Here is a 72,089-nt window from a genome sequence, read left to right as displayed (position 1 = left end):
AAGCCCGCGAGCACGCTACCTCAGGGTAGCGTGCTCGGGCCACTCTTGTTAATAATCTTTACAAATTACTTTTAAAAATGCATACCGCAGGCAATGCCTGCGGTATGCACTGTCGATGCATCAAATGCGTGCCAACTTCCCCCGGGGCAACACTAATGCGTGGGAACGCGCGATACATTCAATGTTACCACCGCCTTCGCCAGGAGAGTATGTCAAAGGCGCGAATTTCTCTATCTTAATTCTAACAAGTTCTTTTCCCTCTCTCTTTCTCATCGCCGCTTTCTATTTCGGCTACAATCTTCTCGGGTGTCTTATAACAACAAAAGGCGAGCCTCAAGAAAGCTCTAATGCGCGGGGTCTGGTGCTCCCTCCCACCAGTGCTGTCAGGATGACGCTTCCCACACGTACAGATGTCTTCCTTCTCCCGCACACCGCATCTCAATCCGTTCTCGGCGAACAGGCGCCCTTCTGAATCCGGCCTCATAACACCCCAGACTCGCAAAAAATGAAACATAAACTTCAAGAAAATGGGTTTTGCGCCGCCGGCGGCCGCCGCATCGCGGCATTAATAAGCGGTTGTTCGCCGTCGCCTCAAGAGTTTCACTTTCCTGAAGCCGTCTTGCCTTGAGTCTGAGTTTGCTTTCAGCTGACGGATATAAACAAAAGGGAACGTTCTTTCGTGGGCGAGCATAATGGATCGTCTGGAATGCATAAAGTAAACTACAACTGAGACCGTTATTTTTCTTCGGGGAGTAACTATAACGTGGCTCTAAGAATAGCAATACCACGAACTTTTTGTTTCTTCAACATACTTTTGTAATTCGTAATTTCCTGCCCTAGTCGCTGACGAGCCGACGAACGCAATGTGCCCGAGCATTCACGGCCAACAAGATGGCGGCTTTTGCCGATAAGAGGGTTGAACGACCAATCAGCAAGCGAGAAGCGTGGACTGCTTACTACGTCCACTTACAAGGAGAAGGTGCTAGGTTTGAGAAAGGGACGATTTTTTTTAAATATTACGAGCTAAAGGGAGACACTTGCGTTTCAATGAACAAACGATTTAGTGAGCCTAAGTTGAAAGTATCTACGCAGCATGCGATTACGTTCACTAATGATTGGATGCGCAGAACGACTGCGCGTAACCCAATAGCGCGTATAGATGTAACGGCATGCGCAGACGACTAAGGCAAAAAAAAACAAAAAGGCAACTTCCTTGTTTGCAACCATGCCTTGTTTTTAAATGCGATAGTACTTATTTTGGTGCGAATGTAAGAACGGAGGAACAGATGATTATAATATCGCTAGAAAGTATGCTAGAATATTGCTGGAGAAAGTCTAGAGAAGCTTGATAATACACTAAATTGATGGGGTAGGTGATCTAACGAAATACGTAAGCGATAGCAAAATTCAAATTGGGCGGTGGGGGGGGGGGGGGGGGTGTAAATGCTTTTAGGCTAGATTGTGCAAGCCACCGCCCGATACGAATGGTACAGTCAATATGATCCACGCATTCAATCACCCGATGAGAGAAAACACACGTTTTCCGTGTGTGTGCTGGTCCCTCAAACAGGAGCTTAGTAGGACCGCAGACTAGTTCCAGGTTCTGGGATTCTCACCAGACATAATGATAGTTATCAATAACAAAACTGGAACGAAAAATAATCTACTCTCATTTCGACAGTCTTCAGAAATGGACAACAAAAATAGACAGCGAAAAAAAGAAACAAAATAACTTCCATCGTAAACCGGAGACACGGAAAAAATAAAAAAAACGGACAAAACAACAACAACAACAACAAGAGACTTGTTGTTGTTTTGTCCGTTTCTTTATTTTTCCGTATCTCCGGTTTACGATGGAAGTTCTTCACCAGCTCGCCTGTGCTTTTACCCTTTCTTCGTTGAAACAAAATAAGTTGATATATTTATAGCACCTCTAGACCAATCACCAAACAACCTACAACGTTCGAAAAGAAAAGTAATGCTGATGTAAACGGTTAAACATTTAGTGTCGGCTTCAAGACACAACCACACACGTTCCAATTAAAAAAAAGGATTTATAGAAACGCATGAATAAAAGTACAAAATAAATACGAAAACGGGAAGCTTAATAAGTGTCATCCTTCTCGGTTGGCAACGAGGTCAGCTGAGCAAGGAAAAACAAGGACACGAAGGGAAGGACTGGACAAACACACCGCTGTCTAACAATTGACTTTTACTTTTTCCTCATCCCAGCCTACGCCCTTCCTCTTCGTCCTGCGGCTCATTAAACAGGTTCAAAACACCCTGTTAGCCTACCACTCAACGGGGTGTGGGGCAAACCGTGAACACTGGCGTTCTTTTTCGTAAACCGTAATTGCGGTTTACGAAAGTATTTGCGGTTTGCCACACCCTTTTGAATGGTAGGCTAAAAAGTTGTTTTAAACCTGTTTAATGTGCCGTAGGGCGAAGAAGGAAGGGCCTAGGCTGGGAAGAGAAAAACGTAAAAGTAAGTTTTTAGTCAGCGGTGTGTTTTTCCAGTCCTTCCCTTCGTGTCCTTGTTTTTCCGTGTTCAGCTGACCTGATTGCCAACAGTATGTACCAACTAGCTCCACTAAAACCCGTGATCCTTCTCCTTCGGGGGAAAATGTAAATATGTAGATATGTAAATATGTTAATACCAGGGTATGTATAGATTAAAAAAACTTGTTTTAAAGTAAATAATTATTTTAAAAAATTAAAAAAACGACGTAGAAATAAAATGATCTCTGCGTGACTCCCTCCCAAAAAACATAAAAAAAAGAAAAAATAATTAATAAATAGAATGAAAACATACATGAGAGTACAAAGATACGCAGACATACATAATTAGATTAAAAATCATTAAAACAATAAGATTTTTAAATTGTTTCCAATTCAATTTTTCTTTTATATTCCAGTACAAACATTCTAAACAAGAACAAGACAACTTCCTCGTCGTCAAAAGAACCAGAGACAAAATGCTGCAGGACCAAGGGGAACAAAAATTATTAACTTAAAACCAAAGAAGAAAAAAACAACAACAGAAAAACCACAAATAATTATAAATGCTTGCAATAATGTTTCAAGTTCCTTCTAATACCAAGGTTCACCTGCTTCCCTGGCTTTCTTTTTAATTGGCTTTCAGAGCTAAAGAAACTTTTAACCAATTATGCAGCTCATTTTTTTATTCTATATGGGATTAAATCTGTTATAAAGTCAGGTGGTGCAGGTAGAAAGAAACAGTTTATTCTTTTTTTTTTTTGTAGCTCTCACTTAGAAATTGAGTAATTGAGTCTACTGGCTGCCTTCACAGCGGCTCGCAAGAAAACGTTGGTGTTCACAATGCCAAGCAAGAGAACCGTGTTCGGCTAAGAACAGAAAAGAAATGTGGGCTTGTTCTGGGACCGAGGGCAAAGTCAGAGAACTAGAAGAAACGTCCAAGTGCTGTCGTATTTCCACGCAGTCTGCTACGAGGTATCGCAGAAACATCCCCGTTTTTTATCCTCTCATTACTACGGAAAATCAGAAACGAACTGCCCGCTCTATCAAGACGAAATTGACTTGAACTTTATCTGAAGCAGTCTGAAAGAAATCATCAGTAAAGTAAACAAAAAGAAAAAACAACAACATGTAAAACAGCGATATATGCACAAGGTCTTTTGCAGACCCAAACATCCAGTTTCGTTAAGTTTCATCTAATGATCTCGTGACTCATTTAGCCCCAACAAACCGGTTAAAGCAAAACTTCTGAAAACGTAGTTATACGCATCAATGAGCTGGAAAGAAATGCGTTCGTTTTATAACAAACATTTTATTAACGTTTCATGGTCTCAAAAAAAAAAAAAAAAAATTTTGACAATATCTTGATTCGAATCAAGTTAAACTTTCGAATGACTTTTCCGGAGTGTGCTACGCCATTACATTTTTTGTCCCGGCAGGACCAGATGTTTTCGGGGTAAATGTGACCGCCAGTTATTTGCGCGGGTCATTATAACGCGGCATTGCAGGGAGATTCGATTGGGGAACACCGAAATATTCCAAAATGGCCATCGTCGAGAAGGCTCTGGAAGTTCACGGAACCCGATAAAATTATGCCGCTTGGTCGTCGAGAAAACGACAAGAAGCCACGCTATATTCCGTGACCTGACCAATGAGCGATTGGAATCTGATATTGATCTTCTCAGAAATAAGAAAAGTCATAATTCTTTTAACTTTTGAAGATGAGGATAAGTTAAGCAGAAGTCAGTCCAGACATTGCAATGAGGAAGTGATTAGGCAGGCCGCGTAAACCACCATGGAAAACGGATCGACGTTAGAAATGCGGAATTTCTATATATACAAAAAAAGAAGAAAAATAGAGGCACGTTTAAAATGCAGTTTATCGATCACAACATTCTTCCCCTCGCCTCCGCAGTATAAAGACAGGCGCAAAGCGCAGCATCGTCTTCTGCGTTTGTAATCGTCTTGATGTTCTTGTTCCAGTTGTTTTCCAACTCCCACTTTAGCAAACATCCAACCTCACAAACCATCGCCTGTCTTTGCTTTTTTTTTTTTCGAATTGAAAGTTTTTTTTTTTTTAGAAAAGTGAGGCTTTTTTCGGCACGTGATGCACCCGGATAGCAAATGGAGGCAGCGAAAAAAAAAAAAAAAACTTTTGACTGGTATTTATTTTTTAAAAAACAGGTCGCACTTCAAAATCAACACTGGCCGGTGCTTGCACTGTTGATCCGTCAGCGGCAAATCTAAACTCTGCGGGCGAAAGAAAATATAAAAATAAGCGAAGGCCTGCGAGGGCGTAACCGACTGTGCTCTTTGAGTTTCGAAGTCGTCGGAGCCACCCGTCATGTTTTTTCTACAATTTCTCGAAAGTAATGAGACGCAAAAAACGAGACCGCTTGCGCGAGAACCAATGACGAACCAATCCACGTGCTTTGTACCTCTTTTCTTGCGTCTTCGTTGTTGCGCGCGCCGCTTTACGTATTGCGGATGAGGTACACATGCGAAACCGCAAGCTGCTACGCGGAAATCAAAGGCGGGTTCGCCGAGCCACTCTAACAGCTGTACTTCACGTCGATTGTCCGAATAAAACTTTGATTTTATTCAAGAACAACTCGGTCTACCGCTGTGGTTCAGAAGATTCGTCGGTGATTCACGAGGCGCGTCACCACAAATCCGGTGGCGTCAACCGGCGACATTGCCATCGTTGTAAGCTTACTATGGTCACCGCCTAAGCAGTTCCCGCTGTACGCGTCTTTAGTTTTTTTTTTTTTTTTTTTTTTTTCAGTTGCACACGCGCCACAAACGTAGTGCCATACTCATCATTGCTTCGCTAGCAGAATAGAACCTTCGCAGAAGACAAGCAATGCTATCGCATTTCGACATAGTCTGCAATAGCGTGACATTGCAGACAAAGAAGACGCAGCTCTCCCCCCCCCTTTTTTTCTTTTCTCAATTGAATCTGTCGCGGTATGACTGAATTTGATCGAACAAAGGGCCGGAATTCAAACAAAGCCGTTGCATGGAGACAACAAATGGGCGGAAAACTAAAATATAATCCCCAAAATGGGGAAAGTCCGCTAAGCTTGTAATCGAAAGCTCGAACCACAACTCGAAAGCAAAAGTAAATAACACGCTCGTAAATGAACTTTTTTTTTTTTTTGGTTGTTTGTTTGCGCTCCGAGCCGCGAGTGTTTCTGACACGTACAGATTGGATCGCCCGTGCTGCGCCCACAAGTTTTAAAACACCAAGTTGAGGGACGCGCGCGCGACGGGGTTTTAAACGCAATCAACGCTCGTTTTCTCGGGCCTTAATTCACCGCACTAATCCTCCCAACTTCCAATTAGCGCGGGGTTCCACTTTCGCACGTTTTCAAAGCTGACGGACGTCGCTTGCGCAAAATAAAGGGCGCACTGGACGAGGAAACGCTTTCCCTAGCCTAGCTCGCGGTCAGGGACCTTCGGAGACTTCATCGGCAGAGCTCCGCCCCTGATTTCTCCGTCAGTCTCGCCGCCGTGATACGTCGAGAGGTGTTGCGAAAGCATTCTAGGCGCCTTGTTTTCCCTATTATTGAAAGCTGAGCTAGACCGAATTAGAGCAGCTTCGGGGCTGGAAACTATAGGAAAACAACCTGTTGGAAACTTCAATTTGTTCGAATGTTTTCAACGTCATGCTACAAAAGTTTAATGGGTTAGACGATTCAACTATACACGGAGCGTTAAGCAATATTCGAAGGTTTGGGGCGTAAGTGTTTATGTTAATAGGCCAGGTGGAAAGCTGGAAAGGTAAATACGCAATCACTGAAAGTCTTTGTTTGTGTATCTTTTTGTTATCCTTCTCGACATGCATTGATACAAATAATATTTAGAGCACTCGAGAGGACACTCAAAAGGCTTCTGCATTACTATTCTTGAGGTGCTAAATTTACGTACGCGTCTAAAAATTTCTAAAATAATTTAGAATATTTTCGCACGCGCGCCTCGCTGCAGTATAAAAATTCGGCGAATGATTTACCTGCCTTCACTCTTTCTCTGAGTTTGCTTACTAACGGAATCGGGAGAGGAAAAAGAAATGGGACACTGTTTCTGCAGTGCTTCGCTTCAGATTACGTGGAAATGCCCTAGCATTGCTGATCTTTCATGAAGGGGTGCTTCTCTATTCGTATTCGTTGCTTTCCTCCATTGTCTTTTTTGGCACGTCGAGTAAGATTATACTGAGCACGTCACCATTTGCGTCCAGCTCTTCAGACCGGTACTTCCTCTCGTGAGGCATTGTGAAGACTGCGGCACATCCAATGAGCGCTTCGTTCCGCGGCCCGCGCTATTCGCAAATTACACTATTAGCAGACCACCAATGACTACAAATACGCTTTCCCCACTGATAAACAAATTACTTTTTCTTTCGGGTTGGAGAATAAAATTAAAGAGGATTTAAATGGTGATTCCAATAATCATTTAAATCAGACCGAATTTACCGTGATTATTTCAATCAAACAATTTCAGCAAAAATAATAAAAAAATAATTTAATTTAACGCGTGTCTTTTATTTAATGCTTTCTATGCGCATTTGGTTTGTATGTAGATCAAATAATCACCAGTCAAAGATGATTTATAGCAGGTTGAACACGACCAGAAAGTGGTGTCGTCAAAGCAGGGCGCCGAGTTTTGTTTTCTTACATCGATCATCTGTTACATAACGACTTCTGCAAGAAAGCCAGAAAGCTAAAGGAAGGAAATCAAGAAAGTATAACGTCCTTTTGTAAGTAAAATCAAAACACACACAAAAAAAAAACAAGCGATAGCTGTAGAACGCTCGCGCAGGGGGGGGGGGGGGGGGGGGGTAGAATGGTGCCGGCAAGCCTATCAACCTTAGGATGGAGGTGAGACGTAGTTAATTCTCACAGCCGTCGTGAATGCCACTGACGGCCGCCAGCAGTGCTCTTTGGTCCGTGAAGTATCTGGGTATGCGCGGCGGAAGTTTCTAAAACCATCCGACATTTCGCGGAGCAACTGGGTACTGCCAAAGTGGTATTTTGCAAAACGCGCGGAATGTTTGGAAACTAACTGCAGCAAGGCATGTAGTTGGGCTAGTTGGTGGTACATACTGTTTGGAGGAAACAGCGCAAAAAGGACGGAGGACGAGGTCGAAGAAACACACAGACAGGGCGCTGACTCAGGTTGATAGGCTTGCCTCTGCGGGCTTCCCTTCCGCGGTTGTGGGGGCTGTTGCTGAGTCCCTTGTTCGGATGTTTAGGGGGCACGCTAGTCCTGGGAAAAAACAAAGGCCATCCACTAGACCTGTCGTACTTCCGTATATAATTGCCTTGTCCCACCGAATTAAGCGTGTTGCCGGTAGGTTTGAGGTGCCTGTCGTCTTCTCGGTGCCATCTAAGCTTTCACACCTTTATGCTGCTGTTAGTAGAGAGGGACGCCCTTCCGTTGTGTGCGACGTCAAACATCGCACCCCGTACGTCGCCTGTGTAAGCGGGGTCGTGTACCAGATCCCCCTGTCCTGCGGCAGGGTGTATATTGGTCAAACCGGGCGTTGTGTTAACGTAAGGGCAAGAGAACATTCCCTTTCTTTGCGTTCCTCGCCCTCAGGAAACCTAGCGGTTCATTGTGACAGGTGTGGCTGCACGCCATCATTGCGTGACATAAAGATTTTGTCTCGTCACAAAAACAAAACTGCGAGGGAGATAGACGAAACATTTTTTATCGCGTCTATCGGAGCTGACACGTGTGTGAGCGCTCCTTCGGTTGCCCTTGCAAATGACGAGGTGGATTTTGTAAGAAAGTGTGGCAGGTTCGTGTGACGGAGCGTGGGCGTGGGTGATGCCGCATGTTATTGGTTTGATTTGTTTGTTCTCTCCCCTTCCTCCTTTCTGTGTTTATTTCTCTTTCTTCAGAGCAATGAACTTTCAGTTGTAAGTCAGCGCCCTGTCTGTGTGTTTCTTCGACCTCGTCCTACGTCCTTTTTGCGCTGTTTCCTCCAAACAGTATGTTTGGAAACAAATATTTGAAGCAGACGACACGAAGATTCTTTCTGCGCCGCGCCATTCTTGGCGGGAGACCAGGGCTGCCCTGTTCTCTTCGCTCTCTTCGCGCGGCACGGCCGACGGGGAGTCACGATTTCTCCCTCCTCGCGCCGAGAGGGAAGAGTAGAAAAAAAAAAGTTTTTCCCTTTTTCGCGCGTGCGGCGACGACAGACCACGAGGTCGAACCCTCTGCCCATGAAGCTATTTCTTTGAAAACAAATAAATCTTTTTTAATAATTAAGAAGAGCAAGCTGGTTTTTTTTGCTAGTATGGAGGGGTTTAAATCAATATATTTCGTTAATTAAATTGTACTTTAAGATTAAATTCGAATTAATTCTTTATTCTGCATTCTTTTTAGTGATTGGATGAAGGCATATAGTGATCAAGGACTAATTTACTCAAGCTATGGTAATATAAATTAAGTCGATAAGATATAAATCCAAATCGATCTGATTTATTTGATAATAAAAAGAACGTACGTAGCTCTTTTCTACGCGCTTCGCCGGCTACCGAAGCTGCGTCTCCCCGAAGCGTGCTTTTCTGTAAGCCGAGTTCTGGTGAGGGGCTGCCGAACCACCAGGAGGTGATGTGCTCTCCAGGGTGGAACGTTTCTCAATTTCGAAATCCTCGATTGCATTTCAAAGTAGTCAATCGGCTATAATTTTCACAGACGAAATGCAGTGTGATTTTATGCATATATCGACTCGACAAACAAAAATGTTGTGGCTTATTGTCATCGTGCCCGGTTACCTGTAGTAGCGCATCTCGACATGCACTGCAAAGTGAGCAACACCGTTCGCTTCCGACGGGGTCCAGAAATCCTAAATGAACGTTAAAGGTTCTGCGATCACCCAGCATTAGGTTGCGCGTAAAAGTAGCCAAGCACACACAGGCTTCCACTTTAACCGGCGGTTAAACGAGAGAAAATCGTCCGCGACACTCGCCCTTCATGCAACGCGCCTGTCCACTCCTGACTCAAAAAAAAAAAAAAAAAAAATAGAACGATAAATATATTAGCTTTTTTTTACTCTGGTGAAGAAGGAAGAGCAGTAAAGCTAAAGCTTCTCTTCTCGCTCGACGCAGCAGCGGAGCTGTAGCTTCTGATCTGAAGTGCTCGACGCAGTGGAACTTTAGACATTGTAAAACACGAGACGTGGGACAAAAGGAGATGAAAAAAGGGGACAACACAGACACTTTTTTTCATCTCCTTTTGTCTCACGTCTCGGGTTTTACAATGTTGAAAGTTCACCAGCTCGCTTGCATCTTCTCTGTAATTTCTGAACTTTAGATGATAGCGACTTCGCGGCGGTTGCGGAACCATTCGCGCTGCTGCGCACGTCGCCGCTCACTCCCTCTCCCCTTTTCCTCCTCCGAAGGAAGGATGCCGCCATCTATGAGCAACGGCGGCAACCAGTTGCCCGGTTGCCGCTGTCTCTCATAGATGGCGGTTGCTGTCCAGAGTTCGGTGTCATCGTTTTTTATCCCGCGGACACGATCCTGGGGAACCAAACCTTTATCAGCTCCGCTGTAAAAGAAAAAAATAATCATTCGCGGTTTACAAATGAAGGGAGAACTATTCGCCTCCCAGGCACGTTATTTTTAACAAGTTGGACTGCCTCGTCAACTTGTACTTGTGCTCTTGAACATCCGCGCTGAGCCGGAATACATGTCAGGGAATCTTCAAGCCGCGGTCGTCATAAAACGTACAAAAGGCAGCCTGGAAACGCCGCCTGGGGCGTGTGTGTTCCATGCATGAACGTCCTGTCACATTCCTCGTACACAAAATGCCCGCAGAAATGTTCGAAGCTTACAAAGTGTGAAGCAAACAATGTTTCGAACATACATGAGCCGCGTTGGCTGGTAATTCTTTCATCGTGCCTGCCGCGAAGAACGTATCTTTTGAAGGTTGTAGGGCGTATCGGTATTTATTTTTCTTCAAATTCGAGGGTAATTTATCGGTGTTATCTTTTACCGCCTTTGAATCGGTGTTTTTTGGTGTCTAAATTTATTGCCTGAAAAAAATCGGTATTTATCGGGCTTGTGTCGAAAAGCGACTATAGAATTGCGGGAGAAAATATTATAACTAATAAGGTATACATTATAATATTTTCTCCTGTAATGCGAATAAAGATGAGAGAAGGAAACGGGGCGTGGAATGTAGTTTCCGTAGAAAAACAACCCGAAGCACAGTCCAGTGCGGCTTTCTTCTAAATCACCGAGAAAAAAAAAAAAAAAGGATAGAAGCTTTTTCTTGCGCAGCTGGCGTTTTTGTTGCGTTTTTCCTCCAGGACAGCTTAAATTCGGGGTTCTTTGGTTTTCACCAAGTCCGAGAAATCCGCCTCGAGGGTTAATTATCGGTATAAATCGAAAACATGCCCTATATATAAGCAGTCTCACATGTAGTCATGGTGTAGGGTGCCACCAAATTAGACTACGGCAGGTTCCATGACTAAAATACGTGGATGCTTTTTGTCCCTTCATTTTTACGGTGGCTAATATATTTCGCATGCTAAATTATTCATAAGTAAACTTCGCGCGTAGCGAGAAAAGGGAATTCTTTGAAATCATAAATATAAGCGCAGGATGTGCTTTTCAGCGAAATCATCACAAATAGAGCAACCTCATTCGAGCTTTTTATTCCTACGTTACCAGCTTGCCGCTTACTCGTCCAGAATCGTCTAAAAAATTTCAAATAATTCTTTTAAAGTGTTTGTGTTTTGCCCAAGACAGTTATGAGTAAAAGTAACTCAAGTATCACTTCATATACATGATCAAACAAGTATTTTTTTCTCGTTATTACATACGCTCGCTAAAAAATTTGGCAGGACACCACGGGGCACGCACCCAGTTGGCTCTACGTGCAGTAACTCCATAACAGAGCGTATATTGAAAGATTTTGGTCAATGGAAGGAGCTGGCGGGAGCCGGGATAAAGCGGCGAAAGCGTGGCAGCCGCCAGCGCCGCATATTCCCCCCGTGATAATCCTGCAAAGTAAAATGAAGCCGAGATGACCTCGAAGAAGCCGCGCACCGCGGTGCAGATATATATATTTTTTATTCTGAATGACGCGGAAAGTAAATGAAGGAATATTTGTAAGAGATTGGTGGAAATCGGGGGTATCAAGGTGCTGAGTGCGTTTAGTGAGCCAGAAAAAGTTGCATTGACGAGAAAAGGCTTCTAAAACATGATAGAAAACTGCGAACATGAGGTGCTCGTTCGGGGTTAGGGTCAATATTCCCACGGAGCCGTGACCACGGTTTTAAGCGTCCGCACTTCCGTTGCCGCGGCTACGACTGCAATCTTTAAAAACGAAAAAAATCGTAAGGGTGCAGGCGAGCTGGTGAATATTAACCATGTTGAATTAACCTGAGACTGGGGTAGAGAAGAAACATCAACACGTAGAAGGGACAGAAAACAGACAGGGCGGCATCTTCAACTCAGTTAACTCATTTATATTAATCCACCTCCTTGTATAGTCTCAATCTAAAGGTCATCTCCACCAACACAAAAGGATGGAGTTATACAGATCAAGCGCCACAGCCTTCATCACACAATGCAAGAACGTTGACAACGTTTACGGGTCGACGCGATAAGGAAACATCCATCCACCCTCAAACTTGAACAACAGGAACTCTTCCCCGACTATTCTATACAGAGTTCATACTTCTGAATCATAACACGCCCTCTCTACAAAAAAAAAAAAAAAAAAAAAAAAGAAACACTGAAACGGCACGGCAGTTGTGCCAATACACATCAATGCAAAAAAAAAAAAAGGTTTTACAGGTTTTCGGAAAATCACAAGCACCTAAAACAACCTAATTGAGAAATAAACAAAAATTACACTTTTAGAAAGCTTTTTGAATTGCTTCCAAACTGTAGAGAAGCCTGACTTATGCAGTTGCCTAGAGACTTCTCCCCTACTACTCTCTTTACATCGTTCCTCTCTTTGTGTATTATTTCCGTCTCCAACCAGAGCGCCGTGCAGTGGTCTCCACGTGTATTGGCACAACTATCGTTTCAGTGTTTTTTTGTTTTTTTTTGCTGCAGAGAGGGCGTGAATGATTCAGAAGTATGAACTGTGTATAAAATAGTAGGGGAAGAGTTCCTTTTGTTCAAGTTTGAGAGTGGATGGATGGTGCCTTATCGCGTCTACCTGTAAACGTTGTCAACGTTCTTGCATTGTGTGATGAAGGCTGTGGCACTTGATCTGTATAACTCCATTGTGTTGTTGGAGATGACATTGACATTGAGACTATAAGGAGGTGGACTAAATAAATGTGTTAGCTGAGTTGGAGACGCCGCCCTGTCTATTTTCTGTTCCTTCTACGTTTTGATGTTTCTTCTCTACCCCAGTCTCAGGTTAATTCAACATGGTTTAAAAGAGAGATCAGAATGCATTGTGAACGTCGCTGTGACGTCAACATTACGTGCGTTGCCCTTTCAGTCTCGAAAAGTCGCAAACTTCAACTCGAGCGTGCTGTAATGAAATACTTGAATACATACTTAGCTATAGAAATTTTGTCTGGAAGGTATCAGGCGAGGTGGCGTTTTTGAATTTGGGATAGCAACACGTACCATCACGCCGCTATGAAAGTGTCTCGTAATACGCAGACAAGGGGGAGGGGGGGGGGGGGGGGGGTGAACTGCAAAATATGAATGGTCGTTTTCTTGTGTTTTCCTATTAAAATAATTCAGTTGATAGTCAGCGCTCGTCCCGTGTGTTCTTCTTCGTCGACGTCTGTTGTTCGCGCTGTGTCCCAAGATGTATCTGGTGAGCTCGTTTCCTCCGCTATTCGTGGCTAGTGGCTGGTCCCAAGAGCTGTCAATCATCGCGCCCAAGGTCATCAAAACACTTTTGGCCAATGACGTGCCCTTATTTTTGCCCTATTCTTACCAATTAATGACCAAACTCTCAACATATAAGGCTCCGCTCCAAGGTCGTCGTCGTCTCACTCATACGGCACTAGGCCGATTTCGACAAAAATAAAAAAAAGACGAAAAAAATAACAAATTGTCTAATAAAAACAGTAACGAAAAAAAATATTCGAGAAGGACTCAAAAAAAAAAAATGAGGCGTGAAATTAAAACCAAAATTGCTGGAAACCCTGCGCGTCGTATTACAGCATCGGCAAAAAGCTGCTCTTCTAAAAAAAAAATGAAGGAAAAATTGAATGCAAAGATTAGTTTATTTTCTCCTGAGCCTCGCGAGAATTCCAATCCCCGGAGCTTGGTTTGAATTCGGAGAATCATGTTTAAGTTCCTCGCCCACGCTGCTCGCTTAATCCAACGTCGTAATCTTGCTCGGCCTATTCTATTTTCCCGTCTTTATTTGCAATTATAATAATGTTAAAACTTCCCTTCGCCGTAACAAAAGTAAAGCGAAAGCTATCGAAAAGAGCGAGGACGGCATTAAAAATGCACGGCGTAGGAGACGTGCCCTCGGCTGTGATCTTCATTCACTCCAGACCAACCGAAACAAAAAAACACAAAATCTGGCGCGAGGCTGCGTTATCCGACGCCGAGTGAATTATCCCTAAGCCTCGCTGAGTGTTCGATCACCCTACGGAAGGGACTACGTAGCGAGAGAACTAAACAGAAAGGAAAAATTTTCCGCGCATTTATTTTGGCGCAGGATAAGTTATGATGTTTTTGTTTGCGATGTTTTATTAAAGCGGGACAAAAAGAAAAAAAACCCGAACACTTGACCACACCAGAAAATGGGGGCGAGTCATTTCAGGAATATATTAAGATTACAATACACACAACACAATAATGTGGTGATATTCTGATATTATTTATCACGATAATGTGATAGCACTCGATACACGCAACGCTATTAATCAGAATATATTACGATCAATTGCGTTGTGTGTATGTTTATACCACGACCTACTGTGATCCTGACCTGCCCACAAAATGGGCGACGCTGTCGTCGATGAAGTGCCTCGCTTTGCCGTTGGGGGTGCTCGGTAATAACTTAACTGGTTATAACTTAACAAAATGGCTAGGTGGCGTAAGCTACCGCCCGGTCCAATTGGTAATAACTTAACTGGTAATAACTTAACAAAATGTTTAGGTGGCGTAAGCTACCGCCCAATCCAAAGGGCACAGCCGGATTCATTCATCCAACCATACTGCGACCTAAATACGGTTCACAACCTGTCTGGCGCACGGTCCACACCACGCGCGGCTGGTGGTACCTGCTTGCCGGGAACCTCTACTACAGTCGTTTTTACTGAGAGAGTTGGGACTTCTTAAGGAGATCTTGCCATCCCGGCAACCATAGCAGTGTAGTCCGACAACCCGGGGATGGCTACTTCCGTCCGCCTTTTTGGGGCTGTGACTCGAACTCTATGCGATTTCTGAAGAATAAAGAAGACAAGAAAGTAAAGGCATTTTGTGTTATCGCGAAACCCGCTGGTTCGAGCGGGCAACAAGCACCGCCCATTGGCCAAACTCCGTCAGCGTAAGAGGCTCTGGCCCCTATCGTGGTGAGGCGTCATCAGCCTTTTGTAGCAGTAGTATTCTTGGCAAAGCGTGTCGCTTTCATGTTTGCTTTGATCGAAAGACCGCGTTTCTCAGGCACGTAAGTGAAAAGACATGTTTCTAGCTCCGACTGCTCTCGTGCCATCATTAAAATAAGCCGCGTTCTCGGATCACGTGACAGCGACTGCGCTGCCAGCTGATGCCTCTAGTGACGATTCAAATCTGTCACGCTACCGCTTGTTGACGAGACTAACCAGCCTGATGAGATGCTGCGAGAAGAGCAGGTCAGGATCAGATAAAGCCGCTGCGCCTTGCGCGCCTTCGATTGATATGCGGGCACCCTAGGAAACAAAGATACCTTTGTGCAACGCCGCGAAGTCATAGCTTGACGAAATGGGGCGGCCGGGGCCATGTACTACAAGGTGCTCGCCGGAACACTCTTCTGTGGCAGATCAGGATTACAGTAGGCCAGGTTTTATAGAGCCGGAAGTTAGTCTGCCCGATGGGCGTCTGGTGTCTCAGCTGTAGATGAGCAATTTAGCCAGTGCAGTACAGCAGCTAACCTTTGGCCTTTCTTTAACGTGCACCACGTGGTAGTGCTACGTAAACGCACGCCGGTACGGTGCTCATCCAGATCTGCAAAGATGGGGATTGAACCCAGGATCCCTGGGTTACGGCCGCTCGCTCCCAACAGGGCATCGAGCGGCCGTGCTTGGGTTCTGCAGGGCGAACTTTCGTTCCATGTGTTTCGAGCTGGTGTGCGCTAGACCACTCGGCCGCGGATCGCTTTCTCTCTTTCTTTCTTTTTGGAGAGGAGGGGGGTAGGGATCGGTGGCCGAGTGGGCTAGCGCAGGCCAGTTTGGACCACGTGAGGCGAAAGCTCGCGGGGCAGAACCAAAAGATCCTGGGCTGAATCCCCACCCCTGCCCGTTTCGATCTGGATGAGCATCCTAACGAGGTGCGGTCGTGTACCAGTACTGCGTGGTGCACGTTAAAGGAAGACCAACGGTTAGCGGTTGTACTGCACTAACTACACTGCTCATCTTAAACTGAGGCACCACACGCCTATGAGGCAGAATAACTTCCGGCTATATAAATATACACACATCAATTTTGTTTTTTTTCCCTTTTGTTTCCCCTTGAATCATTTATTTACATTTTATACAGATAGTTTTATACTATACACACTTGACTCACACAAAAACACAATTACACACCGTTAGGACCTAACAGAATACGTTTTGTAGAGGACAGCACGAGGTTAATATTAAGCAAATAATCATGTTCTCTTTATCTGCTCTAGAAAAAAGAAGAGTATATTCTGGTTTCCGTTTATACAACTAGACTAATATGATGTCGCGTGACCGGTTTACATTTCTCACCACTTTCTTCCACTATTCATCATAACTAATACTAAACATGCGTTGACCTACTGTAATCGAAATATTCTTAAAATTTAGCCAGGAAGGTTTGAAAACTCCTCCTTCGGTGTCAACCTTCCTTGTTTTACAGAGTCTATAAAACCCTAATACTGCAAGTGTGTCGAGCACGATATCTAGGCAATCAAAAAACTGCAGAAATCGAAATGATTTTTTTCTTCTGAACTTCAATATCTTTGTTCGGTGTTCTTTTGAAACCATTTAAAAATTAGGACTTTATAAACGCATAACACAAAGGTATGCGTAAATGCTTCGGGTGTCTTACAAGGTCAGGTCTGCATTCCATTGATCATAGTTCTTCAATTCCTCGGGATTCAAGCCTTTCTTCCACTAGTACAGCTCTTGAATGAAAGCGAAAGAATGTCTCGCATTTGGGGGGTATCGGCATGCGTTCAACTCTTTTCATTAAATCCATATTACAATTCTGCGGTGGTTCAAAAGAACATAAACGATATAACGGACCTGGAAACAGTAATACCAGTAGTTTTTTTTACTATATTTTTCTATCAAGACTGTCAAAAGGCTTAATCGAATTTAACCGTCAAGAAATCTAGGCTGTGTGCGGCTTTTTTATAAAAACCTCGCAGAATTAATATATTGTGCGTGTCGTCTCTATGAATCCTCCTTCGATATTATGTTAAAAACATAGTTTTGCAAATTTCGAGTAACAGCTAGGTGTTGCGGTTGCCGAAAATATTTCCATCTGGCAATTACTTGCCGTACAACAATATGGCCTAAGCCAATCACTCTATCTTCAACTGATCGAAATATATACGATCTTCGCATTGGTTCATAAGGCTATTTCCAAATAAATGTAGCGAACATTTTTTGAAACATATTGCCTTTCATCCTTAAACTGCATATGATATGATGAAGATACGTCAATTTTGTCAAAAGGAAGATGTTATATACTGCAACTCGGCCAAAGGTTGAAAGGTGTTCCATGTTCTAAATGCGAGCAGCCGATCTAGCAGTCGTTCGGGCATAATACCACATTGACTTGAGGTTGTGCATAGTACTGAGTGGTACACCTAGAGGTTGTGACTCTTTCGTTGACCATGTGATGTCCACACATTGGGATGATGTTGTCCTCCCCTCCCCGCACAAGGAGTCGCAACTCTTTACATAGTTGACAAAAGCACCAGACGAAGCACCAAAGTTCGGAAATCCATAACATTTCTTAGTGTATGATGTGTTTATCTTCACATCAGCACTACGTCATCCGCATAAGCGAGGATCTTCACCTCACAGCCATGTAGACAAAACCCCTGCATCATGCTGTAATTCATGCTGTCTCTTCAGAGGGGCTTCAAATATACGTTTAACAGGAGTAGTAAAAGCGGGCATCTTTTGCGTAATGATCGTTGAACTTGAACGGCTCTTGATAGTTCTTCGTTAACTAATACTTTCATTGATATATCCTTGTAACAAAGTTGTACACCCTTCTAAATTTTTGGGCCTATTTGAATACCATCCAGTGGTGAGAAAAGCAAGGAAAGTTCTCCTCTATCAAATGGCGTTGCAAGGTCGATTTGTAATATCGCAGTTGTTTCAGGGGTTCGTTGGCATATCTCTTGTATAGATCGTACTATGTGAAGGTGTGATTGTATGTTTCTTTCTTTTATAGAGCAGGTGTGATGGTCACGTACGAATGTGTTATAACGTCTTGAATTCGGCTTGCAAGCTGTCGGGCAAATATTTTATAATCAGAGTTCAGAAGGATGATTGTTTTGTATAATTCAACTTACTGTAGCTTGTCGGGATCTATTGGTATCGTGATTTTATTGTGTTTGATTTTTGCATTGAGGGGGTAGGTAACTTTTTTTTTTTTCGTACGACTCGCTGAACACATAAAGAAGTAGTGGTGCAATTTTCTTTTTCTATTTCTTCTAAAAATTTGCTGGTAGTCCGTCCGGGCTTGGAGCTTTCAGGCTCTTCATTGAAGCAATATTTCGATTTTTTGAGTATTGAATGCTTCGTTGAGTCTCATTGTTGTCTAAGTATGGGGGGTTGGCATTTCATTAATTATTTCGTTTCGTCTAGGGTGCGTAGAATAGGGTTCTTGCCATAAAGGTTCGTCGCAATGGGATACAAAGGCGCCTTGAATATCTTTTTTTATCTCGCAACTCTCTCCCTACGTATTTTAGATGACTGACCAACTTCTTTTTTGCGTACACACGTTCCGCATGAAGGAATTTATTTGTTCGTTTTTTTGGGGTTGAAGTTCGTGGAGAGTTAGTGTCCTCGCAGCAGCGCCTTTAAGTTTATAACCCCTGATGTCGTGTTCTAAAAGTTTTTTTTTTTTTTAGGGTGGTCTTTTTAATATTGTTTTTGTACTGCCCGGGTTTTAGGCACTTAAGTTGATGCCCAGATACAGCATATTTCTATTCAAACGGCTTTTTTCTGCTTTTTATAAAATCTAGAAATTGAATATTTTTGGATAGCAATCTTTCTTATTTCAAGCTTAAAGCATTCCCGTTTGTGGCACCATCAATTTTTTGTTTGTTCGAGCTCTTTTATTAATTCTTCTACGTTTTATTTGAGGTCATCATTATTAAGTAGCCTTTCTTTTATTTATCAAAGCGACCATGACTGGGATGTCTGCTTTACTGGAGATTTTCTGAACCCAATATTTACCATAAGCAAATGCTGTGATTACTTGATAATCTCTAAGTAAATTGGTAAGCGACCCTGAAACACAGATTCCATTTAACGGGGCGTGGGATGACCCTTGAAAGTGCATGTATTTCAGCGCATTATATGTGGTTGATGAATCTCATAAATCATAGTCCCGAATCAAAGCTCCTGGGATAGCTGTGCTTGGGTTCTCAATATTCCTGGACGGTGCTCTGTCTCTCACACGTGACACACAGTCGAAATCCCCAAGAAAAATTACGTTAAATCCCGTGTCCGCATACATTTTTATTTGACTAAACAGGCTTTTTTTTTTTTTGTCAGATCGTTATATGCATACAAAACAATTATGCGCCATGGTAGATTCTGAAGAAGTGCGTTTTCGACAAACAGTCTACAAGTGTCTACGCATTCCGGTACAGTCCGCAGTTTGTATCGAAGTCCTTTTTTAAACAATACCGCATCCACTAAAGTAATCAACTGCTGGACATTTAAATACTTCATTAGAATTCATCCAAAACTCTTAGTAGAGAACAAGGTGCTTTTGTCTGAAACCTTAGTTTTTTTTTGTAGGGCCACTATGTCAGGGTCATACTTTTGTAGCGAGTGCCCCTACCCTTCGGCAACCTCGATGGCCTTTGGCTAGTTCAGACTAAAATCTCTAGACCTTAGGAAAGTAGCGCCAAGCTCCCCACATGGTTGACACTTTGGTCCATGGAATGAACAATTTCGCATTGACCTGTCCGTTCTTGGAGAGCCGATTAAAAGTTTCAGTGACAGTCTTCTTTACGAAGACAATTTTTGTGCACCCAAATTTTGTTATCCACACACCGGTGAAAAAAAGAATGGTTATCTTCGTACCTCCACCGCAAACGGCGTCGGAGCTTGACAACATCAAAAAATCAATTTCTTTCTTGAGATAGGCAAGAAGAGCAATATAATTCTAAAAAATATTTGGAGATCGACGTTATTTATAAGCTGACTGAATAAACAATGCCTAAAATGCTCATATGTCGAGGAACGCTTTCGGTACGATGACGCTTTCTAACGATCTTTGCGCGGCTGGTTCAGAATGACTCTTTTGAAGCTCGGAATATGTGACAAGACCGAAATGGCGATTGCCTGGGCAACATATACTAATTATCCAATCACCTTGCGAGAGTTTGATTGCGTGTATGTTAGTATCTGTTTGTGTCTTGCTAGCAGGTAGGGAAGGCGATTGCACTACCTTTCCAGGATTTAGTGACTCTAGTTTCGACAGGCTCTGGGATTTGCGCTGGTCTCGCGCCTGCAACAGAAAGTCGCCATATTTCCACCGGTTCGTACACGGCTGCGCTCGACTCACGACACAGAAGTCTCTACGCAGAAAGTTTCGCAAACGATCGCTATAACAACAAAAAAAAAAGAAGAAACAGGGGAAAAAAATGACGACGTCGCATTTTCCGTGCGCCCGTATGGCTATATCTTGCAGGGCGTGCAGAGCCACTCCAAGAAAGGAAGTTGTGCAAACGGAAGTTTGTCATTTGTTCTTGTTGCAAGATTGCGAGGAAACGGAGAGCGAACGTGGCCCTCTTTCTCTCAGTTGAATGCTTGGGCGAGGCCACTGCCAAAAACAAAGAGGAAAGAAGCGTTCGAGCAAAGCAACGATGTCCCATCCGCCAATCTCATTGGCTCCCCGATTTCCATTCGGACAGAATTCCATTAATCGAAGGATAGTTTCTCGAACAAGGATCATGTGACGGGCTAGTTGGTTATACATTACGAATTTTTACCGTATTTTTTCTTATTTCTTAATTTTGAAGTCAAAAATATTTGTTGCTTTCTTTCGTTTTGGTTAGTCTTCTTTTTCATTTTGTATATGTCCTTGCACTTCTGCTTTATCTTCCTTTTTTTCTTCACAAAATATCAGTTGCGAGTCAGCGCCTGTCCGTGTCTGTGTCTTCTACTTGTCGTCGTCTTTAGCGCTACTTTTAAATTCGTAGTTTCTCGAACGTTGACTGCCGGCATCAAGATCCGCGCGAATTGACACGCAGATCCACGAGTGCAAACGTACTATTACTCCCCAGTTCCACTGCTTGTACGTTATACAAAAGACAGCGTAGTATTCACTGGAGACATGATGAAAGGGGAACATGCGGACATGCCTCAAGCATATTTCAAGCATGTTTACTTTACATATTCTTGGATTATGTCTGCTGATGGTTTTTGCGTGGCTGACGTGTCCGTCATACAAGGAAGACACACGCCTCAGATGGTGTTGTTTGCACTTTGTCTTTTGTATGATGCATTAGCAGTGTCGGCTTTGATGTGGAGCGGACTCGCCACAATAGAAGTACACTGCTGAACCACCGTGGTCCTTGTCAGAAAGCCTCCGCTTCTCGTCGGTGGAGTGGCTTTCACGAACACTTTGTTCCTTATGAGCCAAATTCGGCAATGTCAGCGGCGCGACGTTTATGCCGCGTGAACCTCCGATCGGACCCAGACAGAACCGCCGAATATTTCGTCTAGACACTGCTTTCCCGTTGCTCCTTTTTAGAGCCCCCAAAATCGGGGTCTCCCCGTTTACCTCACCGAGGGGAATGTCGAGGCAAGGGAAGCAAGGTGTCGGGTTGCAGCTCGCCGAGGAAACGCCCCCGTCGCAAGAGAGACGACCCCCCAACAGCGCGCAATATGGACGGGAGGCACCCTTTCTCACCTACGAAATGTATACCTAATTCAACTTAATATCTTGTAACCAAGTTAAATAAACCTATGCATTCCTTCGGACCTCAACAATCAGCTTTCGTTTAATTCGGTATTTTATTTTCACGGCAACTGGATACAATGCTAAAATAATCTAATATGGCGCAGCCTGCAGAATCGGAGGGAACGAGCGGCCACATCCTGTCGTTGACTGGCGTCCACGAAATTGAAACCAGAAGACGACGCTTCACGACCGAAAAAGCGCTCAACATGGGAAACCTGCGTGGTATTCAACGCTTCTCCAAACATCAACCGGTGGAAGAACTCCAGTTCCGTCAGCTACCATGCCCTGGACCAAAAAACCAGCTAATTCGGCGACTCTTGGACGACAACGCAAGATGAAAAGCCCAAGGCCCACCAGAGACCCTCAGGTCCATTCGCGAGCATACCTCGGCAAACCTCACTCATGAGGGCCCTCACTCACCCTCACTCACCCTCATCTTCACAGGTGAGGTGAGGGTGAGTGAGTTTCTGAACCAGGAAAATTCATGAGTATGAGGGTGAGTGAGGGCCGTGAGGGCGGTGAGGGCCATGAGGGCTGTGAGGGCGGTGAGGGCGGTGAAGGCCGTGAGGGCGGTGAGGGCCGTGAGGGCCGTGAGGGCCATGAGGGCCATGAGGGCGGTGAGGGCCATGAGTGCGTGAGGGGCGTGAGGGCGGTGAGTGGCGTGAGGGCCATGAGTGCGTGAGTGGTGTGAGGGCGGTGAGTGCGTGAGGGGTGTGAGGGCCATGAGTGCGTGAGGGCAGTGAGTGGCATGAGAGGCGTGAGGGCCGTGAGGGCCATGAGGGCGGTGAGTGCATGAGGTGGGGTGTGACAGCCATGAGTGCCTGAGGGCGGTGAGTACGTGAGGCCCCCTTCAGATCGAGCATCTTTCTCTAGCTTTCCCTAGATCGACACGAATTGCTGAGATCGGGTCCGGCTCGAACTAAGCAAGCAACTCGGAGCAATTCGAATGCGTTTAAAGCGGCTGCATCCAATCAGGGACGCAAAATTTTCGCGTGATACCTCGTGCCGGTGATGATGACACCGAAAGACTTGGTTCTGGTTTGAAATCGATCGTTTTTTGGAAATAAACTGTTTCAGAAAGGTGCATTCGTATTCTTAGCGAGATTGAAATGCATAAAACACGTTTATAACGCGTAATTGTGTCTAAATAGTGCAAGAAAAATAAAATTTTATGATGACGATGGCAAGTTGCAGCAATTGGTTGCTGCGTGTGATCGCGGGCGGCCCGTGTTGCTGGTGTTGGAACGTAAAGTTTCTGGGCGAAATTGCCCCATCTGAAGCTGGCCTGAGTGGCGTGAGGGCCATCAGTGCGTGAGGAGCGTGAGGGGTGTGAGGGCCGCAAGGGCGGTGAGGGGCGTGACGGCGGTGAGTGGCGTAAGGGCGGTGTTTGGCGTGAGGGCGGTGAGTGGCGTGAGGACCATGAGGGCGGTGAGGGCCGTGAGCGCGGTGAGGGCCATGAGGGCGGTGAGGGCCGTGAAGGCGGTGAGGGCCGTGAGGGCGGTGAGGGTGGTGAGTGGCGTGAGGGCTATGAGTGCGTGAGGATCGTGAGGGCGGTGAGGGCGGTGAGGGCCGTGAGGGTGGTGAGGGCCGTGAGCGCGGTAAGGGCGGTGAGTGGCGTGAGGGCGGTGAGTGGCGTGAGGGCCATGAGTGAGTGAGGGGCGTGAGGGCCGTGAGGGCGGTGAGGGACGTGAGGGGCGTGAGGGGCGTGAGGGGCGTGAGGGCCGTGAGGGCGGTGAGTGCGTGAGGGCCGTGAGGTTCAGTGAGGGTGAGTGAAGTGCTGAAGGTGAGTGTGACTGTGAGGGTGAGGGTGAGTGAGGGGCTGAAGGTAAGTGTAGCTGTGAGGGTGAGGGTGAGTGAGGCGTTTAGGTGAGTGTGGCTGTGAGGGTGGGGGTGAGTGAGGGCGACCTAAAATGCCGACCTCTGTTCGCGAGACTCGCAACGCACACCCGTCCCGCAAACTTAAAGCCGATGTCGAACGCCTACGAGCCGAAACGGAGCGAGATGTTCCTTCGAAGATGTCACACGTTTCCGACGTAGACGGAGTCGCGGCTTCCGGCAACAACCCGACAGCGCAACGGCCGGAGAAAAACATCGCTCCCACGCACCCGAGGGAGACCCTAAACCTCGCCATCGCTCCCACTTTCACCTTATTTATTTTAATGAAAGAAAACGCGCAACCCTTGGATTTATTACACTCTAAAATTGTTTAGAATTAATGATTCGCATAGCTGGGAGGCACTCATTAAAAGAAGTGATAGTTAGTCTCCCGGATGCTTTTTCGTATCAATTGGCTGCGATCTTATAGCGTTGCCAGTATTCCTCCGTTTAATGAGCTTTGCGTTTGTGAATAAGCGTTTCTTTTTATTTAAGAGCCTTCAGAGTTGAGGAGCGAACCATGGTGACTGAATGTTTTTTTTTTAATTTGAGCGTAATGAAATGTGCTCATTAAATAAGAAAATGCTTTTTTCTTCTATAAATATCAATTGATTTGAACGGAACGCTCGCAAAACGATGAAAAAAAAAGTCTAAAAACAGCTTAGACCTCTAGTAATCTCTGCATTGTTGGCCCTTTTCAAATCCCGAATTAGTTTGACATGTTTTGTATTATAGCACAAGGAAGTTACAGAAGAAAAGTGAAGCAGCGAGTAGTCATTAGGACGTGAAAGATATAAAATATCAAAAATTAAATCAAGTGTGTAAGTCAGTATCGGGTGGAGCACGTTCGCCGAAGAGTGTGTTGTCCTTGTTAGAAATCTTACAATTTGAGAAAGTTTAAAGTCAAAATATAGATCTAAAATCTGGTTACATTCGGTTGAGGGGGGTTTCGATGAAGAGCTTAAATTAGACGAGATGCTGCTGGAATAATTAAAGTCACCCATGAGAAAAGTGGGTAATTTTGGAAAGCGAACACGAACAAGGTTAATTGCATAACGAAGTTGTTCAACAAAAGTATTTGATCGTGTTGGGGACCATAGCAACAACCTCATACTAGCTTCTTGTATTCAATGGAAAGCCCTACTCATATTATTTCTAGATAAGATATGTTTGTCAAAAAATAAATAATTTCAGGCACAGCTGCTATCAAAACTCCCTCACCAGGACGTTCCTTACGGTCATTGCGGTAAATAAAAAATTTAAAAAATATTAAAACTTTAGTACAATTGCATATTTTGTAATCCTTAACTGAAAAAGTGAAAGCCGTTTACAAATCCCTGTAACGCCGAATTGGAGCGCAGCTCTTGAGGAGGAGGAGTGAAGGGTACTGAGGGGAGGTAGACCCCTCCTCCTCCCCTCATTCTTTAATATGCTTCGGGGGGGGCGGTCACGTGACCTCGGGGGGGAGGGTGTCACGTGACCTCGGGGGTCACGTGACCTCAGAGGGGTCACGTGACCTCAGGGGGGTCACGTGGGGGTCACCTTGGGGTCACGTGACCTTGAGATGACCTTGGGAGGGGTCACGTGACCTTGGGGGTCACGTGACCTTGGGGAGGAGACCACGTGACCTCGGGGGTCACGTGACCTCAGAGGGGTCACGTGACTTGGGGGTCACGTGACCAAAGGGTCACGTGGGGTCTTGGGGTCACGTGACCTTGAGATGACCTTGGGAGGGGTCACGCGACCTCGAGGGGTCACGTGACCTTGGGAGTCACGTGGGGTCACGTGACCTTGAGATGACCTTGGGAGGGGTCACGTGACCTGGAGGGGTCACGTGACCTTGGGGGTCACGTGACCTTGGGATGACCTTGGTTACGCCGACGGCGACGGCGACGCCGACGGCGACGGCGACGGCGACGGCGACGGCGACGCCGCTCAAGCCGGGAACGGGCCCCTAAGAGCTGCGCTCTAAAAGGGAAGCCAAGTTTCAGTTAGCACAACTAAACTAGCATCACAAGAATCAATCATCGAGCACAAGTCATTCGATGTTTTTAATGAGGCTTCGGATGTTACTAAAATGAACTGCCACATTCACTGGTTCCGCGCAGCTCTCAGACCGCTAGGCGGAGCCAGATGGCTGAGAAAGAGAAACTGAATTTAGTGGAAGCATATTAACATTTCTTTCGGAGCACAGGAATGAGGTTGATACACTTATTCGGTCTTCTAGGGGGTTGTACGTATAGCAGTTGTTATTTCGATGAAGCTTATTGACACACAGTTTAAAAGTACTTCATAGAGACTTGCCAAATTATATTAATTTTCTCCTAGCCGGGCGAGTAGCAAAAGAAGAATCTTCACTGATCGTCACGCCTACTGACTTTAGTTGCACTTTGCAAGATAAGATAAGGCCCCTTGTTCTGAAAGAAGAAAACTGTACGATGAAGGGACTACATTTGTTTGTGGCAAAGGAACCTAGCCAATGTGAGCGCTCTGTACTAAATGTTCCGTTTATGGAAGTTATATTTTACGGTATTGCTGATCTTGCTGGAAGTAAGATCAGCAATACCGTAAAATATAACGTTGTTACGACGAGACCGGTCCTCCATATCATCAAGACGCTCCCCCAGACCGATGCATTCCGTAAACTATCAGTTGCTTGACCGGCGATACCGACTTCTTGCTGTTTTGTTTCAAGACGGGTTGTTTATAGTTTCAACGACATACAACCGTTTGTTAATGACAGTTACCTGTTCTTGCATACTGTTTTTTTTTTGTTATCTCATTTACACTGGTAAGCAGCGTTCATTTTCCCTGTTCAAACTGTAGCGAGCGAACATTCACGCTCTTTAAAAGTTTATACAATTCGTTAAATTGCTAAGCCTAAACCTCACTCAGCAGACCAAGATTGGACTCAACGTTGCCCCAACACTGGAAAGAACGTATAATGTTTCTGGCGCACACAACAAAAATGGAAATATTAATGTTGGCAAGACATCAACAGCAAAAAGAAAAAAAAAAAAAAAGAAGAAGCGATTACCGGATTGGTAACAATTATCGCTCTTTCTTCCACATACCTGGACGAAAGAGAAAACTCATTTAAGTATAATAAACGAGCTGCTGCAATCTTGTCCACTGACGCCAAAGTCATGTCCGGAGCTTTTTATGTCATCGATTTGCGCCGTAGGTATCCCGATGGGCGTCAAAGAGTATAGCTTGTCAACACGTTACCATGGTTGTCGTTGTCACTCACAACAGCCTCGGGTATCGGAAACAATATGCGTCAGCGCAATTCATGGTACTCAACACGTCGCCTGAAATCGCCACGATCCGATCTTGAAACTGTCCATCCGAGGCGCCAGGAATCACGCCAGGGTTCCCGAAAGGCAGCAACCAAATCTGGCACAATGCTCGATTACGCAAGCAGATTGCTGAACAAACACGACACTAAGCTTCGCTCCAACATGCCCGGGTGCATGGCGCTGCACTATGGAGCGACAAAAGAAATTCTCGATTTTTCTCGAGGGTGGACCGCGTTTCGCCGTGTTTACGGACAACTTCAGTGCTGAGTATTTGGCACAAAAGAGAGAAAAGAATCGCCGATTCGCTCGTTGGACGCTGGATCTTGCCGATTGGCACGTCCGACGTTGTTCGCAAACAAGAAAAATTGAACGAGGCAGCGGGCGTGCTCTCACGACAAGGAGAGATCGATAGGACGCCAGGAGACACCCTCGAAAACGGTAGCGGCGGGTCAGAGTTTGTCAACGTTGTGTTCCATCGTGGCAGGGAATCAGGCACCTGAGCAACTTTCAAGCAAGAAACGCGAAATGTTAAAGCTTTATTTGCCGAGCAATTAGCGGAAACAGCGCCTAGAAGATCAAAAACGGTATTCTAATGAAAACAAACCGCAGAGCAAAGACGTCTCGCTAAAAGGATCGTTGTCCCAGCTACACTTGGCGGGTCCGCCATGATGATTGTTCTTGACAACGCAGGACTTATGGGATCCGAAAAGACGAAGCAACTCATTAAAAAAAAAAAAATACTGATGGCCAACTATGCCAAAAGATGTGCGCCATTACGTATAACCTTGTCATGCGTGTCACATCATCAACGCAGGCACCACACGAGGCGAGGGCTGATTGAAACCTCGCACTGTTACAAATAAGCCGAACATGGTGATTTTGCTCGATCTCATCGGAACAGTCGGTCACGAGTGGAGACAACGACTACGTTCTCGTTTACATAGACCACGCGACAATTTACATAGATGCCGTTGCCAGAACTGCACCAACGCACTACATCGCCTTTTTCACGAGCCGCTGAATAGCACGCTTTGCAGTGCCCGAAGTCATAATCACGAACTAAGCCCGAGGATTCGGGAACAAACGAACCACAACGCTCCATCGCCGACTCGGCATTTCTCACATCAACGCGCCTCCGCACTGGCCACAATCTAACGGTTTAGTGGAAGCAATGGTTGGAACACTGAAACAAGTGTTCCGCAAGGTCGTCGGACAAGGTCGCGACTGCAGCAAGGCGCGGAACGACGCAACACTCGCGATAAATGTCAGAACCTACAAGCAAATCGATCGGTGTCCCTTTTTGCTCATGCACGGCTACAACCCGAAACTCCCATGAGGAATTAGCATCGGCTGAGTGGACGTAGAAATCACGGAGAGTGGAAGGCTTCACGAGCTTGCAAGGGGTCGCGAGAAGTCCAGCCTGGAAGACAGCCAAGAGTACTCCAAGCTTCGATACGAGAGAAAAGAAACGAACTCCTCGGTCCAGCGTTGGCAACAGCATTCTTCTTCAGATTGGCGCTAGAGGCAGCACGCTGCTGGGCGCTTGATACGACGGTCTCTTCAAATAAACGAACTTCCCGGGAGACAACATTGCCAGCCCAGAGAGGTCAGCAGCAGGAAAACAAAACACAAAGGTGGTGAACACCGTAAAGATGAAGCCTTACAGTGAACGGGAGCTCTTGCAGAAAAAAATCTTGCGTATGTATGAAAATTATAAAGGAGACAGAAGAAATTTAAGCACGCAACCACTTTTTAATAAATATAATATGCTAAAAGCAGATCAAGTATTTTATTTCAAATTATTACAATTCATACACAGAAATAAGCTCCACACTACGCCAACATACAATCTGAGCACGTACAATATTCGAGACCCAATAAGGAAGATGCCGGCAATAAGAACTAACTATGGCCGACAAAGGCTGAATTTCCAGATAAATAAAACTTTGAATAGAAAAGATATGTCTCTGGATTTCCACCAACCCTTTAATAGCTTTAAATGTTCTTGTAGAAGGATGCTCGTGACAAGTGAAATTGCTTTTTCATCTTTGTTAGTGCCGTAAACTTCATGAGTGTTATAAATGTCTTTAATTTTTGTGCATATTTCCATTCCTTGTTTCTTGATGTTTAAGTATGAGAGAAAAACCTTTTATTGATTTTTTATTAATACCACTGTGCTGTGGCAAATTTTAATGTGATGTATTGTATACTTGTATTTTTTTGCAGTCTACAACGGAAGCATGTCTTTGTTCCTGGTCATTTTCAATGATCAGTGTCTTTTTATTATTTTTTTTATTTTTCATGGTATAAGAAATGCTAATTTTGTTATATATTTTTATAATGTTGCACAAATGCTCCTCTCTATTTTTATATCGGTTTTGGCAAATGGCGCATTTTGTTTTATTTTTCTGATGCATTTTCCACCGTGTTTTTTTGTATTGCACTGCTGAACTATACGGGGGGGGGGCAGAGGCTCTGTCAGGCACCAGGCCTTTATCTCTGCCCCCCACGCGGATTTTTCCGCGAAACAAATAAAGGAAAAAAAAAAAAAAAAAAAAAAAACCCTGCAGAGTCGTCCGAAACCTGCGGCGGGACCAGCACCGGACGATCTGAGAACAGAGTTTTTAGAGCGCAGCTCTTAGGCGCCCGTTTCCGGCTTGAGCGACGTCGGCGTCGGCGTAACCGCGCGGTGCATTATGGGTAAAGTTTCCCGTAGGAACCTGAGGTCCTCCCGAAAGACCTCGGGAGAACGTCGGGTTCCTTCGGGAGGACCTTGGGAGGACCTCGGGTTCCTTCGGGAAGACTTCGGGAAGACCTCGAGTTCCTTCGGGAGGACCCCGGGAGCGTCTCGGGTTCCTTCGGGAGGACCTCGGGAGGACCTCGGGTACCTTCAGTGACCTCGGGGACGTGACCCCCCCCCCCTCCCACCAACACAAACCGCCAAATTTTTAGTCCAGACACGGCTTTCTCATTGCTTCTCTGTGGAGCCCCCAAAATCGGGCCCTCCCCAGTGTAGGTGATCCAGGGGAAATCCGAAACGAGAGGAGCAAGGCGTCGTGTTGCAAATCGCCGAGGTGGAGCCCCTTCGCATAGCAAGAGAGACGATCCCGAGACAGCGCACGATAGGGACGGGAAGCGCTCGTTCTGCCCTACGAGGTGCATACCTAATTCAGCTTAATATCATGTAACCAAGTTAAATAAACCTACGTATTCCTTCAACCCCAACACTCACTCTTCAGATAATTCGGTATCCTCACGACAACTGGATACAACGCGAAAAGAACCTGACCGCACTGTCCGAGACACAGGCGGCCGCAGAGTGTATCTGGGAAAAACACCTTGAGGTAGCCCGCTCGTGCTCCTGCCTACGAGCACGCCGAGGGAGGCTCTTGAAGTGCAGTACACACACCGACCACCGTTTGTGCCCGTGTCCCACTAGAGCGACATACAGAAACAAGAGACAACAACAAGCCTCAAACCAGGGTCTTTCGCGATTTGAGAGGCTTTGTAGAATAAAGGAGACTATGCTCAAACACGAGCATCATGCACGCGAGTGTATCTTTGGCAGGCTTGCAATCGCTCGTGCTTACTTCACGAGCACCGAAGGACTAAACGCCTGTCATATATAGGTACCATCGCGAGCATGCTGCATGGGTTTAAGGCTTGTCGCTGTCTTTTGTCCCTGTCTGTCGCTCTAGTGGGACACGGGCATTACAAATGAGCCCGCGTTCACAAGATTCCTGTGGCCACTTCGAGCGTAAAGAACCAGAAAAGTCATCCATAAATAAAGCTGAAGCGACGTGGCAGTCTTGCACTTCAAGCGACGCGCCAGCGTCAGTCGACAGATGTCGAAGAGCTGTCGCTGGCTCCAGTCGATGCTTTCCACGCCTGACACACGCAAGAGAGATGTTCGTCTTCCACGAAATCAGTAATCCCTCAGTCGCTTCTTTTTAAAACTGTTTTTTTTTTTTTTTGCGTGTTCGGGAGGATTGCTAGAGAGCAAGCGCCGAGTCCGGAAGTCCCCAGCTCGAGAGTCTGTCAGCGAAGCGACCGAGGGATTGAACGCTGGGTCTACACCGAGCAGGCAGCACCCTCCTGCGTGGGTAAGTAGCTTAGATGTTCGCTGCTTACCCCGGCTACGATTCATTTCACGTCGTCGCTTGGATCCCAACCCCGGGCGACGCGTCCTAGGGCGCCTTCAGAGCGACAGAACGACATATACACAAGGAGCAGGGTTGAAAGCTGGGCACGGCAGCAAACATCTAAGCTACGTGCGTCAAATCGAGAAAACGAGAAAACTAATACACGTAAATCTTTTTTATTATTCTTTTTTTAACATTTTGTTTAGAGACGAAGAAAAGTGGCAGTCACGAGTTTTATTTACATAAGGTCCTCGAAAGCAGACTCCGCTAATGATTGCGCTTTGACTGAAGTGGACCAGGGTGGCTTCTCCACTGTTCCCTATATTTTTTTGGTTGATTGGTGACAGAATTAGCTGCGCTTAGAACCTTCTCAGCTTCCGTTCCCTCTTGACATCAAGTGAACCCTCGACATCTTTGCCCGCACTCAATTCGGCTTCTCTCCTCCAACTCCAAATGAATGAAACTTTATGCCCTTCTGAATCTTTCTTGATACTGATTTTGTTCGATATATTTTTGTACATAATAGAATATTTCGTGTTCATTACCTTTCCTAGCTCAAATAATGGTTTCTGCAATTCTGAACGCTTGATCTGCTCAGGTGTATGTGATTATAATTCACATCTACTTACAACTTGTTTTTCACAGATGCGCTCATTTGTGCGCTCGTGTTTTCGGTCCCTACCTTGTACAGCTTGGCGAATTAGACGAAGAAATATTCCCATAATTTACATCCACAGGTAAGTAATCCACCCAATGAAAACATCGCGCAAATTAAACGAACGTTCGTTTTAGGTCGATGAATCGAGCAACAGGATATAAAAGATCGATTTACCCAAAGTCTTCCCTTCAGAGCGCAGTCCACTGTATTCGCATGCATACACCCACTGATCAATTAATTGTGGCCTCCAGCGCATAATAAGATACTTTTAGTAAGCGGGCGCAGTGTTAGGTGCTCGTTAGATACGCGCATGCCAACGTGAACCCAGCTCTCTTATCCAGTTGGCTGTGCGGAAGGTTGACGGTACCGTCGCCGAAGACCACGGCCAACCGCGCGGTCGGCGTTAGCGTTTTGTATTGTTCTACGCTAACCCGACCAAATACGCACGTTAAGATTGTAACTGCATAGAGGACTAAAATGCTACGGCCGATGGAGCAAAAGGGCCAGTCCGCGTCTCGTCTGCGACGCTGGTTGTTCGTTTTTACTATTACTTCCATTCGCACGTTTGACTCACTAAAAAATGTTTTTGTTTTGTTTTTACCCTGCCGCCTCGTAAGTCTTGAGAAATGTGTTTTCTTCGGGAATATGTGCTAGGTAGGTACGTGATTTGTCTCTTTGTACGTGCTTATATACAGTAGTAAACAAAAAGATATGATATTTCGGTTTTACGTGGTTGACTTTTCTTCGAACTGTGATACAGATATAAAAATTGTAAGGGAACACTGCATTAACGTATTTATAGAGTAGAAACGGATGCTTAAAGGACACTGCATTAACGTATTTATAGATTAGAAACTGATATAAATCAATCAACTAGACGTCGAGCAATACTTCCGTAAAAGAAACAAAATATCATATATTTTTGTTCACTACTGTATGTGGTTCTGAACATTTTCATGTATATGGCTATATACGAGTCTATAACAGTCGCGGAAACTGCGAACTTCACCCTGACGGGGTCATTTGCAACGACAGCAGTGGCGGTCTCTCGAACCCTTCAGCGGGCCCTAGGGAGTGAGACAAGGGGAACGGGCGGGTTGTACCCCACCGGGATCAGAGTCAACATTAAAATTTTAATAAAATAACGTAACTTTTTAATAAGATAACAGTTAGGGCTTAAACTTCGGCAACTGTTTCGGAACTCTATCACTCTAAAAAACGTCTGTGCGTATACTTTCCCGCAAAGCACTCGGAGAGCCAATCCCCGCAACTCACAGAGGCAGCTCAGCGAATGACGATGCCGGAACATATGTTTAGACCAAAAAACGCAGTCTGAGTTGTGACATTAAGCAATGCAAGCGTGACACTTTGCATTGCTTAATGTCCCAACTCAGATTGCGTTTTGTGGTCTAAACATATGTTTCGGCATCGTCATTCGCTGAGCTGCCTCCGTGAGTTGCCGTGATTGGCTCTCCAAGTGCTTTGCGGGAAAGTATACGCACAGACTTTTTTTAGAGTGATATCGCCACTTTTACGTAGACAATAAACGATCGTGAATACGTAATTTATTTTCGCGGTAAAAAAAAAAAAAATTGTAATATCTTCTTTTTTTTTTGGTTTTGGGGGGGGGGGGGGGGGCATTTTGTATAACATAGAGAATATCTAAATCTTACTTCAAACAAATTCAAAAGAAAAAAAGAAAGGGGTGTCGGTTAGACGAGTCCCGCCTTCATCATGTAATTATCAGGCTCGGCAGACATTAGATGAATAAATATTCATCGTGGTAAGTTGGCTAATTAATACAAATTTGTTAATTAAGTCTTTAACTATCGGTTTCATGAATCACGTTAGAACTGCTGTACTGACAGAATTTGGTGTTAGAGGCTAGACCAATTAAATGAATTTGCGAAAATGTGATGGTTTCTACGAGGTTAATTGACCAATATTCACTTTTTTTTGGTCCGGTTTAAAAATATTAAAAAAAAAATGCATCAAGCCTTTCCCACAATGACGTTTAAAAGAGTGACGTACGCGTTTATGTCTCGTCGTCGTTTTTCGTAGTTGGCGCACCCACCAGGACTGCCAAGATTGTGACAACAAGATGGAAACGACAACATCACTCTTTCAAGCGTCCTCGTGGGCAAGGCTTCGCCTGCAAAAAAAAAAAAATGAAATGAGTTTTAATCTAACTTGTAAAGAATTTTCTCAATACACCGGGTTGAGTTTCACTTGAAACCCTTGTTGTTGTTTTTTACTTGCGTGTTGATATTGAATTTTCGCAGAATATTGGCCACTGCGTTTCAATTTAATTTTAAGAAATTGAATTTAATACAATTTCAGTGACTGTTTTAATTAGTCTCAAAATAATTTTTAGAAACTGTTTTACTTTTTTTTTTTTCAAATACGTTGCAAAAGTCCCTGAAACTTGTTGGGAAGTGTCTTGTAATTCCTTAAATATGACATGAAACGAAATCGGGTTGACATGTTTATGACTTTGCAGGGGCGTACTGACCCTATAGTCCGGCCCAAGTACACTCGCACACACTGCCACTGGTTCATGAGCTTCCTTGTCGCGGTTAAATTTTCTGGTATAAAAGGGGACTATTTTTTTTTTCGTGCCGCCTTCGCGAAGGTTGATGACGTAATTGTGCGATCGAAACCACCCGCCTGCACGACAGTCGAGCGCGGCTCATAAATTGGACACGAGAACTTCGTGAGCACTCTACATTGGCTCGTAACAATCAATGCCTCGGCTGACACTCGGGTATACAGTGCCTCGTGTCCAACCACTGCGGTGATGATAATGGCCGAACTCTAACAATGCCTGGAGTTCGGCGTGCGTTTTCTACTTTGTCAAACCAAGCACGTGGCTTTGATTAACGTTGGCGGCATTGGATAGGCACTAGGTCACGTGGTTTTTCATTCTTGCTTCGAGTTAAGGGGACGAACGATGCGCGTATTTCTCGAGTTTGTTTGGCGACTTCCATTGCCTAGAAATTAAAAAAATAAGGGAAGTTTATTCAGTTATTAACGTTAGGAAGTCATTCGAAGTAGTATTTATCCAAGGAGAAGAAATCGTTTCATCGTTCATTTAATGCATATGGTACACGAAGGAAACGAAGTACATACGGGCAATTTTGTCTCAAATTGTGCGAGAAAAAAATGATGGATCGTCAAAAAAGTCTGGCAAAAAATATAAGTTGGTGGAAAATGTGTGACTAGAACAACAGTGAGAATTAGAACTACGGAAAGTTTTTGTTCTTGATCTTTAGGCTTCGAAAGGGCAGAAAGTAGGTCTTGCGATTTTTGCAGTTTTCACTATAGTGACACAATTTGGAGCCTCGCAAAGTTTAAATTATCTTTTTCACAAAAATGATAAAATTGTGTACTGCTTTGGTACTCTATATAAAAAGATTAAAGTTCACCTAGAAGGTTTCTATTATTTTTATTATAAAATAAAACAAATCTTGCATCTTGCACCTTTGACATTAATGGGCCAAGTCTGAATAGCATTGGCTTTTGATGTACAATTATTTAAGGCAGGAGAAACATATGAAATGAAACCTTCTTTCTAAGTCAATTAGAAATTATATTATTATTCATGCATTGTTCATATGAAAGAAACAACATTGTAAACATGACACGAAAAGCTAAACGTACAAATTTTAACAAAATTGTGAGGAAATGCGTTTTTTTTTCTAATTTTTTATATGAAACGCTTTTTAGGTTATCTTATAAATGCAATAAAATTTCTTTGACATTAATGGTTTCGTCATAACAAGCAGGTCGTATGAAAATACGATATATTTGTACCTCCATTCTACAACACATATCTCTGTCATTTCATTTTCCACTTAAATATTAGTGTTTTTTTACAACACGATCGTAGCTTTTGTTGGTTCTCGAGTCCACACAACAGTTGGGTAAAACTTGTACATCGATGTCATAATTATAGTGTAATAGGGTAAAGGGTTCTTCTGCACGGTCAGTCTGCTTACTTAGTAAACAACAGAAATCGAAACTGTCTTAACAAACGCTTAAGCGTTATCATATGAGATTAAGCAACACATTTAGGACGTTTTTAAATGTTTTCCGTGGGTTAATAGAGCACTTGTAAGGAAACGACATTTGAAATCGACGGCCCGCCGACCATATCAATAAGGCTGCATGAATATTTTCTTTCTTCAAACAACTTCTTTTACGCTCTAGCTAATCTGGGCTTCTTGAAGCCTCCCAATCTCCGTCTTGACTATTTATTGGCACTTCTAAGTTTGCGAAACCAAACGTACGTCCCAACTCTCGTCTAATAATAGGAGGTGAAACTTTCAGCTCGTATAAAATCGCGCCTCTTCGGCGCTTGCTTTCACTTTCCTGCAATGTGCGCGAGATCCCCAATTTGGCCTTTTTTATATTTCTTTTTTTCTCGTTGAGATATATGTACCTTCAAGGTTCTCGCAAGCTGCAATTGCTCTTTTTATTCGACGGAACGTGGGAATGAAAGGGCAATCCATGGGCCGAGTGGGACATACACACGTCGCCGTCATGTTTAAGTCTACGAGTGTCGCGTACCCTTTTAAGATAGCTGTCGTGATTGTTTATATAGAACGGAAAGGGTCACTATGAGCATTAGAAACTACTATCGTATAACGATCCGTGCACGTGATAAAAAGGAAGGAGCTATAGACAATCTGTGATTACCAGGAGGTGCTATACTAGAGCTAAAGCTTTTGTGTCGCCTGCCTTCGGGAGCGGCAGCCTTTTTCTTTCGTTTTGCTTCGCTGGCAGGTTCTATGCTGTTCACATATCTGGTGTCTCATCTCAGTTTGTTAGACACAGCTAACGAAAACAAATAGACGGAGCAACCACTTTTTACCTGGAATTAATTTGAAACGTGGACGACCCCGAATTCAGTCTTGAAGTCATTAAGTGTTTTTTCCTGTGTGCGAAACCAACTAAAGAGTGCGTTTTGCTGGCCTGTAAGGTGTATCCAAAAAAGAGATGTGTTAACCCTGGAGTCGTTGCCAATGAAGGAAGACGAATAAATCAAAGTAGCGTTGGGGGAATCTAGCGAACTGCTAAAGAAACAAACGGGAAGTAATGTATTTTGCAATGAGCTCAGAAAGTGCGTCATTGATCCGACATGCTTAGCGGTTTGCTAAAATAAGCTCAAAGAAAAGTCGCATCTCAAGGCCCTTACTATCGTATTGCATTTTTATTTTGGGGAAAACTGAAGGTGTCGTTCTTCCGCGAGTGGTACAATGCTATCATTGGAAGAGCCAAAAAAGTGTCTATCCTCACCTGTGTCGCTATACAACAGAGCACAAAATCTACAGCTTCAGAGTTGTCAGAGACAACATCGTGCAAAATACAGCACACGCACTGAACGGTCTGCGCACAGTTGAAGAGTGGCTCCAAGAAAACATTCAGGTGTCTACAAAACCTTGTCCACATCTCCGACGGGGAGGCTAGTCATTTCAAAAATAGGTTTTAACTATACGAGATGGCAAAGAGACAAGAGGTGACCGGATCTATTTTTTTTTATGCTACGGGACACGGCAAAAGTGTGCGTGCGATGGGGCGGAAAGAGTCCTCAAGCTGCAAGCCTTCTTGCACAAACTGAGGTCGTCAGAACTGGAGACCTTTGAAAGTGCTGAAGATTTTTTTTTTTTTTTGTGAAGTGAACCCCGAAAGTTCCTGAAATTATACTTCTCAAAAGTGAAGCCGCATGTGCATCGCCCAATACCGTGACACAGTGAAAAAAAGAATGCCATTTTCTGAGTCGTGGAAAAACATACAATTCTGCCACATGTGGACTGAAGGCTCAAAATAGAGACGGGTCTTTCAGCGTTGTATAAAACATTGAAAAAGCGAATCCTTATGAATAATGTTAATTTAATTTAAAATCACTTTTTTTTTATCACCGTAAACGTTACTGTGAGCTTATAGTACAAAAAGAAAAAAAAAAGCTGTGCTATGTATTATTTTGCATTTCCCTCGCTTATCTGTATGATCCGCTTTTGCCCCAAATAAAAAAAAAAAAGCCAAGAAGTTTTATCCTCGCCAGCATACGTGGAAATGCGGCCGCATGAACGAGGCAAAATTTCGTGCTCGGCCCGCTAGGCTTCTGAAAATAATTTATCCCGCCCCTTCATTGCCTGACATAGAGGTTCGTGAAACGTAATTTTTATGCTTGTTAAATAATAAAAAAAGAAGTTTCAATAAATGTATTTAAAGAAGAGTTGAAAATCTTAAGATTTGATAAGTAAACTAGAAGGGAATTTTTTTTTATATATCATAACATACCAGTCACGGCTCATCTTTACTAAATGGTATATGATGTATATCATAAACTCTATGGTCAGGTTACAAGCATATATATATATATATATATATTATTAGGTTACAAATATAACGTGATTTAATGAGGAATGATTAGATACAGGATGGATAGTATAGGGGTGACATTCGTCCGGGAACAGTCCGAGCTCTCTGAATGCTCGTCGAGCGCGCGCCACTCTGCGGTACCACTTCTTCTTCCTAACAATATATATATATGCTTGTTGCGGGTTCAATCCCCGCTCCTGGCCCAATTTTTCGCCAGCTCCCTTTCCCTTTCCCTTTCCCTAACTTTAATGCAATAAATTCAATAATCACCTTCTCCCCTCTTCGTTCACAATATTACTACGGCTGAACTTCTCAATCGTCACTCATTCCCATTATATATGTATATATATATTAGGAAAAAAAAACAGCGATGGTGCCGAGTCTTTAGCGACACCCAGAGACTTCCTAAAAAAAAAAGATCTCGTGCGATTTGCTTTTTGTCAAATAGTCGTTCTATCAGTTCCGCCTTTAGCTTTGATTTATTCCCACAACTACTACTTCGGCTTTGTACCTAGTGGGATTAGAAGATTTAAAATGCCACCATCCAGGTCACGCGATGAAAATTTTCAATACAACTATGAACTGAGCACATAATCATTACTGTGTCGCTCAATTCTGGGGAAGTTTTAGAGTTTAGTATGTCACGAAATAAATTCTTTCCGTACGCTAGTTTTTTTTTTTTTTTTTCTCGACAATACGTATAGCAGAACTACACGAGAAAATATTTGTCTCTTTACAGCATGTAAGAGGAGACATTCCTCGATCAGGAAGGACACGTTACTGCCAAGATGCTCAAACGTTATAAGAGCAAAACTAGGTTTGAAGTGGAAATGGATGGATGGAAAAAGGGGTAATTATTTAGGGAGCATGCGGCACTGCGAGGCAAGGAAAAGGAACACGCGGGCCGCTTGCGGCCCGTGCAACGTGTTTGACCGTTCGTTTTATTCCCCCTGCAGCTCATGTATGATTGCTAAGGTAAATTGGTTCCAGTGTTCAAAACTCATATCTGCATGCTCAAAAACTTTTAAAATAGCCCCCCCTCTCCCCCACAAAAAAAAAAGAAAAGAATTTTTGATAATTTTAGCGCAATAATAAAAGGAGAAACATGTTTTATTGTGCACATGCTTTTACTGCTTTTTGCGTTTTTAACCGCTCCAAAATGGGGGTCATTTTATTGGCATAATGCTATTTAAATTTCTTAATTCCTTTTTATTGGGTATATGGCATTAAAATGACCCCTAAATTTTGCGCACATCAATCTGGGAGAGAGCATTATTCTGTTTGACATAAGGGCAGTCATGGTTCTTGTAGCTATACTCTTGCTAGGACTCCTCAAGTGCAAAGGGTGATCATTAGCTGATATCTACTTCTCACCGATAAAAACTCATTTGAATCTTTAATGAGAAGGCAAAGAAACGTTTGTCGAGCGAGAGAACTAAAGTGTGTGCCTAGTGAGTGAGCTCAAATTAATAGATATTGAGTTCTTAATGATACATGCCATTTGTGCATTTAATGAGTAAATTCAAAATAATACAAATTGAGATTTTGATGATGAAACTAATTTGCAAACCAAATTAGTAAATTCAAAAGGATAAATATTAAATTCTTAATGACCAAGCGCATTTGCACTCCGAGTGAGTAAATTTAATCGAATAGATATTGAGCTTTATGGCCAAACTTCTGAGAAGATGAGTTTATATTGAGTTTCAATCCACCGAGAAACTGAGGGAGAGGGGGAGGCAAGAGAGCGCGGGTACCTCAGAAGGCCGAGCTCTGGTTGGAACACCGAGCTCTTGGTGGAACGGCAGCTAGCTTTTGTTCTATAGAACTAAAGCTAGCTGTCTCCACGACACTCGTGGAACGCGTTCTAATGCGAGGGATAAAACGCCGAACGCCAGTATTCCGCGTTGTAAAGCGTTCGACAAGTGCAGCGGAAATAAAGGCAGCTACCTTTAGGTCTATACCTATAAGTCACTAGATGTACCCGCAGAGAACCGAAGTTCGTTTCAGGAACGAGCCGTCGGTTAGCAGTCGCGATCCCCATTATGGTGCTGCCCTGTGCGGTCGAAGCGAAGCGCGTACAGTGTAGAGTTTGTCCTCGTGTGAGGTCTTCACTCCACGTTCCTGGCCTGTGGCGACACTGGTTTTTTTTTTTTTTATGAAAGTTATTTTCTTCGTTCCGATTGGTGCGTGACTTGCTCGACCCTAGCTGTCTCGTCTCGAAACACGTCAAAGTCGAGTGTTAGGCTTAGCGTCTGTACACGCTATGAAAAGAAAGTAAGGAATTACATTTAGAATTACCCATGGCTAAGTGTAACTAATTACAGTTGCAGTTACACTTCCATAAAAGTAAGTGACAGTTACTTCAAAGAGTAACCCATTACTTTCGCTGCGTCACTTTCAACCTTACCGTGCTAGGCTAAGGAACAAGACAAGTGTTATGAAAGTTTTTATTGTATCCGCCACTCACACCTTGTGACCTTGAGTAACATCTGACTCTCAAAAAGCCTCATCGGACGTCTTGCCTCGCTTCTATGCGAACATGTCGTCCGCCGCACTAAACACCTTTTCAGTCCACCTTTTTCCAAATAGAAGATGTCACCTGGACGCGCGCCTGAGTGGTTAGAATACAACGCGTTCGCAAGGTCTCCCCTACCCACTGAACACGCAAAACTTCACCTGGATCTTGTTGGCCCATTGAGACGCTGTGCCCTAACTACGGCTCCACCAAACATTTGCTTTTCTCTCCAGTATTCATACAGAGAAGTCATCTTCTCTCTCTCTCTGTCTATCGACCAGAAGGAAGCAAAGAAAGAGTGAAGAGACAAAAAGAAAAGGCGCGCAAAGTTCCGCTACACCATCTCGCGTGCACTTGGACGGGTTTTTTTTTGTTTTTTGTTTTTTTATTGGAAGGAAACACTTTTAACTCGGGAGTTTGCCAAACATTGTTTGCATGGAGAGTTCGATTCCTTGTGTCAGTGTGCTTCCCACTTCGTTGTGGGAGAGCAAGCCGACGAGTTACAATTTGGAAACAACCAAACCACAAAAACAAAAAAGAGTTGAGTCGAGGTTTTAGCTGACGCAAAGAAAGGCTTTGCGCATAGAAACTTCTAAAGAATGCCAGGCCTTGCGTTTTGTAAATGCAGGCTACCGTTTGCTTCCGGTAAAGCTTATCCTTACAGAAAAAAAAAAAATACGATTTTGCCTTGCTGTCAAAAGTTAGTTTTCGCATTTTTCCTCGCGAATGAAAACAAAAATGTAACGGATTACAATTATTTCCTTAATCTCAAAAAAGTAAGGAACTTACTTTATAATTACTTTCTGAAATATGTGAATAGTCCCTTACAAAATTACTGATATATGTAAGGGAATACAAGTCTTTTCGTTACTTGTAACGGATTACGTATTAGTCTGGCGTAGGGTTTGCAACGCAGCATCAGCGCAACATGAGCGACCAAACGAGCCGGCAAATCTTCTTTGGCGAACCAGATTAGCACCTACTTAATATAAAAACAATCCAAAAGAAAATCAACGCACCTTCCGTCCGGTCCCAGCACATCGATGCCCAGAGCGGAAACGTTTCATATGCGATTTTTGTTGCTTTGGTTCGATTCACAAAATGGCCGATTAATAACTTCCGCCACGGACTAAACCAGCCAATCAGAACTTGATTCTTCGGAACTGACTTCCGGGAAGCGGACTGTATGGCCGTCTTCTCATTTTGTTTTTGGTTTCTCGGCGCGATGCCTCTATAAGAATGCATTGGAAGCTCAATTGAAACTAATCGGTAATTTTTGAAGGGTTGCGGCGCTCTTCTTGCTTGCAGTCCTGAAATCGGGCCACACAACGTTGCAATTAATGAATTAATATCTAAGAAAATTAGTAAATTTTTGCAAATTCTTCCGATTGGTTTGGCCTCTAAAAGTATTTTGTGTCAATACTGCAGTTGTAACGTATCCTCAAAAATGTATTATTAAAAAGTTAATTAACTGATTTTATTTAATTACCCCATCACGATTATTCTCATATCTAATGTCGTTCGAGCCTGGTAAATACGTTGTGTAGACGGCACTACTCTGATTCTCACTCATTTAAAAAAAAAATATATATATTCTCAAAGTGAAAATAAAGACAGTATGTATCACGACATCTATCACTAGTTATAATTTTATATATATATATATATATATATACAGTGCAATTCACTTATAACGATACCACATATAACAGTGTACTGCTTATAACAATCAGTTTCTAGAGTTTCTAGACTAGAAACGCTCAGTTTCCAGTCCAGATACAACGATAATTTGTTATAACGAATGAACTTTCGGGTTTCGTCATTATCATTATAAATTAATTGCCCTTATAATATATTACGACTTCTCCAACTTTCTTGCTTTCACCCTCATGTGATCCATAACTACATATATGTCTTAGATGTAAAATAAATGAAAGGAAATGTGCGTCTTTCGCTAAATGCAGCGTGAACCATTAATGGCCGATCAAATGCCTAAGACACGTAGGACCGGCGTCCCGTACTCTGGCCAAAGGGCACGTCTCTGCGCCGCCGAGAAGTCGCCGGTCTTCGTCCGCCGTTGTGACGTATGCCGGACATTTGAGTGTGCACGGCCGATGACGTGGGTTCGCTTACAAATCGCCATTTCGAGCCACAGGTTCATTCCAGTTCGTTCTCTCCGTCTTTTATTTCTGTCGCCTGACCAAAATCGAAGAAAAGATTTCCCTTACCTGACTGATATCAAAAAGCGTTTTGTCAACTAGAAAAAAAAAAAAAAAAAAGAAGGATGATAATAGCGAGTTTTAGAATAGGGGGCCCCAGAGCTTTGGGTGCCTTAAACAGCTTGCGACGTCCCGGTACGCATGCGCAGAACTTCTGCGCATGCGCACTGGGACGCCTCAAGCTGTTTGGGGCACCCAAAGCTCTGGGGCCCCCTATTCTAAAACTCGCAAATATCCTTCAGCTAATCAAAGAAGGCCGTTACAGCAGATAATCCAAAAAATTCATAAAGAGCTTAGACTGAAGAAACATATACTTTTTTAATAAAAAAAAGAACAAAATCGGCCGCTTTTTTCAAATTTAATCAAAGTGTCTCGCTTCATTATTGGCTTTGCATCATTGGCTAGTTTTTCATGCGATTGCGTTATTAAGCTAGTTATCAAAGATTTTCGGGCATCTGGCTTCTGGTGATTCCCGCTAAATTTAGCGGGAAAATTGACGTCACGTGACTTGTACACCAATTCAGTTTCGTCGCTAAATTTAGCGGGAAAACCTGACCTCTTGGAAACTATAGGAAAATTTAGATTGCCCGCTAAATTTAGTGGGGAACCTGATTTAGCGGGCATCGTAACAAAGAAAGGAGGTAAACATGACGAATACTGTCGCAATTCATAGACAACCGACATTAGTAGTTTCTGCAGCAATTTTGTTTTCTAAATCTATAAAAAAGATTTTCAGTAGGCTCTTTCTGTAGACAGTATACACAATACCATTGCATTGCTAGCGGGAGAAGGTTCCGTTGCTTTTAGCGCGGATTGAGCAGACACCCGAACCCGCAGCAGTTTGCCCGCAGAAACCGGAATCTTCGGCGATCTATGAAAGTCCCTAAAATTTTAGGGCTTACGCCATTGACGCCTATGATACGATAAGACGTTGATCCGGGAGACTCATACATTTATCACGCCGCGCGTCGTTTAGAACATCACACAGAGCGGAACGTAAAAATCACCAGAATAGAACGTATCGCCAAACTTCTCACTACAAACGATATCTTCATCTGATTCTCTTTAAATTCAAAATGTTGTGACTGATATTGACGCGAGGAACATTTCTCGAGGTTTTTCACAAAAAAAAAAAAGTCTCGAGAGTTTATTAACAAAACTCACTCAACGCAAATTCAGAAAAAAAAAATAAAAAAAGAAGGACGTCAGGGTAGCTACCCTGACGCCCTTTGACCTGGTCTGTTTCGGCTACGATATAGCCGATGAAAGCCAAAATAGAAGAGTTATAGTTGACGCTAATGAATGCGACACTCTGAGCCAGTTCAAAAGCTGTGCAGTTTCCTCAGTGGCCGTGGCAGGAGAAATGGCGGCGTTGCGATCACCGATAGTTGCCGTCGCCGATAGCTGGGTTCCATTGTACGGATCGGTGCAACGTTTTTGGGGAATGTTCCATGCAGTATACTGAGCTTTACTAACGTTGGCTGTACTACTGTTCCGCTATAAGGTGCCCGCAATAGTTGCCAAAAGGCTGTCCAACTGTTTTCGAATTGTTGCGAGATAAGTGAGGAAAAATCAAAACGAAATTTAACGTCTTTAAAAAAAATAATCGCGCGGCTATTTTTTCGCAGAGAACGCTTTAAGTCAAGCAGCGCGATAGACGGACCGCGACCAGTGGATGGATGGCGAGCAAAAAACAGCTCGACTCGAAAAGGCAACGTGCGCAAGCGCAATGAAGACTCGAAGACTAAAGGCTGGTCCACAGAGAACCGTTTTCTTACATTACGGAGCTTACGCAATACAACGCAACGTGAGAAAACGGTGCTGCGTGAACCGGCCTCTTTCGTCAAGATACGACCGCAAGTCACCGGCACATGCGTGCTTCGTATTCCGCGTGCCAAATAACTCCTTGTACTTGTTACAACGCTTTGTACAAAATAACAATGTGCCGCTGAGTTAAGGTCGTATCTCGACGCAAGTTTACGCAAGAAGCGCTTCGTAACTTAAGAAAACAGTGCTGTGTGAACCAGCCTTTCGGTTCGTTGTCCCATTCGAAGACCGTGGTTTGGAGCGAACCTGTCTTCAGAGTCCCGGTCCTTCGTTGAATACGTTCGGTAGATCGTGATAATTGGCTCAGCGCTGGTCCTCGGCAAAGTAAACACTTAGATCCTCTTTCTATCTTTAAAAGGTTCTTTTATACTCCGACGTTGAACGCAGCGAAGGCAGCGTAGCGCAGAACGCGCGCCTTTGATTGGCCAGCGAGCAGGAATTCGATATCTGCGACCAACCAGTATTTGCGTGCGCTGCGCTACGCCGCGTTTGCAACGCTCAACGTCGGAGTAATAACACAGCCTTAAGGGCGTACGACAGCTTTGCGCGGCAGCCCAGCCGCACGTAACGAGCCCCCTCTCGCGGTCTGGTCCGGGCACCCGACCGCGTCTCGGCTTTCAGGACGGAGTCCGGATCGAAGACGACCCGACCCATTCGGCGGAAGACAGGCAGTTGGTTCCCGCCACGAAGTCTCGACCGGCTAGGCGGAGAAGAAGCGAGCTCGTGCTCGCTCGCAGAGTGAACTCCGCCACAGTTCCTCTCGGGTGAGCGATCGATGAGGCGCTCCGTGTGCACGCCAGACTTCAACTTGTTGGCGAGCGGGGGCGGAGATGGGACATCTGCTCTCTCTAGCCCCGCACGAACCGCCTCCCGGCCGGGACTGCGGCCTTTTCAAGACGCAGGGCGGCCGAAGCGCAGGCGATGCCGCCAGCCTGTCATTATGTACGTGGAAGGGAAAAAAGTTTTCGAGTCGGCGCGGAAGTTTCAAAATTGTTTGATAAAAAGACATTCGTAAAGCGTGCGACGTGTTCTGTCGATCGACGACGTTAACGCCCATTTCAAGTTTTGCTTAGTTGCCGGTCAAGTGTTCAGAATGCTGAGTTCAAATATCAGTTTAAATATTTGTACGCTAATGGCGGTCAAATGTTAGTGTTTGTTTCTAAACGGTGGGTTACGGTGTCCTTCGCTGTTCCCGATTCATTCTCTAATCGTTTCAGTTTCAACAGTAACCACCACTTTGTACAAGTATGGCCGCCGAGATTCTTGGCGATATCCAGGCATTTACTTCAGTAAACATCTTGGTAATGTTCATCCCATTTTATTGTCACCATCTGTCTGTGGTGCCAAAGTCGAGCGTTCCAAGGATTGGCACGTCATCCTCAAACGCACAGCGCACGGAAGCTTACAAGTCGCGTCACGCTGACATCGATATAAGGCTGACTTCAGACGGAGAAATTTCTCCAGCAACTTGTAGCAACATCAGCAACGCGGAGCCCCCGACGTTCACACGTACACCAGCCAAAATGCTACGATTTTGCATTATCGTACTAGACCCTTTCCGAAATTTAGTCTAGCGCCCGCAATTCGATATCTATCATCACCTAAGTGTATATCATCTGTAAATGCGAATGGCGGCCTTTTGATGGCTGGTGAAGTAACAGTATATGAAAAAAAAAAAAATGATGCAAAGCGTGAACATCCAGACGTACTTTTGCTGTATGTTGTACGATGTCACCATGCCGAGACTTGTAAGCTTCTATGCGCTACGCAGTCGAGGCTGTCGTGTAAGTTCTTAGAATGCTCGGCTCTGGCACGTCCCAGACTGCTTATGAAAATGAAATGTTAATTTCATTAAGAGGTTTACTCAACCATAACCGCCTTGTGGAGAGTGATAGTTTCTTTACACCATCGGAAACCGAAGCAAATAGAGAAACAACCATTCATCAAGGAACACAGTAAATTCCGTATGTCTACCGTTGATGAATAGATAGCAGACTTTAACCACCATGAGCATGCAACAATTTGTACTGTCATTTCAGCCACTAGGAAGCCTTGAATTTGTGAAAACGTGTATTAAATTATAATTTTCTTCCACTAGTTAGACGCACAGTTACGCTCCTCGAAAGTGTTTTTATATCTCTAAACGGCATTTAGAATATTAACTATTTTTTTTACAATAATTTATTATCAAAAACGAACCATTTCAAACCAGAACCAACTTTTTAGTTGTCATCATCATCACCAGATGGGTGTCATGTTAAAATATCGCGTCCCTCATTGGCTGCTGCCGAGTTGTCCGAGTTGATTGTCCGTTTTGAGCCGAACTCAATCCTAGCAACTCCTGTTGCAGCGCGAAGATCTAGGGAAAGCAAGGGAGCAACTAGCCAGCAACACCGAAATTGCTGGGGAAATTGTCCAATCTGAAGCGGGGCCCGCTTCAGATTGCAGCAATTTCTTCCAGCAACTTGACGTAGTCGCACGTGCTCCCCGTGTTCGCACGCAGCAACTGAATTGCTATAATTTGCCGTGATCATCATTCAATTTTAATTGTTTGCATTATGTAGACAAAAAGTCAAGCGCTGTAAACGAGCTTTTTTATATTTCAATGGCAGTGAGGATACACACTCATCTTTCTCAAACGACTTGTTCCCGAAAACGATTCATTTAAAAGAAGAACCAAGTATTTAGTTTTCATCACCTCTGTCACAGGGGTGTTACGTGAAAATATTGCGTCCCTAATTAGCTGCGCCCTTACAAAAAAAAAACAAAAAAACGGTGGCGTTTTTTTGTTTTCTTTAAGGATGTTTAAAAGGTCATGACAACGGATTTTTATTTGACTTTCTCTAGCTTTTCTGTCGATTTTCTTTTGAATGTTGGACAACTTTTTAATAAAAAGAATCAACCGACTTTCTGTCGCCTCCAAAATTCCTTTTCTGTGACTTTTTAATCGAAAAGCTCTTTCATTTAAAAACCTACAGCCGTTTTAAAAATATGATTTATAACTTATTTATTTAACAAAGTTTGAAGGCTTACTACGGCTTTCCACTCTCCTCCAAATTGGCTGCAGCAGTATAATGAACAACAAAAGATTCATTTTGGATATATTAGGAATTGGTGTCCCTGAAGTATTAGAACGCATTACATACATCCCACAGATACACATTAGAAACAAACACAAACACCATGAAGCACTCAAAACCTGAAACACAGTAGCGCTGACTGCTCCAGAGCCTTGTATAGCCTATATGTTGAAGGTAATCATTTGGCCGGTGACCACCTCAGCATTTATTAAAGTTCCAAGCATCCGACCTCCTTCTCAGGAGTCTGTCAAAAGAAAAACCGTGTTTCAAAGTTCGTGGACTCAATCTCTTACTAAGAAGCATTGCTGCAACTAATAGTCCACAAACACGGCTCCTAGAAGAAATGTTATTTCTTCTCTGCATGGCACCACCCAGTACGAAGGGAGTCAAGGCATTTGGTCCACTTTAAAATAGTTATTTTTCTTTCTTTGCTAGTTGACTAGTTTAACATGGTCAGTAAAGTCACTATAGTTACTTACAAAGTGGGAACTGGAGGGAGTGTCTTTCGAACTCCTGGCCTCCAGCACGCGCCCCATGCCTTCCGTCGTGCTTTGACTGCGCGTGCGCGCTCGTGGTGCGCGGGACACCGAAGCGTTGTCAAGTGTAGAAGGCTCGCGCTGGAGTTGAGACAACCGAAGCTCCTCCCTACCGTTCTCACCTGGTCAGAGGCTGTTGAGAAACTTCGTGACTTTTGATGTCTAGTCTAGATTTACTATGACCAATGAAAATGAAAGACGTTTACAATTCTCCGCAATGCCGAATTAGAGCGCAGCCCTTGAGAAGGAGGAGGGGAGGGTACAGCCCTCCTCCTCCTCTGTACACACTCCTCCTCCCCTCCTCCTCGGCTACTCGTCCTCTCCCTCCCCTCTTCCTCCCTCCTTCTGTCCTTCTACTCCTTCCCCCACTGTTCCCTCCTCCTCTCTCATTCTTCTCCCATCCTCCCCCTTCCTGCCTCCACCCTCGTGACCTCACCCGTGACGGCCTCGTGAAGTAAAGGTCACGTGAAGGTCGTGACCTTCACTGTGAAGGTCATGACCTTCGTTGTGACCTTCACGAGTGACCGTGATGTCACGCGTGACGTCACGTGTGGCGTCATCATAGAAAGCGTCCCATGATGCAACGCGCGGGCCCTCGTGACGTCACATGTGACGTCATTATGGGAAACCTTCCATAATGCAACGCGCGAGTCACGAGTGAGACCCGCGCGTTGCACTACGGGACGGTTCCCATAATGCAACGCGCGGTTACGCCAACGGCGACGGAGACGCCACTCAAGCCTGAAACGGGCGCCTAAGAGCTGCGCTCTGAAAGTCTCCAGAAAGTTCTTAGCCTTTCTATTGACACTGGTTGCCGAGAGTCAACTGAATATTTTCAACACGAAGTAAACAGAGTGCCTGCAATCTCTTTTATGACACTGTCAACAGGAAGTCAGCAGAAAAAAAAATCAACGTAAGTTAATAGAAGGTCAACAGCTTTTCGTTTGGCTCAGGCTGCAGAGAATCACCAAAAAAATTTAAACACAAAAGCCGCAAAATTTTTGTGTCAACAAGAGCTGAACACGTTTTTAATAAAAAGTAAAAAAAAAAAAAAAAAAACATTTTTCTATGGGACTGCCGCTTCAAACGTCTCCGAGTTGTCGGAGTTTCTCGTCCGTTTCGAGCCGGACGCGATCAGAGAAATTTGTGTCGCAGCGCCAGGGTTTAGGGAAAGCTAGGAAGCGTCTCGCCAGCAACGCCGAAATTGCTGGGAAACTTGCCCCATATGAAGCCGCTTCAAATGGGGTCGGTATAGTCCGCTTATAGGCGGACTACCGCCTCGGATGTTTAGGGAGCGCATTGCGGCCCGTCTTCAAATTCTTCCTTCACGAGACATCAAACGGCAGCCATTAGCATGTACAGATAATATACACTTAGGTGATGATAGTTATTGAGGTGGCCAGACTAAATTTCGGAAAGTGCTTTTTATGCACAATTGCAATGTTTACAAAAAATAGCCAAGCGCGAATGTTTGTTGCTTCGAAAAGCAGGGCAAAACTCTGCGCCATGAGCATTAACGCTGAAAATTGCCGCGGCCATAAGGTCTCAGAAGTTTTTGAAAAACAGCGCGATTAACACACGGACGAGAAGGAGAGAACACACAGGATGAGGCGCTGTGTGCATAAGTACGGAAGAAGTGGTCTTCTATACTGGCCGATGCACGGAATCTGCAAACTGCTTTGAGCGCACGAGCCCTCGGGCATACATGTCGCTTTCCGAAGCCATGCGCTAAGACAGAACATACTAATGAGATAGAGGCGTATCCATTTTAACTCTCCGTGGTATTTCAGAAGATTATGAATGGTCGTCCACGGCTCTAACAGGCGCCCAAAGTTTGCGAGCGCACGCTCTGTCGTATACGTTTGATCGCCATGACACATAAAACATTTTCATTGAGAGTCTCGAATCTGCGTCTGCGGCTTTTTGTTTTGACCGACTGGCGCCGGGAATATTTGATTCGCTCGTGCATTCCGGCGAGCGAGCTTGCTCGTCAAATATTAATTGCATGCGTTGGTGGGTTTTCGACGTGATTTTATTCGACTGCCGAAGAGGAGAATAATGGCCAGGTGGGTCGTCACTCCCTATACGCACAGACTTTATGCGGACCTGCTCCTACAGTCTCATATATTGGCCGCCAGGTGCTGAGGAACTTGAACGCACACAAAATGGTGTTCTGCGAAGATCGCACGTTTGGATGTGAATTTTTAAACATTGGAATCGTGTAGTAGAGCATACATTATGTTAAGCGGTAACGCCAGTTGCTTTGGCAATTTTTTGTTCAAGAAACAAACTTTGTATTTGTTCCAGCTCTCACGTATTCGTGCCATTCAAAATTGATGTAAAAAGACTAATACCCTCTTTACACGGGCACACTTGACTGCTGTTACGCTAAGTCAGAGTTAGCGCGCGATATCTGCGGGCAACATTTTGTGGCAATGCAGACAAAGATATGGGCGCACGCGAGCTCGAGCATCTTGAGCACCCATTGCACCATAGCTTCCTTTATACTAACAAAGCCTGGTAGATGGCCACGAGAAGCAGCCACCGAAATGGAAAAGGTAGAGCGGCAGCCAACGGAAGAGAAGAGAGCCACGTGACTGGCGCCCCGCTGCGGCGAGACGCCGAAACACGCTTTTCCCGAGCGAGCAAGTGTGTTTCGGGTCCTCGCCGTTGCAAATGCAAAAGCTGTGCGCTGACGTCCAGGTTCCCCGAAAAATGGCTCTTTGATAATAATAATAATAATAATAATAATAATAATAATAATAATAATAATAATAATAATAATAATAATAATAATAATAATAAATAATAAATCTTTATTCTTATAATAATAATAATAATATCTTTATTAGCTTTGAAAAAATACAGGTGTAAGCGTGCTGGCCCACGAAAGCAAAGATGCTTGTATGTGGGACCAGGCAGCCAACAAAATACCGTGACACATTGAACACTGGAGAAACAAAACAAACAAACAACAGCAATGTAGGCATTTGGGCAACGAATACGCACTAAGTAATTATTTAATTATTATTGCGCGAGCGTGAGGCACCATTCTCTTACATTTCGTTTTACCGCACGAAAGGATGACAAGTTCAGCAAAGATTCTGGCAAACAGTTGAACATCGAAGGGACATAGTGTCGTTTTAACTTTTTTCCATAGTTTGTTTGTATCTTAGGGACCTTGAACCTATCTGTACGCCGCAAGTTTCTTTTTTTTACCTCTTGTTTAAATGTTCTACTATATAGTAATTACTTGTTATTATCACATATTTATGAAACTGATTAAATGACAATACTTCTAACGCGCGCATTTTTTCTACAATGTCTAGTTTATCGAACATTGACCCGTAAGAAATATTGTTTACACTATATTTTATGATTCTATCAATTCCCTGTTTTTTGTACTCTGAACAATCCCCATATATCGTAATCCCATACCGTATAACAGATTCTCCTAGCGATCTGAAAATAGTTCTCCGCAAGTTTACAGAACATACACTTTTTAGCTTGTAAAGGTACGCCGATACCACCCGCATTCTCTTAATAATATATTCGATTTGTTGGTTCCAAAGGAGATGTTGGTCAAATATTAACCCCAAATATTTAACCGAGGAGTCATAAGGTAATGGTCTACACGTACAAATGTGTTGAGCACGATCATGAAGGTGAAGATATATGTTTGGTACTAGAGTAATTTGTTTATGGGGATTACGAAAACAAACTAATTTAGTTTTATTGACGGTCACAGAAATGAGATTACTTGAGAACCAGTTAGGTGCGTGAGGATATGGTAGCGATTAGGTGCGTGAGGATATGGTAGCACAGATGCTCTGTGCTACCATATCCTCACGCACCTAATCGGCAGCAAAGCAGTATATTGCCCCGTCGTCGAGCTGCCAGACTTTGTGAATATAGAGGAGGCTATGATTGCACGCACACTTTTCCTTCTTCTGAAATAGCTGTCCAAAACGTATAGTGCGGTAACTGTGGTGCCGCGTAACAGCAGTTAACGGTGAGTTAACTGTGGTTAAAGGCACCCGTGTGACACGAGTATATGTGAATAAAATCACGGAGCTGTGTGAGTGGGAACAGTCGTTTATTCACTACCGTAGAAAAAAATTCACATCACTTTGCATACTTGAAGTAAACATAATGTGACCATGCATGAGCCGTGTCCGCATGTAATTTTTTTTTTCACTGTGTCTGCAACATACATCTTTTGTATGACGTATGAGCAGTCTGATTTATGTGTCGGTGCTTGGGGGGAAATAATCAATTTATTTATTTTGTAATTTCCACCTACTACCTCGCAACTTGGAATGGTATAAAATAATAAGATATTTGTACCGCATTGCTTTAGTCAATCATTACTTTAGCAACATTATGAACATATTATAGTAGTTAGGTCCGCTAATTAGTTAGCAAAATAACGTTTAAAAGATCCTATGTAATGAAATTAGAACCAATCTTACTGAAGAGCATACAAATCCCTACAACTCATATCGAGGGAAAACGCGTTTTGTCATGGACTTGGTTAAAGAACAAAAACATACAAGAAAAAATAAAATGCAAAAGGTTTGGGGAGGGGGGGAGGGGCTGTATAAAACATGCAAATAATTGTCATGCCAAAGGTCATTCTAGGAAAAATTGAAACCATTGCAAATATTTCTTCTTTCTTTTCTTTTTTTTTAAGGGGGAGGGGGAGGATAATTGACTTTGCATTTGTCCGTGTGACTTTCTTGCCGTTGTTATCTTTCCTGACCTTCCCAACCACCCCCACAGCCTTTGTTTCACGCGTCCGATAATCAATAAACCGTGTCATTAACTTTCCAGATATTGCTGTCTTTTTGCATCACAGGATTATCGCAATTCGATGCAGGGGTCGCAAATTTCGCTCATTTTGTCGCTTGATATCTGGATAATATGTGCATGTTATCACCGTAAAATGTGAGCTTGCAATAAAAAAAAGGTTTCACACGCGTAGCAGCCGCCCTCTTTCTGGGCTTGTGTTTTCTTTGTTTGCCTCAGTTTCAAGTTTATTTATGTACTTCAAAAAAATCTCGCGAGGCCACGAGTAAACAACCACGAGCAGTAGATACTACCGTGATTGCATACGCAAATGAAATATTTTGTGAAAAAACACGCAATTATCACGTAAATAACAAAAAACTGCCTGCGTGTTTGACTATGTAAATTTTTATTTGTTGACTAAGATGATGTCCCCGTGACGAGAGTTTTTTCTCCACAAAATACCCACACGTAATAATAATCCCTAATAATAAACAAATTATTTCCAGACATGCATGTGTCTGACATACATGCATATGACCGGTGACCTATGGTATTCGATTAGTGATCAAACGATTGTTATTAAATAGCCAAACGTATAAAAAAGTAGCAAAGTGACGCCACCTATTTTGACACTTTCGAGATCATCCAGCTTTAACTGATTTTTGTTACTTTATTTCAACACCCTCAGTGTCTAGCTGACACAACGTTCATGTCCCTGTACTACAGCCAGGATACATTTAAACAGCTTCTGCAAGATAATGTATCGTTTCTTAAAAAAAAAAACATGTTTTGATTTGTCACTGGAACTCTAGGAGTATTGTAGATGAACATGATGAATGTTACTATGTTTTTGAACTCTTCAGTTCAAAGCCAAGACGTCGGAACTTTGTTTCTGACGTCTTGGCTTTCACGGAAACTTGGGTTTATAATACAAGGGATCAGGTTAGTTTTGAGGGCTATAAGAGCGAAGGGGTATTCACATATAACAAAAAAGGAGGGGACGTTTCATTGTATTTCCGTAAAAGCATAGGGTCTAGTGTTATGTCCGAATACTCACATGTAACTAGGGACTACGAATCGATTGTTGCCATATGTGAAGGATCCGTAGTGGCTGCGTTACATTGGCCACCTTCTGGGGCAATATCCGAATTTATGAATTGTATAGTTAAACGTTCGGAGCATACTACCTCATTGAATTTAAGAATCATACTAATAGGGAAGTTTAATATTGTTCAGTCGGGCGCGCATCCGCTCTGCCGACAGTTCCTTGATACTATTGAATCATTCGGGTGCAGTAACGTAATTAATGCGCCAACAAGAATAACCTGGATAGTGCAACAACAATCGATTTATGTATCACAAGTGACCTACCTTGTGAAACAATCTCTGGAATCTTTTCCTCTCCAGTCAGTGATCACTTACCTATATTATACAATCTTCCTTCTCAACGAAAACGAATAGACACAAAGAATCCGTAGCTGTCACAACTTGTAGGAGTATCAATTAATCCAATATAACTAAGTTCCATACCCTTGTATCAAACATTAATTGGGATAATTTATACAGCGAAAGCGGTCCAAGTATATGCTACGACACTTTCATAACTGGGATTAAAGTAAGCTACGACGAAGCGTTTCCCTTGCGAAATGTTAAGAAACACAAGAAAAAAAAAAAAAACAGGGATTACTTATGTTATGTATAGAAGAATAGAACGGCGAGATAAACTCTACGATGCTTTTACCAAAACAAGAGATGAGTCGGTGTTAGGCGAATATAAAAAGACAAGAAATAAGTTAAACGCAGACGTTACGAAAGCACGGCGATAAATTCGCGTCCGTTTATAATGATCCTAAAAAAGCATAGAACGCGGTGAGGTGTGTTACCTCCCAGCCCCACAATATACTTCCAAATGAACTGGTAATTGATGGTATATCATATTCAAATTCCTTCCTTGCTGACAAGTTTAACGCTCACTTCTTAAGTGGCGGCGCCTGCCCCACTACATCCGTATCAAGTAGTAGCTTCGAGCCTTATATGTCGCCAGCTGCAACTGCAAATTCAGGTTTCCTCTGCCCTGTGACGAGGCTTTTCCAAAATTTAAGAAATAACACAGCGGCCAAATCAGATGACATAAAAGCGGCACCGATTAATGCAATTGCGCACTTTATAAGCTCCCATCTAGAACAAATCTGTAACACATCGTTATTGACCTGCTATATTTCCGGAAAAAAATGAAACTTGCCAGAGTTTGTGTTATACATAAAGGTTATCCACGCAACAATATAAATAACTATAGGCCAATTTCCGTGCTACCTTTATTCTCAATAATTCTAGAGCAGGTAATCAACGTCAGGCTTTCTAGCTACCTTGAAAAAAATAGCATAATTGTAAAGCAACAGTATGGCTTCCAGAAAAACAAATCCACGTAAATAGCCTTGCTATATATCAAAGATAAGCTAATTAATAGTTTTAAAAATCAATTACATACAATTTGGAATTTTTTGGGGATTTTCGCGAGGCACTTGATTAGATTAAACATGACATTCTTTTAAAAAAGCTGACGCAGTATTGCACAAGGGGCACAACTTAGAACCTAATTCGTAGCTATTTTGTCTGAACGATCGCAATATGTAATAATCAATGAGTACGAATCGCAACTAATGAAAATAAATTATGGTGTGCCTCAGGGGTAAATTCTGGGACCATTGCTTTTTCTGTCGTACATAAATGACATAGTAAACATTCCGCGAACTCCAGATATTATACTTTATGCAGACGACACTAATGCGTTTGTTACTGATAAGATTCTCAGTGTAATAGAAGGTTTATCAAACATTTGGTTACGCGAACTTGCGCTGAGGCTAGACTCTAGTCAAATAGAATTGAATATTAAGAAAACAAAATATGTTATTTTTAAGCCTGTGCATAAGCGACTCTGTAGTAACCTCTCGGTACAATTTAGAAACTCAGAATTAGAAAGAGTGTCCTCCCTGAAATTTTTAGGCGTCTGGTTCGAAGAAGCCTTAAGCTGGACAGATCACATCCATCATATTCGCTCTAGCACATTCAGATCTATCGGAAGTTTTTATAAACTTAAACATCTCTGTCTCAGTTGGCTTAGGTGCCAACTCTACAACAGTCTTGTACAATCTCATTTACATTATTGCTTACTAGTTTTACATTATTGCTTACTACAGCAAAAAAAAAATCTAGACAAACTGTTCGGTCTACAAAAAAAAAAAAAAAAGCTGTTCGTTGCTTTGAAAGCTTTCACTATACCGATCATTCAGCCCCATACTTAGTAAAATATCGCATTTTAAATATCCATCAGCTTTTTATTTTAAAACTAGTGATGATAATATACCGCGAGAGCAGCAGTGACCAAAATGAATTTTGTGAGATCTACCCTCCTAAAACAACACAATATAATCTAAGAGATGAAACATACACAAAGCCCAACTTACGGACAAATTATGGCTCCCAAGCTCTAGCGTATAAAATAGCACAGCTTTTGAACGATCATCCAAGTGTTTTTGAATTAATGAGGAATGCTACTTTCCTTATTGCCTGCAAACGTAACACGAAACGTTATATTTTACAATAGGCAATAGCGTTTTGGTTATGCATTGGGTTGAATAGCGTATAATCAGCTCTGACCACCGTTACTTGTGTTAATTCGCTTGAAAGCTCCTGTACTTTGCTCCTGGTGTGGTTTAACAATTCACAATTCTGTAGAAGGATTGTTTCGCGCCTACTTCGCACAATGACACATTGTTTAATAAGATTTATTGTCGTTTTTACTTGTGTTTATTTCTAGTCTGTTTCGATTCTCTGCTGAGCAGTGTGTAGGGTGGTGGGGCCTCGTCAGGTAAATCTGTTTACCTTTTGCCCCTCCACCTGAGACTCAAGGAGTCCAAATAATGATTATTATTATTATTATATCCAACAGAACTTGCCTAAGACTTTTAGTGTCATTGTAAATATGACCAAGTAGCGCTAAACGAACTGAAATGTACACCGAAAAAAAAATTTAAAAAATGTCACTTCAGTATGTTGTTTTTGCGACCCTACGAAACAGCTGATTGCGCAAGTTGCACCGCAATAACGTTGTTCCCTGTAGGCAGGTTTATCTTGAGGGATCTTTTACGCAAGAGGAGGAAAAAAAAACTTTCAGCCTTTCCACTCTGGTGAAGAAGACCAGCAGAGCTGTACAACGGCCGCAAGTCGGCAAGCCAGAGTGGAAAAGCTGCCGCCATCTATGAGCGACGGCGGCAACCAGATACCTGGCTTGCCGTCGTCGCTTATAGATGGCGGTAGGTGTCCAAAGTGCGGTGTCTTCATTTCTTTACGGGGGACACGATTCTGGGGAAACTAGCCCTTAACAGCTCCGTTGTAAAAAACGTGACTTTATGACTTTATGGTTTTGCACCAGTCGGGCACATGCCAACATTAACCGGACGTTCATCGCCGAGCACACACAAACAGCGTGCCAAAAAATGGAAGGCCCCTTACGGGGCTATAGCAAGAGCCGGCCCTGGTTGCATATATTCTGAGAAAAAAACGAAAGGGCCATCTGCAACCGGGACGTTGCAATCGGACCAACGGCACTAGCCGTAGCTTCCTACCTCGCCAGCGCATTAGAAGTTGGCCGAAAAACGTTCCGCCTGAGCGGGGTAAGGAAACTCAGTGTGATGCGAGCGCCTATAGACCTTTCCATCGCTTATCACCCGGGCTAAAAATGCTAAATCACTGAGCTGTGGACGCATGCGCAGCGTCTGATCTAGCGCACAGCAGAGCAAGAGCGCATGCTCAGATGGCGTTCCACAGCCCAGCAGGCAAAGATGGCAGCACGCAGAAGGCGATTTTTGGAAAGGTCTATAGTGCTGCTGCTTTTGGAACCCCATAAAGCAGTTACTCTGAGATTGAAAACGCATAAATTAAGCAGATGATTTCAGATATTTTTGCGTTAACTTGTGTAGAAAATTAATTGAAAGTCAACATGTTAATAACGTTGTCAACCTTCTACTTTTGGCTAAACTCCTAAATTTGCACGTATACGGGAAAAAAAGCAAATAAAACACTAATGGTGTCAATGCTGGAGTATGCTAACTCCATTCGATTTTGCCACGCGGCAGATATCTTCAGCAAACTCGGAAGCTTCCAACCCGTGTTGTAGTTACGTTTATACTTTATAGACGAACCGAAATTTTTCGGTCCCACTTACTTGCGGAGAACGTATTATAGATATTAAAAAAAAAGAGCAGAGATTTGTATAATAAAATATTACTATTTCCTTATCTATTTCCACTCAAACATTGACATATAAACATGTTATCATCACAGCCGCTGCAGTGTCAAAAATCAATTACGTGAGCTCGAATAATCAACACAAATTTGCACACTTAAAAAAAAAAAATATATATTCATCTTTTTTCTTTGCAACTCAAGATTATAATTAGCTAGAAAAGAATCTGATCGCCGTTTCTTTAGTTGAAAACTTAGGTGAAAACGCTCGCATTTGCCCTTGAAGTTACACCGTACCAAACGAGTTTCTTGGTCAGTGGCGTTGCGTGCGAGTATACTTGGGTTTCACAATAGTGCTAGTAAGCTCGTGTAAAGTGAAAGAAAAAAACATTTTAAGCGAATATTATTGCACGGCCCCTTTAAAGATATATTTTCACATTGCGCTTTCTGAACGTTTGCTCTTTTAAAAAAAGACTGCGCTACCTCGGCTATGAATCTCCGGTCGAGAGCCACAGTATGGCTCCGATATATGAATAAAATAAGCGATCGGAACATTTTGGAAGTCGGACACGTGAAATGCGCTGGGACATTGGAGACGTGAAAGCGAATGATTGCTATCCCAGCTCCCACGGCGTTATCCTGTCGATGCGCAATCCAAGCTTTGCCCTTTCGTTCCAAGTACTAATTAAGTACGTTCCATGTACGTTCCAAGTACGTTCTAAGTACGTTCCAAGTACGTTCCAAGTACGTTCTAAGTACGTTCCAAGTACGTTCCAAGTACTAATTAAAATTTGTTTTCCGCGCGTTGCGCTCTTTCCGCACGACAGAAAACGCGCAACCACTTGGGTATACAAAAAAAAAAAAAAGAGTGTCGAATACAACGCTTTTGCAGTCAGTCACGTAATAAAAACGCAAGCAAAAGCAATTTTATTTCTTCTTCTTTGTGTACGAGTCCTCAAACGAAGAACAGGCCGAGCACGAACTGCAACAAACGTCCCTTGGTGTAGTCAGCGACTTCTAAAGAAACGGTCCACCGACAACATACGGCGAAGGCCATTACCTACACAGTGCGGGACCGAGGGTTCGCCATCCCAGAAGGGGAGGCCGCGGAATAGGGTAACGCTGGCCCCGGTGCGAAATTATGCCCACTCGGGCTTGTCTTTGGTTCCGCTAGACTGTCTCCCTTTTCCCCATTGAGTGCTAGAGGAACGGATAAGTTGGTCGGTCGCTGGAGACAACGGCCCAAGTATTTGTTGCCAACGCGTGGGTGTCGGTTGTCCGATTAACACAATTCCCGATTCAATTAGGTTCGAAAATATTCATCCGAACGACATGATTTCAAATCGTCTATAGTTGACGGTATTTGCATAGCGTGTGCCTGTCATGACTCACAACTCAAACGCGCAGCTGTTGAACACACGGTTTGGGCAATGGTCTGATTGCGAAGGCTATAGTTTTCGCAGCGGTACACTCTGAAAAAGATCTGTGTGTTTACTTTCCCGCAGAACACGAGGCAATAAATCGCGAAGAACAATACAAAGTCAATGAGCACATCGTATTTTTTAGACCTTATCGAATTCTAAGCTTCGACATTGGCTGGACTCCTTCTATTGTCTGCCGTGATGGGCTGCCTCTGTTCCGCAGGAAAGCGAACTCGCAAAAAATTTTAAGAGTGTATGACAATGCCTAAGCCACTTGGGCAAAAGCGCGGCGTCGTTTAGCGTTTACTTTACATAAACGAGCCTGCGAATGAGACGCAGTACAAAGCCACGCAATCTGGAAGGCAGGCTGGGCTGCACAGCTGTGAAAACTAGGCTCGTCTTGACAATGTAGCGCACAAAACGTTGACACCGGAAACCGCAAAAGAATGAGAGCGTGGTCTGGTCTTAGAAGCTCCTCGACGGCCAAGAGGTTACTAGATTTTCAGGGTTAATCATGCAATGTGGACCGCCGTAAGTTGTATATTGTTCATTTCTTTCTTTCTTCCGTTGGTGGGTGCTAGCTCGCCTAATTAAGGAGATATCGGAATGTTGATCGAGTAGATCAACAGGTTATACAGAAACCTAAGAAATCATCAGGAGCCCAATGCAAATATACCCCTTATAAAAGAGACTGTATGTGATATTTCAGTCTCATAGATGAGGAGGAGATCGTTGAACAATAACGTGTTTGCCCGTTCTTCTGTCAATAGGGGAGTTACTGTTTGCTGAAAGGACAAGGTCATTCTTCTCATATAACAGAATACTCCTTTCTTGCGCAAGACCGGCGCACCCGCTATAATATAGAATGAACATAACGTGTGCAGATATACCCCACAGCTAAAAATTAGGCAAACTTGGTTCTCTGAAAAAAAAAAGCAATTAAATAGGTTTAGTCTCTTAACAATAGCGTCAGATTACCCACTGCTTCTTGCCACGAAACTTTATAACTCGCACTCTGGAATGTTTTCTCGCGGGCAGAAGAGAGATTGCTCCGCCGGTCTTCCTCTCCTCTCCCGCTTCCCGGGATTCCGGAACTCATTAAATTATTTTCATGTACGCTTGACTTGACGATGAAGTGCGCAATCAGAAATGTCCCCCTTATCTCTTTCTCGGAGTCGAAATCGAACAAAGAGGCTGAGAAGGAGCGAAAAAATGAAAGCCGCTTACAACTCCCTGTAACGCCGAATTAGAGCGCAGCTCTTGAGGAGGAGGAGGGAAGGGCACTGGGGGGGGGGGGGTTAAACTAACCAGGGGGGGGGTCACGTTACCTTGGGGGTCACGTGACCCCCAATGCCGATGATGTTATCACTGACGTCACTGATGACGTCATCAGTGACGATGACGATGCGGGTACCGATGACGTCATTAGTGACGTCACTGATGACTTCACCAGTGATGATGACGATGACGATGCGAATGTCGGTGACGTCATCAGTGACGTCGCTGATGACGTCATCAGTGATGATGACGATGACGATGCGGATGCCGGTGACATCAGTGACGTCACTGATGACGTCATCAGTGATGATGACGATGACAATGCGGATGTCGGTGACGTCATCAGTGATGATGACGATGACGATGTGGATGCCGGTGACGTCATCAGTGATGATGACGATGACGATGTGGATGCCGGTGACGTCATCAGTGATGATGACGATGACGATGTGGATGCCGGTGTCGTCATCAGTGATGATGACGATGACGATGCGGATGCCGGTGACGTCATCAGGGATGATGACGATGACGATGTGGATGCCGGTGACGTCATCAGTGATGATGACGATGACAATGTGGATGCCGGTGACGTCATCAGTGATGATGACGATGACGATGCGGATGCCGGTGACGTCATCAGTGATGACGATGACGATGTGGATGCCGGTGACGTCATCAGTGATGATGACGATGACGATGTGGATGCCGGTGACCCCTCGTGACCTTGGGGGTCACGTGACCTGGAGGGGTCACGTGACCTCGGGGGTCACGTGGGGTCACGTGACCTTGAGATGACCTTGGAAGGGGTCACGTGACCTTGGGGGTCACGTGACCTCGGGGGTCAGGTGACCTTGGGGAGGCGACCACGTGACCTCGGGGGTCACGTGACCTCAGGGGGGTCACGTGACTTGGGGGTCACGTGACCTTCAAAGGGTCACGTGGGGTCATGTTGGGGTCACGTGACCTTGAGATGACCTTGGAAGGGGTCACGTGACCTCGAGGGGTCACGTGACCTTCATGGGGTCACGTGACCTTGAGATGACCTTGGGAGGGGTCACGTGACCTTGGGGGGTCACGTGACCTTGGGATGACCTTGGTTACGCCGACGCCGACGGCGACGGCGACGGCGACGCCGCTCAAGCCGGGAACGGGCCCCTAAGAGCTGCGCTCTAAAACGATGAGTCTGCGCCGAGCAACCGTGAGTCAAAACAGGCGTCCCTGACGAGTGCGGCCTTGGGCAACATCACCTATACATAGCTTGCAAGTGTCGCCATTGCTGGGTACTCTCGGTTATTCCTACTTACTGATTTTTAGAGCGCAGCTCTTAGGGGCCCGTTTCCGGCTTGAGCGGCGTCGCCGTCGGCGTCGGCGTCGCCGTCGCCGTCGCCGTCGCCGTCGCCGTCGGCGTAACCGCGTGGTGCATCATGGGAAATGTCCCATAATGCACCGCGCGAGCCCCCCACCAAGGTCACGTGACCTCGTGGGGGGTCAAGTGACCCCCCGAAGTCACGTGGCCCCCTCCTCGAGGTCACGTGACCCCCGCCGATGTCGCGTGACCCCCCGATGACGTCATCGTCACTGATGACGTCACCGGCATCCACATCGTCATCGTCATCATCACTGATGACGTCACCGGCATCCACATCGTCATCGTCATCATCACTGATGACGTCACCGGCATCCACATCGTCATCGTCATCACTGATGACGTCACCGGCATCCGCATCGTCATCGTCATCATCCCTGATGACGTCACCGGCATCCACATCGTCATCGTCATCATCACTGATGACGTCACCGGCATCCACATCGTCATCGTCATCATCACTGATGACGTCACCGGCATCCGCATCGTCATCGTCATCATCACTGATGACGTCACCGGCATCCACATCGTCATCGTCATCATCACTGATGACGTCACCGGCATCCACATCGTCATCGTCATCATCACTGATGACGTCACCGGCATCCACATCGTCATCGTCATCATCACTGATGACGTCACCGACATCCGCATTGTCATCGTCATCATCACTGATGACGTCATCAGTGACGTCACTGATGTCGTCACCGGCATCCGCATCGTCATCGTCATCATCACTGATGACGTCATCAGCGACGTCACTGATGACGTCACCGACATTCGCATCGTCATCGTCATCATCACTGGTGAAGTCATCAGTGACGTCACTAATGACGTCATCGGTACCCGCATCGTCATCGTCACTGATGACGTCATCAGTGACGTCAGTGATGACATCATCGGCATTGGGGGTCACGTGACCCCCAAGGTAACGTGACCCCCCCCCTGGTTAGTTTAACCCCCCCCCAGTGCCCTTCCCTCCTCCTCCTCAAGAGCTGCGCTCTAATTCGGCGTTACAGGGAGTTGTAAACGGCTTTCATTTTTTTAGAGCGCAGCTCTTAGGGGCCCGTTTCCGGCTTGAGCGGCGTCGCCGTCGGCGTCGGCGTTGCCGTCGCCGTCGCCGTCGGCGTCGGCGTAACCGCGCGGTGCATCATGGGAAATGTCCCATAATGCACCGCGCGAGCCCCACCAAGGTCACGTGACCTCGTGGGGGGTCACGTGACCCCCCGAAGTCACGTGACTCCCCTGAGGTCACGTGGCCCCCTCCTCGAGGTCACGTGACCCCCGCCGATGTCGCGTGACCCCCCGATGACGTCATCGTCACTGATGACGTCACCGGCATCCACATCGTCATCGTCATCATCACTGATGACGTCACCGGCATCCACATCGTCATCGTCATCATCACTGATGACGTCACCGGCATCCACATCGTCATCGTCATCACTGATGACGTCACCGGCATCCACATCGTCATCGTCATCATCACTGATGACGTCACCGGCATCCGCATCGTCATCGTCATCATCACTGATGACGTCACCGGCATCCACATCGTCATCGTCATCATCACTGATGACGTCACCGGCATCCACATCGTCATCGTCATCATCACTGATGACGTCACCGGCATCCACATCGTCATCGTCATCATCACTGATGACGTCACCGACATCCGCATTGTCGTCGTCATCATCACTGATGACGTCATCAGTGACGTCACTGATGTCGTCACCGGCATCCGCATCGTCATCATCACTGATGACGTCATCAGCGACGTCACTGATGACGTCACCGACATTCGCATCGTCATCGTCATCATCACTGGTGAAGTCATCAGTGACGTCACTAATGACGTCATCGGTACCCGCATCGTCATCGTCACTGATGACGTCATCAGTGACGTCAGTGATGACATCATCGGCATTGGGGGTCACGTGACCCCCAAGGTAACGTGACCCCCCCCTGGTTAGTTTAACCCCCCACCCAGTGCCCTTCCCTCCTCCTCCTCAAGAGCTGCGCTCTAATTCGGCGTTACAGGGAGTTGTAAGCGGCTTTCATTTTTTTTTAACAACGAGTTCTCCGGTGTGAAACGAACGCGGCGAACCGAACGCTCGCAGCGCATAAAATACCGGCGTGATCACGAATGAGGTCGCATACAAGCTATGTACACTTGAGCTGTGTTCCAAATCTTACCCAGATAGATCCGAGTTACTCCGGCGAATCGTATCACGTGACAGCACAGATTGAGAAACTCTAAACGCGGGTAGGTTTTAGAACCCAAGGGTACAAAACCCTTACCCTGGAGTAAGATCGAGTACATTTTGGAACACGGCCATGGTTTCAGCTGAAGTCCAGACGCAGAAAACGGTACGAGGTGAATGGAACCAATCAAGCAGTGTCAAAAGTGCAAGTCACTAGGCCTTTTCATTTATGATTGATTCAGCGATGATAGAAAACGTATAGAAACACAATGAACACCATGATGGTGCGCTTTTACCGCTGCCGAATTGTTCCCATCAGCTCGTAGTGCCGTCTGCGTCTAGATCAACGTTACAACTGTCAGACAATACCTGCAAGATTCAAGTATTTTCTTGTTCTGCTGCTCTTCGCCGCGTGACCCAGATTGTAATTAGGGGAAGCCTGCTCTTGTTTATCCATGCTTCTTTATGGTTGTGTTCCAAAAGTTACTCGATCTTACTCCAGGGTAAGGGTTCTGTACCTTGGCGTTCCAAAACCTACCCGCGTCAAGCGTTCTTCAATCTGTGTTGTCGCGTGACACGACCCACCGGAGAAACTCGGGTTCATTTGGTTAAGATTTGGAACATAGCCAAGTAGGGGCGTGGTGATTACCTCGGTCCATAATGCGGGTGGAGACAAGGCATCCGCACTAACAACATAGGGCACGGGCAAAGGTACAGAGCACGAGCTCTTAGCAGTTGATTCCAGTGCTCGAGCGCTGCCTTTACGCCTCCCAGGGCTTCGGCCTCGCGTGCATGAGTATTCACTGTAAACCATATTTGATGGCGTTATTTAGGGCGCATGCACAGAAGGAGCTCGCATTAAGAAGCTGTTAAGACCCGTAATCTTGATGGTGTGGAATGCACGTTGCAAAAGAACTGTGGAAGCTCGCCGTAAGCACGCACCCAGCAGTCGCACATAGAGCTGAGCGCGTGCTGATGGCGAGCTTCCGTGGTGTTTTGCAACGTGTATTCCGCACCCTCAAGATTGCCGGTCTTAGCAGCCTATTAATGTGGGCTTGTTTTGAGCATGCGCTCTAGACAGCACCGACAAATATGGCGCCCAGTGAATACTCCTTATAAATGTTGTCAGGAAAGCAAAAACTGCTTTTTGAAGAGAGATTTGTTTCTATGCCTGTTCAGCCTAGTGAACTGTGTGACAGGACAAGGACGGTGTGCTTGTTCTCGTTCTTTCGAAAACTTCCGGTACGTTGGTGTTGTAAATCGTGTCATAATATCAGGCGTGGGCCTAAGGTAGTCTTATATGCCAAAAAAACAACAAAAAAAAAGCACTAAAGATTGCAAATCCGTGAGCGTACAAAAAGCAGAAATCACAATGTCCCTTCTCTAAAAAATCTCCGGTGTGTGTCTGAACACTCGGCTGCTTTGCAGGGTGAAACACCACTGCTGTTTTTTTGTTGTCCAAAAATAGCAAAATATCGTCTCCCCCCCCCCCCTGTGGCCGTCGACCTAATGTGGGTGGGCTATTTGGCGCTCAATCTCGAATGACTTTGAGTCCCCTGGTCTAGGCTCAAGGTAAAACAAGGCATTTTTTCTACGAGGAAAAGTTTGCGAATACATCATCGTTATACTACGTTTCACCTTAAAAAAAAAAAACACTGCAATAAAAAAGATATACAGTTTAAAAAGCTCAAATGGGGACACGTATTCTTTTTTAATTTTTCCAGAAAAAAAATTTCCCCAATATTTATGCCGCGAGGGACATATAATGCAGAAGGTGCAGAACCCAGGATCCCGGGTTTTACAGCTTCTGCAATATTGCACCCAGGGATCCTGGGTTCAATCTCCTTCCCTGCCCGTTTCGCTCTGGATGAGCATCGTACCGGCGTGCGGTCGTGTATCACTACTGCGTGGTGCACGTTAAAGACCCCAGGCTAGCGGTTGTGCCGCACTGGCTAAATTGCTCATATACAGCTGAGACACCAGACGCCCACAGAGGCAGAATAACTTCCGGCTGTATAAACATGCACTCAACAATTTATTTTACTAAGACACAATTCAAGTGAAGGTCACGGCACACTTTCAGCCCCGCCCACAGATCAATGAGCGCGCCCATTACTACTGGATTGGCTTGGCTACTCGGCTGAATACGCTAACAAGCCCAGTGTCTCCTTTTCGCTACATCCGGTGCGTATAGTCTGGCGCCTGACACCGCCTGCTAGTAGTGCGAGCAGACGTGCGGCAGCTTCCGGCGTCGTCTGCTATTTCACCACCGTCTATCGTCGTCTGCGATGCCTGTAACACGTGGATATGTAAGCTGCGCGTCGGCGTCTGTTTTCGCCTTCGTCCGTCTGCTATCAGCCCCCGTTTAAAAACCAATTCTACAACGCTCGCAAGACTCGGCTATGAAAGCGGCGTTTGAGCGTTTCATAATGTGCGGGCGACAGTATCGTCTGTCGATGGGCGGTAAAATCCGACCGAGAGGACCAAAAAATATATATATGCAGTCATCTTAATTTTTACGTTCTTGTTACTTTTTTTGCATGGCATCCGCGAGCAAGGTGAGTGAGCGTCATGACGCACAATCATAACGTGGCCGAAGAATATTCACTTTGGTAGGCCAGGTGCATTGCATAACGTGAGAGCTGCTTGCCTTTTAAAGCGAAATGACGGTAACATACCTGTACAAACTTGATACGAGCCGAACGCCCAATTGCCTCCAGCCAAATGGCTCGCACGTTGTTACCTGCGTAGGTATCTTTTCGGTGTTGAAACCATATGGTTCCAGTCATGACGGTTGCATAATTCACAAAGCCGCGGGGGCGCTTTTACGGGAACCGACATCTTTATTCAACATCAACACGCGGAAACGAACACATCGAACGAGAATGAGCGACGTAGTTGACGCGGGACGCTATCGGCTTAGGCCAGTCCCGCTACGAAAATAAACGCCCGCACAGCTCCTCCGAAGACGCGTACTTTCGACAGTCGTTTGTTGCACAACGTCGGTTGGGGAGATTATCCCCCGAACAAGTTCGGTGAACGCAAAACGATTTGCACTTGTAAAAATAGAAGCTCGACAAGCTGCGGTCGCATAGCACGTACTCGGCAGACGCCGGCAGCAACGTTTGTAATCACTTCGCACAAATGCGGAAAAGGCAATCTTGGGATACTCTTGAAAACAACAATGACTCTATCATGATTCTTTGTTTCTCAAACATAAAAAAAATGCCGTCTAAGATGCTACGACGGTACGGAGATACAAATTTACAACCGACCTCTCACACGTCAATCATCTCTCCAGCCAATGAGACATGTAAGAACCTCATAAGCACGAGGCGGGCGGGTTGCAGCCTCCATCTTCTCTACCTACATTTCGGGTAACGGCGTAAATATTCCTAATAAAAATATTTTTTCGTTGTATTTTTATATCAAAATACGTGTCCCAGCTATGCTATTCAGAAAAAAAAAGTTTGAACGCAGCTGATGCTATGATTCGAGCTAACGGCATACATATTGCTAAAAATATGTTTGCTTCGTAGTATTTTTTTTTCTATATTCGTGTCTCAAATACGTCCTTTAGAAAAGAAAAAAAAATTTTTTTTTTTCATTGCAGTGTTTTTTTGTTGTTTTTTTTTAAATTTGACCGCAGCCGACGCTAATATTCCAGCCAATCCAGCAGCTACAAATCTGCGTCTCGCGCTGCTTTGTTCAGCCGGTGACAGCGAGCGCACAGACAGAGTGTCGTGAAGATGCATATTTTTACGCTGCTTGATTTAGAGTCGTAGGGTCGGCCGCGGTTAGACTGAGACGGAGCATTGAGGAGGAGATCGAACAGTCACGCCTCTAACGGCACGCTTCAGCTGTGGGGACAACAAACCAAAGTTTCTTGTTTGTTTTTGATCAGCGATATCGAAGATGACGATTGGAAGGCCGCTCCTCGTGCGACCGAAGCGCTGGTAAGAGCCAAGCGTTCGTGTCCAGACTGTGCATGACGAGGTACGATTTCTCTGTCATGCTGTGTGGTAAACACCGAGCAGTGGGGACCAGTAGTTTCCCTACACCCCCCCCCCCCCCCCCCTTGTTTTTCCGAAGCCACTTCCTGAATTCGCAACGACGTCTCTATTCTCAATGCCCCCCCCCCCCCCCTAACACAATTTAGAGACCCCCCTAATTTCAATTCCTGGGGGAACCTTTGGGGGGGGGGGGGGGGGGGAAACAAGCTCGATAAAGCGCCCCCTATATTTCGATCTCCTGCCCAGTAGTGGATCCCCGACCCACCCTGAGTGGTTAAAGACGCTAAAAGAATACGCGGCAAAGCGGTGGACACGAGTGTCTCGACGTCGCCGCGCGTTATAATGACGGAGAAATACGGGGAGAGCCTTGAGAATCTTCCGGTTGCTTGGCAGACAATAAGGCCCAATTAAAAAAAGAACCAACAAGGAAGCAAAAAGCAGGCCGCACCCCTCTTAACCTGTAACTGTATGGAAAGCGGAAGTTCGTCTGCTTCTTTTGCAAAGGTTGTGGTGGCGTCAGAACCCCGAGCTCTGATTGGCTCCAGCTCGAGGATAGTGGGGAGACCTCAAGGCAAGTTACTTTGAGGTCTATCCCCTATCCTTCTAATCGGAGGCATTCAGAGCTCGACAATCTAACGTCACCACAACCCCTGCAAAAAGAAAAAAAAGAAAGAAAAGAAAGGAGACGAACTTGCGTTTTGCATACAGCTTCGCGCCCGTTGTAAAAAGCTGCAACGTGAGGTAGGTCGAGACAACGCCGACGCGAGATATGCGTCGCTGCGTGGACCCACTAGTGATGACGTCGAAAGAGAAAAGGCCATTTTCTTATCGGTGGCCTTGCGTCAACTGACTTCACTCCCTTCTCCGGATGAAAATGTGTGAACCACCTTCTACTGACGAATAAGCCATCGTCGACTCTGATACCCGTCCGGGTTTGAAGTGCGGGGGGAGAACTGTATTTGCATAGAGATCCGGGACGCGCACCATGAGAGTTCCCGGATGTTTGGAGCACCTTCGAGAATTCACATCGTTCCCTCGGTGTAAGTTTCACTACGATCCGAGCCGAGCCAATCCCCTCCAACGGCGCACTTGGCGACGAACGCGTTCTTTCGCCTGGGCCCACCGCTCGAACCACGATGGCCAAAACCCGACACGAGCCTGCTCCAGCGGCGTCAATGTTACGGATACCCCCGTCGCGTTCTACTGGCGTTCTTCTCGTCGCCTCTGACGACGGATGGCTGCGCCAAATAAACGTCTCCGAGGAGACGAAGGCGGCGGCGGCAGCTTGCCCGCGGCGGGAAGCCCGTTTCCCGGGCGACCGGCAAGCGGAGGGCCGGCGTTGGCATGTCGGCCGCTGGATTGCCATGTCTGTCACCGCATGGGAAGAGATATTGCAGGCGCCGTGCGTCTAATGGCCAGGCCGCCCGGCAGGACGCAGCGACAGAGCTGCACCGGGGCCGAGGCAGACCGCCTGGATTGTGTTGCCGCGTCCCAGCGCACGCGAGCCCCCGCTGCCTCGCTGCCGGCGGCGTCGGCGGTCGGGCGGCGTTAATTAGACCGCCTCGGTTTCGGCCAGAGCGCTCGTCAATCTACCGGGGCACGTTTCGGGTGGCCACGTTTCCGGGCTCGCTGGAGCGAGAGGGCTCACTCGGACGGGGCTGCTCGCCGAAGATGTTCCCCGGCGGATGTCCTTTCGAATGCTGCTCTTGGGCAGCCGCTTCCGCCGCGCGGTGTTTAGCCTGGAAACGCTGCCGCTTGTCGGGATCCTTGAGTTGCTTCTCTCGAGTTGGACGTGGCTCCCTGCGGCGGTTGAGCAGCGAGGCTAGGCGAACGTGGCACCGCGCAAGATATCTTCGTGTGTGTGTGTGTGTGTGTAGGCGTTGTAATTGGAGATTGAGGGGGAAAGAGAGGGCCAATTGGGTACGCGCATCCTCCTTCGGCTCTTCGCCTGGGAGAGCTTATCTCATTGGGCCAGGGGACGCTGGCACGTGACCGAGACATCTGCTGAATGACCAGTTAGAAAGAGTAGGGGCAGAGAGTTAGGTCAACGGGAGGCGCGGGCAGAACCAGGGCGTGCACCAGACGCAGAAAGAGGGCTTGGGATGCTCTCTTGGCCAACCAGAAGCCTAAAAACATCCACTAGCGGTGGTAGCGAGAAACTGTTTTAATCATGGGTATCCGTTGGTATACGGTTTCAATTTTCAACCACGAAGGGTTACTATAGTAACCCTTCATGGTTGAAAATAGGGTGCGCGTGGCGTTTCTATCACGATCACACAGAAATATGTAAGAAACGAATGCGCCGCTCGAACTCTGTTTTGCTCGGACAGAGTGCGACCGCTTGGACGGCAGATTCCCGGCCCTCGGCGCTTGGCGTATGGATCATGTCGATCATTTCGCTAGTACCCCTCTTCCACCATGATTTTAGATTGCCGTGATTGAAACATCGCGTGCAAAATAATTTCAGTCACCGAGAAATAATCTGACGCACTTATTAAGTTTGTTTCTCGCGACCACCGCCAGGGTATTATTTCCGGCTTCTGGTTGGCCACATTCGAATTTGTGAAGACGCCCTGGAACACTCCCTGCCCGCTTTCGGCCAATGGCGCCTCCTCATTCGTCTTCTATACTTCACCCCCAACGAATGGCCAAACACTCTACATATACGGCTCTGGGGCACGTGTTCCCGCAAAACAGCGTTTGCTCGTTCAAGGAAGGAGTGCCGCCATCCCGCTCGCGCGGAAGGCGCCACCCGTCCATCGGACGTCAAGCGATAGACGAATTTGATGGAGCGACCGGGAAGGCCACAAATGTTAAGAAGACGTTTGTCGTCTTTGTGGCACCAGGTACTCGACAAAGTCTCCAGCTTCACCAGCAAGGCAAACGACGAGAGAGTAAAAAAAAAGAAGAAACATTATTTCTAAAAAGGATCGAGGTGTGCGCCCTGCGGTCTTGTCTACGTGAGCACTTAAGAAGTCACACTCAGTGTCCAGCAGACACCTGATTTTTCTCCGGGTTTGCCAGTTTCGTCAGTTGTCGGGCTCTGTACCTGGATCAGAGTGTTTAGCTACACGCGGGCTCTTCAGGCGTCAAAACTTTCCGTGAGCAACGGACAATAAAGAAAATAGCTTTCCCCCTTGAAACGTTGTGGACAGCGGTGCGGCGTTCAACTATGGTGCCATGGAACGTGTCTCCGACTCGTGTGTTTACCGCATCCTATAATGTGGTCCCTCAATTTTCGCGCAATGACGCAACAGAAATGTTATGTTCTCGGCGGCCCCGACCCTGGCGGTGTCACTGCAGTAATGGTAGCCGCGGCAGACACCTCTTCAATTGCAAGTCACTGTCCAGCTTGACAGCCATCAGCAGTTTCGGCAGCCAACAGTTGGAACGCCACGACG

Source organism: Ixodes scapularis, unplaced genomic scaffold (genome assembly GCF_016920785.2).
Source record: "Ixodes scapularis isolate PalLabHiFi unplaced genomic scaffold, ASM1692078v2 PGA_scaffold12__126_contigs__length_90152505, whole genome shotgun sequence".
NCBI lineage: Eukaryota > Metazoa > Arthropoda > Arachnida > Ixodida > Ixodidae > Ixodes > Ixodes scapularis.
Note: the sequence above shows the minus strand (reverse complement) of the source record.